Raw genomic sequence first — 72,089 nt, 5'->3', positions numbered from 1 at the left:
TGCAAAGCCAACAGCCAACATCACTCTAAATGGAGAGAGCCTGAAAGCATTTCCCTTGAGAACGGGAACCAGACAAGGATGCCCTTTATCACCGCTCTTATTCAACATTGTGCTAGAGGTCCTAGCCAGGGCAATTAGGCTAGACAAAGAAATAAAGGGCATCTAGATTGGCAAGGAGGAAGTAAAATTATCTCTATTTGCAGATGACATGATCTTATACACAGAAAACCCTAAGGAATCCTCCAGAAAACTACTGAAACTAATAGAAGAGTTTGGCAGAGTCTCAGGTTACAAGATAAACATACAAAAATCACTTGGATTCCTCTACACCAACAAAAAGAATATCGAAGAGGAAATCACCAAATCAATACCATTCACAGTAGACCCCAAGAAGATAAAATACTTAGGAATAAATCTTACCAAAGATGTAGAAGACCTATACAAAGAAAACTACAAAGTACTACTACAAGAAACTAAAAAGGACCTACTTAAGTGGAAAAACATACCTTGCTCATGGATAGGAAGACTTAACGTAGTAAAAATGTCTATTCTACCAAAAGCCATCTATACATACAATGCACTTCCGATCCAAATTCCAATGTCATTTTTTAAGGTGATAGAGAAACAAATCACCAACTTCATATGGAAGGGAAAGAAGCCTCGGATAAGTAAAGCACTACTGAAAAAGAAGATGAAAGTGGGAGGACTCTCTCTACCTGATTTCAGAACCTATTATACAGCCGCAGTAGTCAAAACAGCCTGGTACTGGTACAACAACAGGCACATAGACCAATGGAACAGAATTGAGAACCCAGATATAAATCCATCCATATATGAGCAGCTGATATTTGACAAAGGCCCAGTGTCAGTTAATTGGGGAGAAGATAGTCTTTTTAACAAATGGTGCTGGCATAACTGGATATCCATTTGCAAAAAAAATGAAACAGGAGCCATACCTCACACCATGCACAAAAACTAACTCCAAGTGGATCAAAGACTAAAACGATAAAGATCATGGAAGAAAAAATAGGGACAACATTAGGAGCCCTAATACAAGGCATAAACAGAATACAAAACATTACCAAAAATGACGAAGAGAAACCAGGTAACTGGGAGCTCCTAAAAATCAAACACCTATGCTCATCTAAAGACTTCACCAAAAGAGTAAAAAGACCACCTACAGACTGGGAAAGAATTTTCAGCTATGACATCTCCGACCGGCGCCTGATCTCTAACATCTACATGATTCTGTCAAAACTCAACCACAAAAAGACAAACAACCCAATCAAGAAGTGGGCAAAGAATATGAACACACACTTCACTAAAGAAGATATTCAGGCAGCTAACAGATACATGAGAAAATGCTCTCGATCATTAGCCATTAGAGAAATGCAAATTAAAACTACAATGAGATTCCATCTCACTCCAACAAGGCTGGCATTAATCCAAAAAACACAAAATAATAAATGTTGGAGAGGCTGCGGAGAGATTGGAACTCTTATACATTGCTGCGGAGAGATTGGAACTCTTATACATTGCTGGTGGGAATGATACAACCACTTTGGAAATCTATCTGGCGTTATCTTAAACAGTTAGAAATAGAACTACCATACAACCCAGAAATCCCACTCCTCGGAATATACCCTAGAGAAATAAAAACCTTCACACAAACAGATATATGCACACCCATGTTTATTGCAACTCTATTTACAATAGCATAAAGCTAGAAGCAACCAAGGTGTCCATCAACGGATGAATGGTTAAATAAATTGTGGTATATTCACACAATGGAATACTACACATCGATAAAGAACAGTGACGAATCTGAGAAACATTTCATAACATGAAGGAACCTGGAAGGCATTATGCTCAGCAAAATTAGTCCGAGGCAAAAGGACAAATATTGTATAAGACCACTATTATAAGATCTTGAGAAATAGTATAAACTGAGAAGAACACATACTTTTGTGATTACAAGGGGGGAGGGAGGGAGGGTGGGAGAGGGTTTTTTACTGATTAGTTAGTAGATAAGAACTACTTTAGGTGAAGGCAAGGACAATACTCAATACATGGAAGGTCAGCTCAACTGGACTGGACCAAAAGCAAAGAAGTTTCCGGGATAAACTGAATGCTTCAAAGGTCAGTGGAGCAAGGGCGGGGGTTTGGGGACTATGGTTTAAGGGGACTTCTAAGTCAATTGGCAATGTAATTCTATTATGAAAACATTCTGCATCCCACTTTGAAATGTGGCGTCTGGGGTCTTAAATGCTAACAAGTGGCCATCTAAGATGCATCAATTGGTCTCAACCCACCTAGAGCAAAGGAGAATGAAGAACACCAAGGCCACACGATAACTATGCGCCCAAGAGACAGAAAGGGCCACAGGAACCAGAGACTTACATCATCCTGAGACCAGAAGAACTAGTTGGTGCCCAGCCACAACTGATGACTGCCCTGACAGGGAGCACAACAGAGAACCCCTGAGGGAGCAGGAGATCAGTGGGATGCAGACTCCAAATTCTCATAAAAAGACCACACTTAATGGTCTGACTGAGACTAGAGGAATCCCGGCGGTCATGGTCCCCAAACCTTCTCTTGGCCCAGGACAGGAACCATTCCCGAAGACAACTTATCAGACATGGAAGGGACTGGACAGTGGGTAGGAGAGAGGTGCTGATGAAGAGTGAGCTACTTGTGTCAGGTGGACACTTGAGACTGTGTTGGCATCGCCTGTCTGGAGCGGGGATGGGAGGGTAGAGAGAGTTGGAAGCTGGCAAAATTGTCATGAAAGGAGAGACTGGAAGGCCTGACTCATTAGGGGGGGAGCAAGTGGGAGTATGGAGTAAGGTGTATATAAACTTATATGTGACAGACTGACTTGATTTGTAACCGTTCACTTAAAGCTCAATAAAAATTAAAAAAAAAAAAAATATTACACCCAAGAAAAGCCTCCAGACCAGTTCTACTGTGTAACACATCGGGTTGCCAAGAGTCAAAATCAACTCAATGGCAAGAGGTTTGATTTTTGGTTTTGAAATAGCTGCCCGTCGTAAGGAATACACTAAAAACCATGAAGTATGTACTTTAAAGTGGTGAATTTTATGTTATATGAAGTATATCTCAGTAAAAAAGCTGTAAAACAGACAAAAACTGTGACATGACATGATAAAATCAATTAAAGAGAATTAAACAAGATAAAAACACCCTGAAACATAAACGGGGAAAAAAAAAAAAACAAAGAAGACATGTTAAAACAACAGAAAGATATAAGGGAAAAAAGCTTACAGAAATTAAGAAAAAAAATGGAAAGACAAAAAACACTGCAGAAATAATGAGAAATTATAATGTGCACAATTGTATATGTATATTGAAAAAAGTTTTCTAAAGGACATAAGGAATAAAAATTTAAAAAGCCAAAAAATGACACAGATATCATAGAAGACAATAATTTTTAGAACAAAAGTGAAAAATATAGAAGACAGGCCAAGATAAACAAATAACTGGGATTTATGAATGGAAAAAGGAAAAACAATGGAACTGAGTCAGCTTTTGAAAAGACAATTCAAGAAGGTTTTCCAAGAATAAAAGACATGCGTCCATATATTGGAACAATATAGTATACATGAGAAAATTGATCCAGAAAAGTAAGCTTAGCCATATATCCTAGTAATAACTTTGTTATTGTGGTTGTTGTGAGCTGCCTTCAGTCAATGCTAACTCATGATGACCTTATGTATAACAGAAGGAAACGTTGCCCAGTTTTGCACCATCCTCACAATCACTGGCACGTTCAAGTCCATTGTTGTGGCCACAGTGCCAATCCATCTCACGGAGGATCTCCCACACCAACTTGGCCCTCCACGTTTCACCAAACTTAATGTCCTTTTCCAGCAACTGATCCCTTCTGAAAACATGTTCAAAGCAAGCAAGTCACACAGTGTTCTGTTGTGATACATAAAGTTTTCATTGGCTAATTTTGGAAATAGATCACCAAGCCTTTCTTTCTAGTCTGGAAAATCTGCTGAAACCTGTCTGCCGTGTCTGACCCTGCTGGTATTTGAAATACCGGTAGCATAGCTTCCAGCATCACAGCAACATGCAAGCCACCAAAGAATGACACACAGAAGGGTGGTCGGTAATAACCTGAGACTTTAAATATAAAGAAAAATGCTTCTGAGCCACCAGACAAAAATAGCTAAGTCACTCACAAGAGAAAGAAAACAAGGTTGATATTAGGCTTCTTGAAAAGAGCATTCATCAACAAGAAAAAACAGAGCAAAATCAAAATCAACAATATACTCAAGGAAAAAAAAAGTGTGAGCCACTACTTTTTTTTTTTTTTTTTTTTATCCTGCATACTCTTTTTAATACAAAGACTACTAAGAGGGAAGAGTTTTGGCACGCGTGAACTCAGGAAATTCTGTACCCATGAGCCCTGCATGAGAAATGTAATGGAGGATGTTGGAAGAATGATCCAAAAGTTACAATAAGTAAGAAAAACACCTATCCCAGCTCCAGGACAAGTGGAATAAGGGGTCTGAAAGAGAGAACAGCTGCCACATGAAGAGGTTCCAGGGAAAGCAACATCCTAAGAGTCAGGTTTTACTTGTGGGGGTACTAAAATAAAAGGTCCCATGGATAGAATTCGGAGGTCTATAAACATGGATGGGCACAAAATTATATCTTTATTTTTATTAACCTTTAACTCAAATGTAGCATTTCCTTCAATTATTTATCTTTTATTGTGCTTTAAGTGAAAGTTTACAACTCAAGTTAGTTTCTCATACAAAAATTTATACACACATTGCTTTGTGACCCCAGTTGCTATACCTATAATGAGTCAGCACACTCCTCCTTTCCACCCCAGATTCTCTGTGTCCACTCAGCCAGCTTATGTCCCTTTCTGCCTTCTCATCTTGCCTCCTGACGGGAGCTGCCCATTTAGTCTCACGTATCTACTTGAATGAAGAAGCACACTCTTCGCGAGTATCATTTTATGCCGTATAGCCCACTCAAATCTTTGTCTGAAGAGTTAGTTCGGGAATGGTTTTAGTTCTGGGTTAACAGAGAGTCTTCTGGGATTCCTCCAGTCTCCCAGCTTTTTAAGGAAGTGCCAAATTGATTTCTAAAGAGGTTGTACCATCTTATATTCCCAGCACCAGTGTTTAAGTAATCCAGTCTCTCCAAAACCTCTCCAACATTCATTATTTTGTGTTTTTTGGATTAATGGTAGCCTTTTTTTTTTGTTGGGGTGAAATGGTATCTCATTGTAGTTTTGATTTGCATTTCTCTAATGACTCGAGGGCACTGGGTTGGGTTTAATGGCTAATAATCATGAGCATTTCCTCATGTATCTGTTAGCTGCCTGAATGTCTTATTTGGTGTAGTGCCTGTTCATATCCTTTGCCCATTTTTTAATTGGGTGATTCGGTTATTTGTCTTTTTGTTGTTGAGGTTTTGCAGTATCTTGCAGATTTTAGAGATTAGTCTCTGATCAGACATGTCATACCCAAAATTTTTTTCCCAGTCTGCAGGTTGTCTTTTTACTCTTTTGGTGAAGCCTTTTAATGAGCATAGTGTTTGATTTTAAGAAGCTCCTAGTTATCTAGTTTCTGGTGTTTGCGCATTGTTAGCAACGTTTTGTATACTGTTTATGCCATGTATTAGGGCTCCTAGAGTTGTCCCTATTTTTTCTTCTATGATCTTTATCATTTTAGATCTTATATTTAGGTCTTTGATCCATTTTGAGTTCCTTTTTGTGCGTGGTGTTAGATATGGGTCTGGGTCTTGTTTCATTCTTTTGCAGATGGATATTCAGCTATGCCAGCACCATTTTTTAAATGGACTGCCTTTTCTCCATTTAATGGACTTTGAGCCTTTGTCAAATATCAGCTGCTCATAGGTGGATGAATTTACATCTGGATTCTCAATTCTGCACCATTGGTCTGTATGTCTGTTGTTGTGCCAGAACCAGAATGTTTTGACCACCATGGCAGTATAATATGTTCTAAAATCATGTAGTGTGAGGCCTCTCACTTTGTTCTTCTCTTTCAGTAATGCTTTACTTATCTGGGGCCTCTTTCCTTTCCATATGAAGTTGGTGATTTGTTTCTCCAACTCATTAAAATATGTCATTGGAATTTGGATCAGGATTGCATTGTATCTCTAGATCGCTTTGGGTAGAATTGACATTTTCACAATGTTGAGTCTTCCTATTCTTGAGCAAGGTATGTTTTTCCACTTACGTAGGTCTCTTTTGGTTTCTTGAAGTAGTGACTTGTAGTTTTCTTTGTAAAGGTCTTTTACATGTCTGGTTAGACTTATTCTTAAGTATTTTATCTTCCTGGGGACTATTGTAAATGATACTGATTTTGTGATTCTCTCTTTGAAGTTCTCTTTGTTGCTGTAGAGGAATTCAGCTGATTTTTGTATGTTTATCTGTATTCTGATACTTTGCTGAAATATCTATTAGTTTCAGCAGTTTTCTTGTGGATTCTTTGGGGTTTTCTCTGTATAAGATCATATCATTTGCAAATAAAATGTAGAATTTCCTTCTATTTTGAATGTAGGAACACACCACAGTAACATTGGCAGTAACTGATTTTTTCATCTACAGGAACTACAAATCTCTGTTGTTATATTGTTGTTGTGTGCCATCAGGTGGATTCCAACTCATAGCAACCCTATAGGACAGAGTAGAACTGCCCCATAGGGTTTCCAAGGAGCAGCTGGTGGATTCAAACTGCCGAGCTTATTTGGTTAGCAACCCGAGCTCTTAACTATTTCACCATGGTGTTATAGAAGGCTCAAATTATCATTATATCCATCATGGCTTCAAAATTATAGAATTTACTAGACTTTCTGCCTAACGTTTTTCTTATCACATTGTTAACTTTATCACAACTTAAACAATATATTTTAATCTATTTCTATTCCTTTTCAAATTTCATGTATTTTTATTTTATGCATTTAAAAACATTATTCTCAGGAGTCTTCACCAGATTGCCAAAGTGGTTCACTATACAAAAAAATTGAAGACTCTCTGAGTTCAAATGCAGAAGATAAAGTGAACTGCCAGAGAAGCATATGAGAACATAGGGGTTTTGCTGATGATTGACTATGAATTCTTGTGGACATGGTGAAAGTTTTGCAGTGAGGTGGGAAATGAAGTCAGCAACTATGTAAAATATAAGTTGTCTGAAAATAAGACCAAAAAATATAGCAGCAATTTGGTCTTGATTTATAATATGAAGAAAGTACAGACATTTGCCTGACTTGACCAGGAATAATCAGTAATATAACTGAAGTGAAAATATCAATAGAAAATGTAAAGCTCTAAAAAATGGTAAACAGTATGTCAGTGAGGAAAAGAAAATGAATTTGAAGAAACATCTGCTTTGGAAGGTTTGTTGTTGACCACTTCTGAGAACAAGAGATGTTAGAAATGACTTCATAAATTTCATAATCTGTTTTCTAGTATTAAAAAAAAAAAAAAAAGTTGCTGCTGAGTTTGCTGATTCTGACTCACAGTGACCCAATATGACAGAGTAGAACTGCCCCATAGAGTTTCCAAGGAGCGCCTGTTGGACTGCTGACCTTTCTGCCTTCTCGTCTTAGTTATCTAGTGCTGCTATAACAGAAATGCCACAAGTGGATGGCTTTAACAAAGAGAAAATTATTCTTTCACAGTCTAGTAGGTTACAAGTCCAAATTCAGATGTCCGTTCCAGAGGAAGGCTTTCTCCATCAGCTCTGGAGGAAGATTCCATGTTATCAATCTTCCCCTGGTCGAGGAGCTTCTCAGGGGCCAGGATCCCAGGTCCAAAGGACAAGCTCTGCTTCTGGTGCTGCTTTCTTAGTGGTATGAGGTCCCCCTATCTGCTGGCTTCTTTTTTTTATATCTCAAGAGATTGCCTCAAGACAGAATCCAATCCTGCAGGTTGAGTCCTGCCTCATTAACACAACTGCAGCCCATCCTCCCTCATTAACATCATACCCAGCCCAACCTTAACATCATAGAGGCAGGATTTACAACATAACATATAGGAAAATCACACAATACCGGGAATCAGGGCCCAGCCCAATTGATACACACATTTTTTGGGGGACATAATTCAATCCATGACAGTTAGCAACTGTAGCACTAACCACTACACCACCTATGGTTTAGGCAAAAATAATCAACTAACCACACATTTCTAGATTAAATTGTTTCTGCAATGAAAATGCATGTAAAACTGCTAGGACACCGTCTTAACCTCTCAATGCTAGGATGAAATCCAAAGAATAAATAACAGAAGGAAATTACTAAAGGGACTGTAGGGTAATGGTATTCAGCTATATGTGTCCCCTCCTAATGGAGGCAGCTTTGCTCTTCTCTGAAGCATGCTGGGGATGAACTCAGGCTAAGGTATGAAGCTGGGAGTGGCATGACTGGGCTGGTGGCTAAGGCCGAGGAAGGCCGTAACAATAAGAACAAAAGCATCTGGGCCTGGACGTGAAGTCCCTGGGAATGCTAGCTGCCCAAGGACTTAAAAGGAAAAACAATAAGCCTTAGCCCCAGCAGGAGTGGTATATAAGTTTGTGTCCCTTGCTAGGCAGTTGCAGAGCGCTAAACTGGTCCTGCCGCCACCCTGGACCTATTGTCCCATAAGTGAGCTCCTGTAATAAACCGTATGTCACAATCACTAGTTTTGGAGTCTTTTTGATCTCTTGGAGACATGGCTGACCTTGGGTCCAGGTGCCACTTGGTTGTTACTTAACAATTGGCGAGCCAGCCAGGAGACCGAGGAAACCTCCGTGAGCACTGGACATATGGTGGGGAAAGGGACTTTGACAGGAGGAATCCTAGGATGGCCATCACCCTCCTTGTATGTGTGTGTGGGGGTCACAGCTATCTTGGATAGCTGGAGCCCACTGTGTGAGTAAGTGGATGCCCAAAAAGGCCTAAGGGCACTGAGGATGTGCTGCGTCAGTTGGAGGCCCCAAACTAAGAGCCAGATGGCCATGCTGCAGCATCTAGTGTGGAGTGTCTCCTCCTGACAGCCTTGAGAAAGGCATCTGACATGGAGCTAGCCACTAGGGCCCTAATTAGGCAGCTGGAAGCACAGCTGCAACTAGAGAAGGATTTGCGTGTAGCACATTCCTCTGCCACTGAAATATTAGTGTCCTGTTTGTGGGAGCAAGAGGCATCTGCAGGGGAAATCCCGGGTTGGCCAGTGACCTCCATGTGGGGAGGTCTGGCCCATATGCTTTTTTGTGGGAGAAATCCCAGGTTGGCCATCGAAGCCCAGCTAGCTGCTGAAGCTCACATAAGAGCTTTTCAGAAAGAGTTACAGTTGGAAAGGTATTTGTGGCAACCATGAGAGGGCATGACTCACATACTGAGCAGCAGCATCCACGAACAGGATGAACAACTAGAAATGATCACCTACAGGTTTGTAAAGATGGGAGATTCAGGGGCTAAGGGAACAATCCTATAGCCATTGCTCAAAGCTCTCCAGCAATGAGACTGGAGATAGTTGGAGATCCCTGGCACTGAGAACACCCTATAACACCCAGTACAAAGCAAGAGTTAAACCCGCAAAGAAAAAAAAGGAGTAAAAAGCCCTTCAAGGCAGCTTGTGTTGAGACCTCAGAGGCCCTCTCTGGAATTCTCTGATAGCTGCCTCTGCCAAGATAACCGAGGAGCAACGTAGTTGCAGCTGCAATTGTAAGGAGAAAACTAAAATAAGAGGGCCTGCCTCCATGTTACCATGCACCTGGGTTGAACCCGTGCTCGCACTTGGTATGGTGGAGGTGTGGATCTGCATATGACTAAGGGCTCTGCCAACTTTTGCCAGATCTTCCTTCAGAAATAATTAAGACTGAGGATTAAGCTTAAGCCTCTCTGTCACCAGGGAGGACCAAAGGCCTTATGTTACAATTAAAGTTCAATGAGGTAAACTTTTGGGTCTGAGGTCACTACCTTTGAGACACTTGCCCAAGCCTGTCTATGGATAAGTTTCTTTGGGACCCCTACAAACCCTTATTGTATGTACTGATGAAGTTGATGCATTAATGTAGACTTTTGCCTCCAAGTCCTGATGAGATTTGCTACAGTTACGGCCATTTTTAGAGGGGCACATGGAAACTGTGACGTGGGCTATAGCTAATAGCCTGGCCACTCAATCTGGCCACTGACTACCCTTGGACTGACATATAAAGCAAGCCCCTATGGAGATGAGATATCTAGAAAAAAAAATTAGTTCTGCTCCTGATAAGCTTTTGTTACTTGTGTGAATGGTCAACAGAAAAGCCCCTATGTTGAGAGTGAAAAACAACCAAGGAGCAGACCGGTCTTACCAGCTGACTGCAGAGGCTGAAGCATTGTCTGCTCCAGAGCAAAGAGATGTACAACGAACCACCTTCTGGATTTAAGAGACGATGGTCCATAGAAATTCACATACCATCTGAGACTGGGCCTATATGCATGGACTGCCACTTCATCAGAAAATGCTGGACAGCACAGAAAAGCTGACCTACCTACAAGACCCTGGCCAGGGCTAAAAGCTGTGCAGAGACAGATTCCCAAGCCAACAGGCCACGGCGCTCTCGGCAGGTAAATCATATCGGGGCCTTTTATCCTATACAGAGTCTTCCACTGGATCTTAAATGAACTCTTTGCATTCTTTATCACCCCAAGCCATAAGGGCAACTGAACACTTCAATGGACAGGTTTAAATAGCTAGTGGGAGGGGACGAGACAACCCCAGCCTGACCCATACATCTCAGGCAAGCAGTCTGAGATCTCATTGCAGCAGTTCCCTGCAAGGGCATTTCTTATTTGTGCCGTAGGTTTGATCGAACTGTCTATTCTATAAAATGTATTTCTTTGGTATACAATTGTTCCTGAGAAAAGATCTGGGTTTCCGCAGATGTCACTGCCTCAAAACTAAGACACACAGCCTGGGTAGCTATACCCAGGCAGCCCTTATGTCAAGTACCATGGAACAAATAAGGGAGGCATTGGGCACATATCATTTTGTGCTTGACTTGGCTAAAGCTTTCTTTAGCATCCTTCTACACCCAGGCAGCCAGGACCAGTGTGCTTTCAGTTGAGAGGCAAGACAGTGGACTTTCGCCATGCTCCCACAAGGGTACCTACATGGCCCCACCATATGCCATGTCATGGTTGCCACTAACCTCAAGCGGTGGACTCCCCCTGCCAAGGTAGCCATATTCCACTGTATTGATAATGTCATGCTGACCTCTGACTTGTTTGCTTCTTTACAGACTGCAGCTGGTGAGGTAGTCATGAACCCCCAGTCACAGGGATGGGTGGTGAACTGTGGAAAAATGTGGGAGCCAGGCTTGTTAGTCAAGTACTTGGTGTTACCTGATCTAGTAAGATGTGAGTAGTGCCTTAAGTGGTGATAGATAAGGTCCAAGCCCGCCTCTGCCCCAAAACTGAAGCAACTACAGGCATTTGTCAAGCTCCTAGGGTATTAGAACTCATTCATACCCCACTTAGCCCAAACCCTTATAGGCTAGTGAAAAAAGGAACAGTGCGGGACTGAGAGACAAAAGAAGAAAAGACCTTCTAGCCGGCAAAGGTCACTGTAAAACAAATTCAGACTTTAAGAGTGTTAATTACAGGGTCAGCCATGTGAATTGGACATAGCCTGTTACCCCGAGGGATACAAGTGGAGCCTGTGGCAATAGCAAAACAAAAGGGTGCCACTGGGATTTTGGTCCCAGTTGTGGCGAAGAGCAAAAAAGAGGTACAACATGTTAGAAAAACAGTTAGGCACAGTGTATAATGCCCTACTGCAAGTGAAAACCAGTCTTTATAAAGTGCAAACTTCCCTTTTGCTGGGAGTGTTGGAAGGGGACTAATACCTCTCTTCCCCTCAGGGTAATGGATTGGGCCCCCAACAACAGTGTGAACCCTACTAATTGCTGCCAGTAGTTGGTTAGAGAAACAAAAACAAACACTAAGCGCAGGGGCATACCCGCTGCCCAAGGGGTGGCTTTGGACATGCAGTTTGCATGGGTGGCTGCACTTACCTTATGACTGGGTGGGGCTCTGCACCTGGGGGTGGCTGTACATAGCCACTAATATTTACATCGCCCTTCTCAGTGTTCCCAGCATTTGGCAAAGTGTAACAGCCTGGCACAAATACCTGTGCACATCATGGTGATTTTACTCCATGTTCCTGTTCTCACCCCAAGCTGCCACTGTAGATGTAGAGTGACAGGTAGAAGCACTAGCCAGGCACACCACAGATGCACTTAACTCCACCAGACGATCTATCACTCTTCTGAATGGGGAGACTCAACAAATACAGAAGGTCATCCTTCCGAGTAAGATGGCCCTTGATGTCCTGACTGCCACCCAGGGTGGCACCTGTGTCATGATACAAACTGAATGTTGCATGTATATCCCTGAAACATCTAAAAATGTTCCTTTGGCCCTGCAAGACTTACAACAACACATTACTGCTGTCTAACATGCCACCACTGACCCCATCTCCAGCTGCCTGCAATCTCTCCCTTACTGGTGGACAGGCTCCAGAGTGATATTGGGAGTCTTATTACTATGTCTTTTCCTGTGTTGTGGTTTGTACTGCATATGTGGTCTGCTTTTACAATGCTCCTCTACATACCAAGTCTGAAGGCTGTCACAGAAGAGGAGGGTGGTAAGACTGTAAGGGCATTAAGAGAATATGCAGAGGTGGAATGTAGGGTAAAGCTATTCAGCTATATGCATCCCCTCCTAATGGAGGCAGCTTTGCTCTTCCCTGAAGCATGCTGGGGATGAACTCGAGATAGGCTTGGGCTAAGGTTCAAGGCCAGGAGAGGTGTGACTGGGCTTGTGGCCAAGGCCGAGGAACATCCTAGCAACAAGAAGAAAAACATCTGGGCCTGGACATGAAGTCCTTAGGAATGCTGGCTGCCCCAAGGACTTGGGAGGAAAAACAATAAGCCTTAGCTCCAGCTGGAACAGTATATAACCTTGTGTCCCTTCCTAGGCAGTTGCAGAGCACTAAGCTGATCCAGCTGCTGCCCCGGACTGATCACTCTGTAACTAAGCTCACCTAATAAATCATATGTCATGATCACTGATTCTGGAGTCTTTCTTTGGTCTGTTAGAGATGCAGTCGACCGTGGGTGAAGGCGCCACTGGGTTGTTACTCAACAGGGGCAAAACAAAATGATATCATTTCAGTTTCATTTTTAGTGAGAGATGATAGAAGATGGCATTTTATTAAGCATAGGCACTTAAGTTATTCAGCTCATACACCACAGTATAGTTTCATTTGCACTTTAATATAGGAAGAATACCTTCCCTGAAGTGATCCATATTCCACTCATGGCTAAAGGGAAAGAAGGAATATAAGACAAAGACTCAGGTTCAAAAGGCAAAGTAAGCTTCCTGTATCTACAAGTTTACCAAGAAATTCAAGAATGCCAGTTATCAGTCACCCATGTTCATGTTTATCTTTTCTGGAGCTTACAAATTGATCCCAGAAGACTTCTGCTTCCTACTGATAACCTTCAATTTACTTAATCCAATGCCTCAAAGTTATCTCATTCAAAAAATTTAATTAAAATAATCAAATACTGCATACCATGAGCAGGGGTGGATTAATCAGTAAACAAGGTACACACAGATCTGTAGTGAACAATTTTCCATGAGTTTCACCACATCATTCACTACAGATTAGTAAGTACACACAACTAAGGCTGTGCTTACCTTGCTTATTGGGTAATCTGCCCTGACATGAGATTGAAGCATGATGTGACCATCAGTCAGAATGCAATTCAGTTTCTTTTCTTTGCTGTTGATGTTGGGTGCCATTGAGTTGATTTTTGACTCATAGTGACCAGTGGTAGTGACTAGTGAAGGTCTTTTCAAAGTACTGATTTTTTTTTAATGGCTTTGGTCATTACACAAGCATAGTGTGTGCTTTTGGACTGTATAACCTAATGTTTCTTAAGAAACTAACCTCACAAAGAAGCACAAATGTCATTTGCTAGAATGACACAGGCATTTGCCTTCTCATAAAAATTTGGAAAATTAATGTTTATCAATTTTTTTTTGTCTAAAAGAGTTTTATAGCATTAACAGGTGAATCATTATTTCATTAAAATTTTTGTGAAATTATTGTTTAATAAGTAACTTTTAACAATAGTTTAAATATAAAAATTTTTAACTATTTGTTTAAACTGTGTTTTTGTTCATGAATATGTATCCTATTATTTACATACTAGTTAATTTTTGTAATAATATTTTTGCTGCAAAATATATGGTTAAGAAAATCCAAAGCTTATATTCTCATTGCTCAGGTGAGCTCTCATAGTCTTGTATATCTATTAAGCTTGTAATTCCAAGAGTATCATTTTCCAGTTCTTTTGTCTTCCCTTACCCCCAAGCCCAGACTGATTTGTTTCTTTTCTTCCTGAAGAAAAGGGACTAGTATTCTGACTGGTTCCTCTATATACTAAGATAGAGAGCAAAGCACTTGAAGTAAACCAACATTCTAACCAGAGTTCTCTGTGTCCTATTCGTAACATTCTTACCATTTAGTGTCTATATTTCCTTACTTCCTTGTGGAGTTACATCATTTTTTTTTTTTTATAGATGTCCAGGAATAAAGATTTCTCATAGCTCCGTAGACATCAAATGAAATTGCTTTACCATTGGTTTCCTAAAGCATATTTTAAACTTCTCTCTCTTTCCAGATACTAAAATATCATATCACCTATACCTCTACTTTGATTTCTTAGTCAAAATAAACATATACATATATATAATTTATATTAAAAGTATAAGCTAGTATTTCCCTCTTATTCTGTAAACCAGCAGAAACTAAAAAAGAAAAAAATATTGGTGAAATCAGGAAACATATATAGCATGTAGACTCCAAAATACATGTAAGAATTAGCAAAAGCAGCTAAGATGGACAAAATTTATGTGGAAGGAAGCACAAAAGAAGAAGAAAAAGAAGCAACGGCAGCAGCACAGAGGTTGAAGAGAAGGCAACAACCAAAATATATGTCCTGAGTGTGAGGGATGCATGCTGAAAGGCAAATACTATATCCCTTATTTGCAACACTGACTGCAGGAAGTTAGATAAGTAGAGCTGGTGACAAAGCTCTCCTAAACCTAGTTTGGTTAAGAGTAATGGAAGAGGTGGGGATATATAAAATATCATTTAAATGGGTACTATTTGTAGGACTTATTCTGTCCCTGAAGAAATAGAGAAAGGAAGCCTTAAAGATTACAACCTAGGAAACCCTATGGGGCAGTTCTGCTCTGTCCCATAGGGTCACTGTGAGTTGAAATCAACTCAATGGCCTTGGGTGGAGGGTAGTGGTGGTTCCTGCAGATCATAGAAAAAGCATATAAATAGCTACTCTAAAAAGGTGCAATTCATTCAGTAATTAATAATATTGTCATACCATCAAAATAAAGATACTGTATGAAAAATAGAGGAAAAAATAGTTAAAACTCTGTAACATTAACAGGTATCAAAAATTCACCAGAGAAATGTTAACATGGAGTAGATAAAAATTGCAATCAAACTTTCATCATGGATTAAAAACAAAAAAAGAATTAGTGGAGAAATTATCTCTATGAAGAAATACCACAAAGTAAAAATTCAAAAACTCAGTTAAGTGGAGATAAAATACAAACTGATAAAAATTCAGGTAAGAGAAGAAAAGATCAAAACCATGGCAGAAGTAAAAAGTATAGTGTAATTAGTACATAAAGTGGAAAACTATAAGAGACATATAGACTAGAAATGAGAAATGCAAATGAAATGAAGCAGACCTAAGGAAAGAGTCCAAATGATTCAGGCAAAAACATTAAATGTCTAAAGTAGGCCAAAAGAGATACACCATATGGATAATTGGACTCTCCAAGGCAAAAAAGCAAAATAATTAAAAATTGCAAATATTTAAATACATAATTAAGTAACTAATTCCTGGAAAAAAAAAAAAAAAGACTTCATGCTAGAAAATATATTTTAAGACTATTATCACCAGGGTAAAAGACCCAGAATGTCAATACTGAGACACTAATAAAAGTGTTGGATAGAAAAGTCAACTCATATGTTAGAGATAATAAAAACCTGGCTAGCAAAATTTTAACCTATAAGCTACTGGGAAAGAGGTTCTGGAGAATATAGGTCCTGATTTTTCTTTTCAAAGAGGGGGAAATGGTTGTGATAACAGGTTCACAATAGATATTCTACCAGTATCTCCACACATAAATAGTAGGATACTTTAATAACATTTCTCAATTTATCAATTTATCGTACCTCAAGTAAAAAAAAAAAAAAAAAAAAAGTAGGGTTAAAAAAAAAGTAGGGTTAAAAAAAAATAACATAATCATTAAGGTAGATTTGGAGCCCTGGTGGCTCACTGGTTAAGAGCTTGGCTGCTAACCAAAAGGTCAGCAGTTTGAATTCACCAGGCACTCCTTGGAAATGCTAGGGGGCAGTTCTACTCTGTCTGCTCTGTCTTATAGGGTCACTATAAGTCAGAATTGACTTACAGCAACAGGCTTGGTTTGGTTTGTAAGGTAGATTTGATTGATATTTATAAAAATCAGTACTCTGAAAGTAGGATACTTTCTTTTCTCGAGAGCCCTTGAAAGATAAACAAAAATTGACTAGATGTTATAAAACAAAGAAACCTTCAACAAATACCTAAATAAAAGGTATTTTTCTGATGGCAGTGCAAAAAATATTCACAAGTATTCCAGTCCATCTAGAAGTTGATAAAATCTCTCTTTAAAAAACCCATGGATTAAAAATTAAACATTAATCTAACTTAGAGAATATCTAGTAAACAATAATAAGAAATGTACTACATATGAAAATCTATGGGGATGCTCTGTAGAAGGTCCCCAAGACACCCCAAAGTTCAATGATTCACTAGGAGAGCTCACAGGACTCAATTTGTAGTTATAATTACAACTAAGACTTATTATAGTGAAATTATACAAACCAAAATTAGCAAAGCAAAATGGTAGAGCAAAGTTCAGAAGAAATCAGGTGCCAGATTTCAAGTATCCTCTCCCAGCGGAGTCACACAGTACATGCTTAATTCCTCCAATAATGCATTGTGACAACATGTGTGAAATTTTGTTCACTAGGAGAGCTCATTAGAGATTCAGAACATAGGGTTTTTATTGGTGTCTGGCCCTGCAAACGTGGTCTGCCTACCACACTGCAAAATTCCAGACTCACAGAAGGTAAGCAGCTGTTCAGAATAAAACACATTGTTTACACAAAATTTAGGCACAATAAGCCACTCTTATCAGGAAATGGGAGCCTTCTTGAAATCCAAGTGCTCAGAGGCCAGCCAAGGACTAACCTTGCAAATATGCCTTTCTAAGGATAGCAGCCTGAGGCCTGCGGTGTTAACACTTTTTAAAAAGACACAGATAAAGCAATGATCAAGGGGCAACTCATAGCCTTAAAATGCATACTTCAAAAAATATTCAACTCAGAAAAAGAAGAAGAAGAAAAAAAAAGCCTACAAGAAAACATACAGAAGGATTAAAGGAAAAAATATGTATGCTGGAATATATGAGTTAGACAATACCTTTTTTTCTGGGAAGACAAAAAATTAATATAAACCATAACTAATCTAATTTAAAAATAAAAAGTAACACTACAGTGGCCATCTAAGATGCATCAACTGGTCTCGACCCACATGGAGCAAAGGAGAATGAAGAACACCAAGGACACAAGGTAATTATGAGCTCAAGAGACAGAAAGGGCCACATAAACCAGAGACTACATCATCCTGAGACCAGAAAAACTAGATGGTGCCCGGCTATAACTGATGACTGCCCTGACAGGGAACACAACAGAGAACCCCTGAGGGAGCAGGAGAGCAGTGGGATACATACTCCAAATTCTCATAAAAAGACCAGACTTAATGGTCTGACTGAGACTAGAAGGACCCCGGTGGTCATGGCTCCCAGACCTTCTGTTAGCCCAAGACAGGAACCATTCATTCCCAAAGCCAACTCTTCAGACAGGGAATGGACTGGAAAATGGGATAGAAAAAGATGCTGGTGAAGAATGATCTTCTTGGATCAAGTAGACACTTGACACTATGTTGGCATCTCCTATCTGGAGGGGAGATGAGATGGTGGAGGGGGTCAGAAGCCGGTGGAATAGACACGAAAAGAGAGAATGGAGAGAAGGTGTGGGCTGTCTCATTAGAGGAAAAGGAATTAAGAGTATATAGCAAGGTACATGTAAATATTTGTATCACTGACTTGATTTGTAAATTTTCACTTACAGCACAATAAAAATTTTAAAAAAAGAAAAAGTATAGCAGGGGAACAAAGCACAAATACATAATTTTAATTTTTTAAAAGTGAATATTTATACATGTATAAAATAGATAGAAAAATATATCTTAACTGATACCAAGCTCAAGAATTAACAGAAAACATAAATATACTGATATCAATAAAAGAATCAGAGTGTTGTCAAAGAGTTACAACCCAAAAATAGCTCCAGGCTCAAATGAAAACCAAATTCTATCAAACTTTTAAAGAATAGATAATTCCAACACTATTTAAGCTGTTCCAGAGTATAGAAAAAGAAAGAAAAACTTCCAAAAACTTTTATTAAGTAAGCTACATATTGATGAAGCTCAGTCTAATCTTACTGCTTGGTGTTGAAATATAAATATCAAATAAAAATTATAAATAGGATATTAGTAAACAAAATGGCAGCAGTTTTCCTAAAATAATAGTACTCAAAGACAAAGTGGAGTTCATATCAGGAATGTAAGAATAACTTGAGATTATAAAATCGATCCAAATAGTTAACCAGATTTATAAATCTTAAGAAAAAAGCATATTATCATCTCTATAAACTTGGAAAAGACATTTCACAATTGCATTACTCATTCTTGATAGTAGCAGTTAATAAAAGTGGAATTTATAGATATTTTATTTATATAGCATCAATGGAGATGTGGTAAGTTTCACCACCTTCATTTTTCAAGTCTTTGATGATGGAGTTAATGTTGGCAATTCTACCCAAATGAGGTATTTCTTTTGGTTTATTATTATGCTAGTACCAAAAAAACAAAAACCAAACCCAGTGCCATCGAGTCGATTTCAACTCATAGTGACCCTATAGGACAGAGTAGAACTGCCCCATAGAGTTTCTAGGGAGCCCCTGGCGGATTTGAACTGCCGACACTTTGGTGAGCAGCCGTGGCACTTAACCACTACGCCACCAGGGTTTTCTATTAGATCAGGAAATTCAGGGGCTTCCACTTGAACCTTCAACCATAGTAACCCTAACTCCATGGGTATGACCGAGAATGTGGGGAGTTTTCCACTTTTCAGTTATGTCCGTGCCAACCATACATTCAGGAAATGGGAAAATAATGACAGAGTAGGGTCACGAGACCTGTTTGGCTCACTATGGTTCAAAGTTTGTCAATATCTAAACACCATAAGCCTCTGTTTTTTGTTGGTGAACCATACTGGTGTTAGGAGTCCTCAAGAATTGGTGTCAATTTCGAGTTAATGTATACGACTCTATGGCACTGGGTTTTTTGGGGGGTTAATCCCTTAAAGTTCTGGGTATTTTTGAACCATCCTAGTCAATAGCATGAGGAGAAGTCTTGGAAGACTTGTAGTATATACTTGTGGCAGTGCTGCAGAGTCCTTCCTCAAGGGAATCTTGCCTCTTCAGTCAAAGGGTTCTGGATTTGGACAATGGCTTAGGAATGTGTAGACCACGTGAAAGCCATGAATTTTCCTTGGATGACTGAAGTTCATTTTCCGACCACCAGACCCAGAACTTCTCCAGTTATAAAGATCAAGTCAGATTTCAGTAGATTGCCCATCTCTTTCATTCCTAAAGCCACCATCATCAATAAGTCAAAGATACCTGAGATTCAAAATATTCTAATCACCACTTAGTCCTTGCTATTCAGTACAGTATTTGTGTGCATCTTATCTCTACCTGTTAAGCACTGATACTTCAGGAGCCCATCATTCTCATTGAAACTGGAAAACCCATCTCATAATAATTCAGTTATATGTACAATTAAGTTTTAGGTCCTAGAGCTACAAAAAATAAGAGCTTCTTTTAGAGCCACCATAGAAAATCTCTGATTTTGTGACCATTATATGAGTTGAAAATTTAAACTTTGAATTATCATAAGTTCTCCTATGTAGCTGGAAATAGCCATGCCACTCACAGTCCTTTAGTCATTATTTATACAATGAGTCAAATGCAGCAGCCACTTGATTCCCAATTATCATTTAAATAAGGTTGACATCTCAGAAGGGGGGAAATATTACCCAATTAACATTACTGGAACAAGCGGATAGCTGTCTGTAGCAAAATAAATTTGGGTCCACGATTGACTGTGTGTGTGTGTATTTGGAAACCCTGGTGGCATAGTGGTTAAGTGCTACGGCTACTGACCAAGAGGTCAGTAGTTCGAATCCACCAGGTGCTCCTTGGAAACTCTATGGGGCAGTTCTACTCTGTTCTATAGGGTCGCTATGAGTCAGAATCGGCTCGGCAGCAGTGCGTTCGGTTTTGGTTTTTGGTTATATATATATATGATATACATATATTCCAAATTGGTTAAAAATTTAAATGTAAATAAAAAGCAAATAATGAAAACAATAGTGAAAAATGTAGAAACATTTCAACTTTTTTTATGACCTCAAAGTCCTGAACTCATTTTAAAAAAGACTGATAAAAATGAATATGTAAAATTTGAAAACATCTGCTTGCATTAAAAAAAAGAAAGAAACTCTACACAAAAAGGCTAAAGACAATTGACAAACTGGGAAAATGTTGGTAACTTTCCCTAATCTCCCTAATACGTAAAAACCTCCTCGTTGTTGTTGTTGTTAGTTGCCGCCAAGTCAATTAAGATTCATGTTGTCCCCATGCGTGCAGAGTAGAATTGCTCCATTGGGTTTTCAAAGCTGTGACATTTCAGGAGATCACCAGGACTGCCTTCTCAGGCACTTCTGGGTGTCTTTGAACTGCCAACCTCTTGGCTAGTAGTTGAGCACTTAATCGTTTGTGCCATACAGAGACTTCTAGAAATTCATAAAAAGGCAGAAAAATGAGAAAAGAATATAGGTAGTTCAAACACAAAACAACAAATGCCGGCGAAGTTGTGGGAGGTTTGGAACTCTCATACATTGCTGGTGGGATTGTAAAATGGTACAATCTCATTTCCTTTTTCAGGAAACAGTATGGCACTCCCTCAAAAAGGTAGAAATAGAAATACCTGATGATCCAGCAATCCCACTCCTAGGCATATAAGAGCAGTGACACCAATAGACATGCACACCTATGTTCATTGCAGCTTTATTCACAATAGCAAAAAGGCAGAAACAACCTAAGTGCCCATCAACGACTGAATGGATAAACAAATTGTGGTACATACATATAGTGGAATACTACACAACTATAGAGAATAAAGAGGAGTCTGTGAAACATTTTATAACATGGATGAATCTGGAGGACATTATGCTGAGTGAAATAAGTCAATCACAAAAAGACAAATATTGTATGGTCCCACTATTATAAAAAGTCAAGAATAGAAAGCAGTGTTCTTTGATGGTTACCAGGGTTGGAAGGGGAAGGAGGGGGAATCACTTTCTAGATAGGAGATGCTTGTTACTTTAGGTGAGGGGAAAGGCAATCCCAAATATGGGTGAAGTCAGCACAACTTGACCAAGGTAATTGAAGACACTAAGAAGTACATGAGGAAAAGGGTCAACTTTGGTAAATGCTATAGCATATACAATTTTGCAACAACAGTAAAAACAATCAAAAAATACGTGTGTGGTTATGTAGGTAGATATGGGCGCATATATGTGTATAGGAAGGCATATGCGAGTAAATGCACGTATACGCATAGATGTATCTGTAGGCATATATAAATACATGTTTGTGTGTGCTGCTTATATACCCACATATGTAATTAACCACATAGATGGCAGTTATGGAGGCTTCCTAGACATATCCAAACAACTCACAGGATTGGTTTATTGCATTAAAAGGCTTGGGACTGTAGTCTTGGGGGACAGCTTAGTCAACTGGCATAATGTAGTTCACAAAGATAATGTTCTACAACCTAGCTTGGTGAGTGGCATCTGGAGTCTTAAAAGCTTTCGAGACGCCACCTAAGATACAACTATTGGTCTCTACTCTTTTGGCCTCTTCTCATATGGAGGAAAAAGTGTAAGAAATCAAAGGTTCAAAGAAGAAACTAGTCCACTAGACTAATAGCACACATGAACCACAAACAGAATGGAAACAATGAGAATGCTGACCCATTGTAAAAATTGTAACTAATGCCATGAAAAAATTTGTATAAAATTTTTTAACAGGGAACTTAATCTGCTGTGTAAACTTTCACCTAAAATGCAATAGAATATTATTTTAAAAAGAAGAATATAGACAGTTCACAAAAAAAGAAATCAAAATAGCTCTTAAATATTTAAAAAGGTACTAGGCCCCTAACCCCACCTAATGGATAGTACTCTTTGTCCCCAGTTCCTATACTCAGCTTCTGTTACTACCAATATTCTCAGAGTACTGTATGTGCAGATGATAAAAAGATGCTGGGGCATTTATTTGAGTTCACCTCATGACATTTCCCCCTGACAGAGCAGCTTCTCCAGTTATACCAAAGTCTGAAAGGCTCCAGATTGTGTATTAAGTTGGTGAAATATTAAAACCAATGGAAGAAGTTCTCAGTATAGTTTGGTCCATTGTTTTATGGATTTAGATACCATGTGCTTTAAGTCATAAAACCAAAAAGATGGCATATAAATAATAAAAATCTGATCAGATGTATGTTTTACCTCTGAAATAGATATCTGTTCTTATGAAAGCATAATAAAGAAGATATACTCACATTTTATCAAACCATAATAGGTTGCATACAAATATAGATTCTGAGGTCGAATTCCTACTAAGAAGAGTTGACTGACACAACCGAGTATCTTCAGTATCACTGGGCAAAAGAGCTAGAAGTTGAGTAGCTGAGAGGTAAGGTTTTGGAAATTGAAAGATAAGTTCCTTGCCACACCTGAGGTGACTAGGAAAGTGTTTCAGGCTTTTAAGAATATTTTTTATGTTGAATAAAGCCAGAGAATAACAAATAGACTTTGGCGAGGAATTTCATTTTCTAGACAGGGTGCTTGGTAAAACATGTGCCTTATTATATAAAACACAAACTGTCTTTTAAAGAAAACTGAAAACCACTACTGTCCTATCTGAATTGTCCTAAATAATGAATTTGATGTTACTTTACTATTTAAATTATTAATTTTAAGGTTCTACATTTTTAATTCACTGATTATTTTTAAGCCCCCAAACCTGCATTTGTATAAAATAGAACACAATTTAGGGAAACTTTACAAGTAATTTGAGAAGGTAATGACATCAAAATTGTCCATTTCCAAATGAGATTTTAGTTACATTTTCCAAGTAATTGATTCCTTCTTGAAGTTCCTACTTCATACCTAAGACTGATAAATCTCAAATATACAGAGCTTAAAATGAGGAAGATTGTGCAAATGTAAGAAATCAGATCCATTCCCATTTGCATCTTAGAGCCTTTCAATCATCATTATACACGATGGAAATTACTGGCCTCGATCAGTGAAGTCTTTAGGCAGTTCTAACCCAGAGAAGAACTGGCCATCTTCTTGACCTGAATCACAGCTGACAAAGAGAATGATGGATAAAAATAATTGCAGTCTGACCTAAGTGGCAGACATATTTATCATTCTGCAATGATCACCTGGAAATCAATTCATCATCAGTGATACTCAAAATCGGAGCTCTCTGCTGACATGCCAAATACAATGGAAGTCATATATATGATCCTGATTGCTGGTGAATTGGCTATAGGGATTTGGGGAAATGGATTTATTGTAATGGTTAACTGCATTGGCTACCTCAAAAGAAGAGATATCGCCTTGGTAGACATCATCCTGATCGGCTTGGCCAGCTCCAGAATTTTTTTGTTGTGTGTCATATCTTTAGATGGCTTTGTTATGGTACTCTTTCCAGATACGTATACTGATGGTGAACTAATGAGCATTTTGGATGTTTTCTGGACATTTAGCAATTATTCAAGCATCTGGCTTACTTCTTGCCTCAGCATCTTCTATTTACTCAGGATAGCTAATATATCCCACCCAATTTTCCTCTGGCTGAAGCAAAATGTTAACAGGGTCATCCTTGGGATTCTTCTGGGGTCCTTGGTCCTCTCCTTACTTATTAGCGTTTCAATCAGTTTCCATTTGCATGATGATTTCCGGTATCTCTTCAAGGACAATAACGAAGAAAATATAACTTTGGAATTTGAAGTGAGTAAAACCCAAAATGCTTTGCAACAGGTTTTCCTGAACTTGGGAGCTGTAGTCCCCTTTATCCTATCCCTGATCTCATTTCTCTTGTTACTTTTCTCCCTATTTAGACACACCAAGCAGATGAAACTTCATGCTACAGGGTCCAGAGACCCCAGCACAGAGGCCCACATGAGGGCCATAAAGGCAGTGCTCATCTTTCTGCTCCTCCTTGTCATGTACTATATAGCCTTTCTTGTAGTCACCTCTAGCTTTCTGATTCCTCAGAGAAAATTAGTGGTGATGTCTGGTGGCATAATAACTATCATTTTCCCATCAAGCCATTCGTTCATCCTGATAATGGGGAACAGCAAGCTGAGGGAGGCTTTTCTGAAGGTGCTAAGGCTTGTGAAGGGTTTCACAACCCTTTGTTCATAGAAAGATTTGGGCAGGCTCCTGAATAAAAGAAGAAAGAAATCAACAAAAGACTTTCTTCTTTTGCTCAAGTGATGGCATTTATTTATTTTCTTATATTCTATGGGAAATCATTAATATCGATCATTATTCTAGAGATAACTTTTGTGTTCTGTTACATTTCTTTTTGGTTTATTCTTCAATGTTATCATCGAACCACTGTGTTTTCTTGATCCTTGTAAGAAAAGTAAATCTAAATTCCACACTAATGTTTTATACCATTGCCTAAATGCAAAGATATTCTGCTTCCTTCTGCCATGTTACTGGCAAAGGAAAGAGCCTTGATGGTGCAATGGTTAAGCTTTTGGCTGCTTGGACTTAACCAGCTCAGCGGTTTGGGCCCACCATCTGCTCTGCAGGAGAAAAGACCTGGTGATCTGCTTCTAAGATTTACAGCTTTGGAAGTCCTATGGGGAAATTCTGTCTTATAGAGTCAACATGAGTTGGAATCAACTCTACAGCACACATCATGGATAGTGGCAAACTCAATGAGTAGAAGAATTTCAGGCAAACAGGCTGTGGGGAAGAGACTTTAGAACACGTCAGCCCTTCCTACAAAATCACTCATGTAAAAAATGGTCTACATTATCTGAATTAAAGACCAGGCCTCACCTCTTCTGCCCTATTCCATTCATTTCTGAATGGCTTGTCCTGACCAGGAGGGAGAAAAAGAGTCTTCAGTGAGATTCTGTCTAGGAAAAAACATGATGTTGGATAAGTGGTATGATCTCAAGAAAGAAGACCCGACCAGGAAAGGGTGTTTTGCACCAATTAGGGATGTGTATAACAGGACCACCTTGGGAAGGAAGGTTGAGCGTCTCACTGATCGGGTTGTTCCATAACTAAACCTAGCTGGCAATGGCAGTTTTAGGAGTCAGTTCTCAAAAGATTCTTTGGCATGCTTTCTAACCTTCTAGGCTCAGGATTTTTTCCATGTTTTCCTCTTCACATCTCTCTTTTTTAAATTTTGTTTGCAGTAATATTTTATGAACAATTAGGTTTTTTCGGTATGAATTTCATGCTTTCCTAATGCACATTAGGCAAATGTAAGAAGAGAAAAAAAAGACTATATATGTTGTTTACACTGGAAAACTATTTAAATACAAGAATAAAAACTCTATTGTGATTTGTATTGCCTGATTCAAATTTCTTGTGGGCTAAGTCGTGTTTCCCTCCAAAGAATAAATCTAGTAATAAGTCTAATAGAATAATACTGTTTCCTGGAAGTATTTTTTTGTAAAAAAAAAAAAAAAATATTTATTTGTTTGTTTATATGCCCATCTAGAAAAATGACTACAATGTGAACTGTGAGATCACAAACCTGAGAAAAGGGGTTAATTGGAACTAGATAAATTTAAAGTGTTTATTTCTTTAATTTTATATGAAAATTCTTATTATTCAAAAGACAACATTTCAAGAATTGAATTGTCATGGAGAACACTTCTCATATTAAATAAAACTAAAGATAACAAATCTTTATCTGGCATCTTTCACAATTCTAATCAACAGCTGTACAGAGAGAAATTCTTAGTAAATATTTCCACGAGCCTGTTTTGCCTGACTAGTAACTCTGTCATTTATAATTACATTTGATTCATATCCTTCCTTAATTAACCATCAAAATGGAGGCAAAAAATATAACCCTCTGGCTGAATGTTCACTCTCTACAATGGATTGTACTAACCGTTTCCAAGCCTAAAATCCACGTCCACCTAGGAAACCTGATTTGTGGGTAATTCATAACCTGTGGTGATAAAAATTAAGTTTCATTTGCAAATTCTGATTTTTATTAAACATATTTTTTTGGTGTGGCTCCCTATTCAAAACTCAGTTTGATGAGTCCAAATATGCATAGCTTATAGGAAAAAGCCTATTGCAAATTTATGAAATAAAATCTTGTCGCATTTGCATAAGAGCAAACAGTTTCAGCCGAAAGTTTTAGTTACCACTCACAAAAGGGTAATAATTACAATTTGCCAAGGCTACAAATAGCTGCTTGAGCTGTTTGTTTGGAACTGTCAGTTCATCGAGTCTTCATGAATATAGAAACAATCTTATTTCAGAGGAAACCTGAAAAACTTTTGGCAACAATACCAAAGTCAAAATGATGACAAATGAAAATGCTGTTCCATGATACGAAGATTTCATTTATCATTCTCCAGCCGGGCATCTGTGAGTTAGCACATCTGCAGTGACATCTGAGGTCAGGCGTTCTCTGTACAAACATGCTCGGTACAGAAGACGGCATCTTCCTGATCATAACAACCGGAGAATTCATAATAGGATTATTGGGGAATGGATTTATTGCATTGGTAACCTGGATTGACTGGGTTAAGAAGAAAAAGCTCTCCTCAGCTGACTACATCCTCACCAGTTTAGCTATCTCCAGAATTTGTCTGATCTGTGTCATAGTACTAAATATCATCATACAGATATTCTACCCTGATTTTTTTTTTAATGAAAAACTAAGGATAGTCATTGAGACCTTCTGGATGCTCAGCAATCACACAAGTACCTGGTTTGGCACTTGCCTCAGTGTCTTCTATTTGCTCAAGATAGCCAATTTCTCCCATCCACTTTTTCTCTGGCTGAAGTGGAGAATTGACAGAGCTATTGTCCACACCCTTTTGGGGTGCTTGGCCATCTCCTTGTTGACCTTCCTTATGCTAGTAACGATAGTGAGTTGTGATTATTGGTTTCATATAATTGCGAAACAAAAAAGCAACTTCACTGAATTGTTCTATGTAAGTAAAAGTGATCAGTTTAATGTACTGACTCTTTTCGGCTTGTTGGGAATTGTCCCGTTTACTGGGTCCTTGATCTCACTTTTCCTTTTAATTATATCCCTGTGGAGACATACTAAGCAAATGAAACACAAAGCTACACGTTGTAGAGACTCCAGCACAGAGGCTCATGTGAGAGCCATGAAAACTGTGACTTCATTTCTTTTCCTCCTGTTTGTGTACTATTTGTCTTCTTTATGGTCAGCCTTTAGCTACCGTGTGACAGAAAAAAGGGTAGCTGTGATACTTGGAGAGACTATAACAATTCTCTATCCCTCAGGTCACTCACTTATTTTAATTCTTGGATACAACAAGCTGAGGCAGGCATCTGCCAGGATGCTGACATGTGGAAAAAAGAGCCTGCATGACATAGAATCTTAGTCTTATACATAGACTTTAAAAGCATTTCTTTTTTTCTAATAAAAATGTAATTTTCTTACTCATTCTCATTATTTTCCAGTTATTCCATTTATTTTGGGTACATATGTTTAAGTGTTATTGAGCCCTATTAACAAACAATGAGGCCCCTGGGTGGCACAAAGGGTTTGTGCTAGACTACTAACCTAGAGATTGGGGATTCAAACACACCCAGGGGCACTGCAGAAGAAAGGCCTGGTGATCTTAGTCTATAAAGATTACATCCAAGAAAAACCTATGGGGTAGTTCTAGTTGTTAACACAGGAGATCACCATGAGTTGGAATTGACTAACAGCAATGGGATTTTTTTTTTTGAGGTATCTTTCTGCCCCAGACATTCTCATTTTCACACACCCTTTCCTTCAGATACTTCACAGAGTTCACATTTCTCTTTTAGTCCTCTCACTGCAAATGTTAGGCATGTATTGTTTAGTTAAATCCCTTTAAAATTTCCATTGGACCAGGATGAAGGCTACCTGAGTTGTACTTACTGGTTTCTCCTTTAATTTTACAATTTTTTAAAATTAAAAATTAAATTTGTAAAATTAAAATTAATTTTGTAAAATTTATTTTTTAGTTTTACTTATCTGTCCAAAAATCATTGCCGGCCCTTATTGTTTTCCCTTCTTAGCTCAGCTGAGTCACTCAGGTTGGGCTTATGAAGGAGGACCTCAGCTCTCCCCTGCCCAATGTCTACTTCAGTTTCTTGGTTATGTACATCATCTCTCTCTTCCCAACTGAGTGACGGTGCTTTAGGTGGTCTCCCAGGTAATGATTTCCTGGTTTGGGCACCTCCTATTCATTTCTCTTGAAATTAAATTTCTCTTCAAATAACTTGCTTTTCGGGCAGTACCTGTGTAGAAATTGAACTCCCTCTAAGGGGTATTCCTAAGTGCTCTTCACAGTATTGTTAAGAACGGGGTAAATGGTATTGGTCAAACTGCTTCTCTCACTTCCTTGCCTGAACATCACCTACAGGGGTTCTTTCTACTTAGGACTTCAGAAAAGTAATGAATTGTGAAAAACTTAGCCTATACTGTGGAATAACTATATAAAAACAAAACAAATCCCATTGCTGTCAGTCAATTTTGACTCAAAGCAGCCTATAGGCGGAGTAAAACTGCCCCATAGGATTTCCTAGGAGCGGCTGATAGATTCGAACTGCTGAACTTATTGGTTAGCAGGAGCTCTTAACCACTTCTCCACCAGGGCTCCATGAAATAACTATTATACTGCCACTAAAAAAGGAATGTATGTCCATAAGGAAGTCCATAAACGGAGTCCCTGGGTGATGCAAACAGTTAAGCATTAGACTACTAGCTGAAAGGTTGGCAGTTTGAGTCCACCCAGAGACACTTCCGAACACAGTTCCCACGATTTGCTTCTGAAAGGTCAGAGTCATTGAAAACCCTATGGAGCAGTTCTACTCTTGCACACGTGGGGTTGCCATGAGTCGGAAGCGATTTGATAGCAATTAACGACAACAATACCTCCGTAATAGATACAGAGCAAATCATTTTTAAAAAAATAAAGAAAGATAACAGTCATTGATAAAATATTGTTCTACTTTGAACATCAAATCCCTTCTCACAAGAATATTATCCAAACACCCGGTCTGGCATATCTAAGGTCATGTCTGTTCTAATCTGGCTGGGCATTTTTGCTTTTTCTCCCACTATTTTCTCTGTCTAATTCTGGTCAATTTCAATCTACCCATTTCCTTTTATTATAACTAAAATACTATATTCCTGAAAATTATCTAGTTTTTCTGTTTAGAATTGTGTAAAATTTACTCTCTAATGTACCAGTATTTGCAGTCCTAAGTACATAAACTTCATCAGCTACAGTTCTAATACCTCAGCTATTTATGTTTCTGTTTGCTGTGTGTTGAAGGAGATTTGATGCTTCTGCAATAAAATGCTGTATATCAATATATTCTATGAAGTACTTGTATATTCTATGCTGGGAAGAACTTTATATTCTTCAGCAGTTTTAGATAAAATAACGTTTTATAAGATTAGTGCTCTGGGCAGATTCCTTCCCCCGCCTCCCCATTAGTCTGAAGTCCTTTCTTCCGTGTTTGTTTTCCCTTTCATACTATCAAGTATCTCCAGTGACCACAATGATTGGAGTTGAAAGTAGGCTGTATATGACAAAATGCTCTCTATTATAGGTACCCCCCCTCCAACTGTAGTGTCATGGATTGAATGGTGTCCCCCCCAAAATATGTGTCAACTTGGTTAGGCCATGATCCTCAGTATTGTGTGGTTGTCCTCCATTTTGTGATTTTAATTTTACGTTGAGAGGATTAGGGTGGGATTGTAACACCACCCTTATTCAGGTCACCTCCCTGATCCAAGGTAAAGAGAGTTTCCCTGGGGTGTGGCCTGCACCACCTTTTATCTCTCAAGAGATGAAAGTAAAGGGAAGCAAGCAGAGAGCTGGGAACTTCATACCACCAAGAAAGCAGCACCAGGAGCAGAGCGGGTCCTTTGGACCTGGGGTTCCTGCACCTGAGAAGCTCCTCGACCAGGAGAAGATTGAGGACAAGGACCTTCCTCCAGAGCTGACTAAGAGAGAAAACCTTCCCCTGGAGCTGACACTCTGAATTTGGACTTGTAACCTCCTAGACTGTGAAAGAATAAATTTCTCTTTGTTAAAGCCATCCACTTGTAGTATCTCTGTTAAAGCAGCAGTAGATGACTAAGACATATAGTATTCCTATAATCTCCATTTTATACATCATTCCCAAGCCTAAAATCTACACCTATGTGCAATAAAATATTTTTTATTTGCAACAAAACAAAAATTTAGTCTAAAATATATTTGGGTGAAGGTATTATCATAGTTACTGTGAGTACCTTATTTGCCAATAATGTAGCTAGGTCAGGTATCATTGCCAAAATCAGAGGAAACTTATCACCTGTGGAACATGGTTATGTTAGGAGGTAGTTTGTCCAAAAATCAGGGCTGCATCTCAGGAATGAAGGCTTGTCCTTTAAGAAAGGATGAGAGAATACATATGTTCACAGGAAGGTGTGAGTACTCCAGACTTATTCTGTGGAAATATTATGCAGTGAAATGTTTCCTGGTAACTCTGAATTAGAGAAGCTATTTCAAAAAAGGAGCACTGGTGGTGCAGCGGTTAAGAGTATGGCTGCTAACCAAAAGGCTGGCAGCTCGAATCTGCCAGCTTCTCCCTGGAAGCCCTATGGGGGCAATTCTTAGTCTGCACAGATGAGGTAGATTTAATCATCAGTCTCCTGCCTAACAAGATAGAAAGTTTAAGGGTCAAGATACTCAGATACAATTTGATATGGAGAAGAGCAGAGAGTAAAAAGAAATAGAATTTCTCTCTTCTCTCTCATAAATACAACTGCCGTTGAGAACATCTTAGGTGAAATGGAAAAGTCTAAAGGCAATCAATACTGTTTTTGTTGTTATCATGGCTCCTTCACTTTATACATAGCAACACAAACTAAGTGACCATTAAACATCACTTGATTTATAAGAAAGTGCATTATTTTAAGAGACCTTGTGCCAAACAATTGTCTTTCTGAGCAAGTAAGATAAATGAGTAAAATACTTCTTTTGAAACCATATTATCTATATTTAGTGTTAACATTTTAAATTCCAGAACGTGGACCCAAACTTCAGATTCTTTACCAATAATCTATATTACTGTTTATCAACAAAATGAAGATTTCTCAATAAATTTTAAATTTTGCCTATTTTCTAGTCATTAGCAGATCCTTGAGGTGTAGATTTGCCAGACGAAATACAGGACATTCAGTTAATTTGAGTTTCAGTACTTCCCAGAACTCTTAATCCCATGCAATTTGGGGCATAAAACATTATTCATTGTTTACCTGCAGTTTAAATTTAACTGGATGCCCTGTTTTTATTTGCTAATCTGGCAACATTATTAAAGGCCGTGGTGGTGTAGTGGTTAAATGCTATGGCTGCTAACCAAAGGGCTGGCAGTGCGAATCCGCCAGGCACTCCTTAGAAACTCTATGGGGCGGTTTTACTCTGTCCTATAGGTTTGCTATGAGTTGGAATCGACTTGACAGCACTGGGTTTTGGTTTGGTTTGGTTTTAATGGAAACCCTGGTGGAGTAGTGATTAAGTGCTATGACTGCTAACCAAAAGGTTGGCAGTTTGAATCCACCAGGCACTCCTGGGAAACTCTGTGGGGCAGTTCTACTCTGTCCTATAGGGTTGCGATGAGTTGGAATCCACTCAGTGGGCAGTGGGTTTGGTTTTGGTTTAGTATGCATGGCAGATTAATGAATTAGAAATTTTTAAACTTAGCCTCAGAAAGATAGTACAGAACCATGAAAGGAAATCAGCTCCATTTGCATCTTAACAAGCAGTAGCTCTGCAGAAACATGTGGAAAATTACAGCCTTCTGAGAAGGTAAGTAGACATGCAATGCCCAGGCCAGGGATCACCAAACATGCTGTTTGTCAAGACTAGCCAGTATTTCATGAAGATAGCTACAGTCTTCATTTATTGTTCCAGTCTCCATCACAAGATAGGCTACAAGAAAAGAGGTAAAGAAAATTATAGCGAAATCTAAAGCACAGGTGTAGATATCGTACTGCATCAGGTCAACCAGAATCGAATAGACTATTCCTCTATTCGAACATGCCAAGTAAAGTGGAGAGCATATTAATGCTCATAGCAGTGGGAGAGTTTTCAATGGGCATGTTAGGGAATACGTTCATTGTATTGGTAAACTGCCTGGGCTGGGTCAAGAACAAGAAGATGGCCTCCGTTGATTTAATCCTCGCAAGTCTGGCGATGTCCAGAATTTGTCTGTTATGCATAATACTACTAGATGGCTTTATATTGGTGTTGTATCCAGACGTCTATGCCACCGGTAAACAAATGAAAATCATGGACTTCTTCTGGACACTAACCAACCATTTAAGTGTCTGGTTTGCCACCTGCCTAAGCATTTTCTATTTCCTCAAGATAGCTAATTTTTTCCATCCCCTATTCCTTTGGATGAAGTGGAGAATTGACAGGGTGATTCTCTGGATCCTGCTGGGGTGCTTGGCCCTCTCTGTGTTTATTAGCCTTCCGGTCACTGAGAATTTGAATGACGACTTCAGGCTTTGCGTCAAGGCAAAGAGGAAAACAAACTCAACTTTGAGATGCAGAGTAAATAAAGCTCAATATGCTTCCACCAAGATTCTTCTCAACCTGTTAACCCTATTCCCCTTTTCTGTATCCCTGATCTCATTTCTCCTCTTGATTTTCTCCCTGTGGAGACATACCAGGCAGATGCAGCTAAACGCCACAGGATGCAGCGATCCCAGCACAGCTGCTCACATGGGAGCCATGAAAGCCGTCATCTCTTTCCTCCTCCTCTTCATTATCTACTGCTTGGCCTTTCTTGTAGCCACCTCCAGCTACTTTATGCCAGAGACTGAATTAGCTGTGATATGGGGTGAGTTGATAGCTCTAATTTATCCCTCAAGTCATTCATTTATTCTAATTCTGAAGAACAATAAATTAAGACAAGCATCTCTAAGGGTGCTGTGGAAAGTAAAGTATATCCTAAAAAGAAGAGTGTAACATATATATACAGATCTGAAGAAAAACTATCATTTTTTGGAACAAAGGAAGAGACGATGTCTCTTAATTATCTTTGGTTCTTGCATTAATGTTTGTTTCACAGGCTTATCTTAAAATTTACTTTTAATTTAGGGAATCTTTTGTGGAGATAACATTGACTTCCTCTCTCTTTTTCTCTATATACCTATATATGTGTGTGTATCTATATTTATTTATCTTTTTCCTCTCTTTCCCTCCTTTCAGAGTTTTTTTTTTTTTTTTTTTAACATGTTTCAAAGCAAATTGATGTTAATATCCCGATACAACCTGTGAGGTGAGGGCATTTTCATAGTTTTAAATTATTTCTCCAGATGCAAAGTTGTATGGCTATTTCAGAACAACTGTAATAGCATCTTGCTGTTATTTGCATTCCTATGAAAAGCAGCTGGCTTACCCTCATGGCCCTTAGTTAGAATTTTCTTCTCAGGTAATCCAACTAAGCACCACCTTTGGAAAAGACTCCATAGTAATGGTTCTTAATCAAACACTGTGGAATTCTATGAAAGCATCAGAAAATATCAATAATAACCACAATTAAGGCATAAATTTTCATTAAAATAAATATTGTCACAATGAATTCAAAGATTATTTTATGTTCATTGATCAATGAAAGGAAAACGCTCTATAGGTGTAAAGGAGGAAGAGCGTACGTAGAAAGTTTTTATAGAATAAGGCTGGCAAAAGAAAGAGCTTAAATAGAAAAAAAAAAAAAGAACTACATATTGTATATGAAAAGACATTTCTCCACAAAAGACATGTGTAAGTTTGCTTTTAGCAAACTGGGAATGCACCAGGCATTGGCTGTCAAAATGAGACCTTCAGTCAAAAGCTTATGTACCAGTATGTTAAAATATCAAAATCATCAAAGGAAATATTGATTCAATATAGATCATATCTTCACTCCTGAGGAATATGCTTTGAATTGTATATACGTCATCTGTGAAGTATTTATTTGGAATATTCCCTCAAAATTGTGTCATTTGTCTTGTAACAAAGAAATTTTGGAGTGATCAACTCTGCTACTAACCAGTGTAGACTAGCCATGAATTGTGTATGTCAAAGAGAAAATGTTTATGTATACCCGTTGCTGTTGAGTCGATTTTGACTCATAGCAACCCTATAGTAGATATTAAATATTTTAAATTTTAATCAATAAAATTGTTAAAAATATACGTTTGCTCTCGTTGTATATGTTAATTTTTTTCTCTGAGATTTGATGGTGCAAAAGATACACATTATTTACATTGACAAATTAAAGATTTCCTGAGTGTCTTATAAAGAAACAATAGAAAATTAAATGTCTAAGCAGAAGCTTACATTCTTTTTAAAATTGTCTGGAAGAGTACCTACCCAGCTCCCATCTAAACAGATTCCATGTATGGGGGTTTATTAGACATTGGCAACAAACAAAGAAAAACTCTGAGGTCTAGTCAAAATCTTAGAAGATGTTTGAGGACTATATTGTGGGCCTGAGAAACTTGACCAGCCATTTACATTACAAATTGTTGTTGTTGTTAGCTGGTTTCAGTTCAGCTGCCCCCCAACCCCAACTCATAGGAGCCCATGAATAACAGAATCAGAATAGTATGATCCATAGGGTTTTCACTGGCTGATCTTCTAAACTGGATTGGCAGGCCTTTCTTCCTAGTCTTTCTTAGTCTGGAAGCTCTGCCAAAAACCTGTTAAGCATCACAGCAACACATAAGCTTCCACTGACAGGTGGTGGCTGCGTTTGAGCTGCATGGGTAGGGAATTGAACCCAGTTCTTTCACATGGAAGGCAAGAATTCTACCAATGAACAACATTGCAAATATAACACCTCAATATTCAATTTCTCTGTGGACAACAGCCAGTCAAAGGACGCAGAGGTAGAAAGAGAAGCCATATCAGAGACCCCTTATTGTACATAATTCTCCTCACTGGCATATCTAGGATGAAGATAATGTAACAGAGATAAATGGTTATACCTTCTAAAAAAATCTTCTAGGCTATATAAATTCTGAGAAATTGTGCAAAGATGATAATAATTCAGGGTTGAAAGGGATAGTCATGTTGTTTATTTCACTCTCAGTATTTGAAATGGAGTTTTCAGGCTTTTTCTAAGAGTATATAGTGAAGGGAATACAGAGAATGCATGCAGACTCCTTTCTTCCTGTTTGTATTCCTTGTTTAGTCAACAGACATCCATTCACACATTGAATGTGTGTCAGGTACCATCCTGGCTGCTAGAAATGCAGATGACATGTGAGGAACTCCATGCTCATGGAAAGGACGGCTAGCAGGCTAGCATGGAAGACAGATAAAGATAAAGTAAACACAAATAATTACAAGTAGTGATTAATGCACCTGAGAATAACTGGAGTCAGGATAAACCTACCTGAGATAGTGAAATTTGGGCTGAGACTTGAATGACAAAAAATAACGCTGCCATGCAATATTCTGGAGAAATAATGTACAAAAGGCATGAAACAACAAGCACAAAGATCCTAAGGAGGATGTTAGCTTGGTGGGTTTGAGGAAGAGCAATAAAATCTGAATGACCAGAGCATGGTGAACAAGGCGTGACTGGCAGGAAATGAGGGGCCAGATCATAAAAGGTCCTGTAGATCATGATGAGGAATTTAGATTTAATGTAAATGCGATGGGAAGACATTGGAGGAATTGGAGCCATGTGTGACATAATCTTATGTATATATGTTTTAATTTTGCTTTGGTTATGAGAAGCCGGGATAGCTTATGTGGAGGTAGTACAACTAAGGGACTAGGTAGCAAATGATTATAGTAAGTAGTCCATATGAGAAATGATTGTGGTTTGGATTTAGATGGTAGCAGTAGGGTTAGGGAACTTTTTAAGGAATGAATTCTGTATATCGTGGATGTAAAGCTGACAGGTCTTGCTGATTGGTTAGTAGGCGGGAGGGACTTGAAGGAAAAGAAAATTCAAAAAACTTTTAGGCTGAAGATTGTGGCAATGGCAAATGTTTTGTTACTTCTATATTTACTGCAATAAATACAAAATTTAAAAAAAGGAGTAAACTTTTAGGTTGTTTTTATTCAAATGACTGGGAGTATACTGCTACCAAAGATTGAGGGGAGAACAGTTAATTAAGCGATGGAAGAACAGAATCAAAAATTCTATTTTTTGCACATTATGTTTAGTAGGTCTATGAAATATCCAAGAGGAGTGTCAGATAATTGGATATACAAATCTGTAACTAAGTATAGCAATCAAAAATAAATAAATAAATAAATTTGGAAGTCATCAAAATATAAATGGTATTACATTAAACATAGAGATTATTGATAGAGCAATAGGCCTAGAACTGACCCTTGGTATACTCTAATCTTTAGTGGTTACATTGAGGATAAAGAACCAGCAAAAGAAAATCAGAAGAAGTTGCTAGGAAGATAAGAAAAAAGCAAGGAAAATGGTGACATGGAAATAAGAGATAACGTTGCGTGGCAAGGAGGGAGAGATCGGCTGTGTCAAATACTGCTGAGAAAAATAGTAAAATTGGTATAGCAAAGTAACCATTGGAATTGGCAATATGGATATACTGACATTGATATCCTTAACAAAAACGATGTTAGCGAAGTGTAGGGGCAGAAGCTGAGCTCATTGGAGAGAAATAAAGAAGAAGCAAAATGTGAGGAAGCATAGATACAGAGAATATATAATATTTTTGTTAAGTTTTCTCATTAAGGAGAGTAGAAAATGGAGCATTGAAAAAGGCAAAATTTTAGTGTCTTCATTGGTTTTGTTTTCAAGTTAGATCATCTAATGAGTGCGTGCAAACTGAAATGATTCAATAGAAGAGACAGTAATAATACAAGAGCCCTACTGCTGTCAAGTCTATTCTGACTCATAGGGACCCTATAGGACAGAGCAGAACGGCCCCATAGGATTTCCAAAGCTGTAATCTTTAGTACCAATGAGTAGGAAATAATTGCAGCATTTTACCATCATTATCATCATATTGGAAACCCTGGGTATTGGTTAAGTGCTATGACTGCTAACCAAGAGGTCAGCAGTTCAAATCCACCAGGCGCTTCTTGGAAACTCTATGGGGCAGTTCTACTCTGTCCTATAGGGTCGCTATGAGTCAAAATCGACTCGACGGCAGTGGTTTTGGTTTTTGGTTATCATCATATTGCGCAGCAAGGCCAGCTAGTGTGCTAATCAGGTACCTTGATCCACAGGGATCTGTGATGATAGCTAATAGAAATGGTATTTTTAGTATTCAAAGAGATAGATAGTAAAATAACGTGTTTCTTGAATAATGTAAAAAAAAAAAAAAGTCAAGAAGTCACTGAAATAAAAAATTACTGTCCCTCTACAAGCTTCCAGTTCTCACTTCACAGACTTCACAGAGTCCATTGATTGAAGAGGAGATTGGGTCCAAATGATGAGAGAATGAAAGCCACTATAAGTTTTCTGTAATAAATATCATATAGGTCAAATAATATATATCATACATATTGTTTTATAAATATATACACATCATTTGACAGTAATTGTGAATTAGGGAAAAGGAAATAATCAGATATTTTGAGATCTGTTAAATACTGACATCAGGGCAACCATAATGTCATCATGATCCTCCAGTCAGAGTGGAGGCTTAGGGGCTGGGTGATAAATTTCTCGTGGCTCCAGTGGGTCCATGAATCTATCCTGTGGTCATCTCCCTAGTTCCCAGGGATACAACTGGGGTAGTTATATTTAGTAGCTGTCAGAACACAATATAGAAGGCTCTTAAATCTCATCTGAACAGAATGACTCATCATTTGGAAGTCAGCAAGTTCTTGTCTTCATTCATTAAAGTTTTGAGTAGATATTGAAAGACTGGTAGTACCAGAGTACCATGAGGGTAGAGATACACATAACTCTGACTTCTTAAAAACAGCAATAATTGTAAGGGGAGCCCTGGTGGTGCACTGGTTAAGAGCTATAACTGTTAACCAAAGCGTGGCAGTTCAAATCCACCAGCTGCTCCTTGGAAACCCTATTGGGCAGTTGTACTCTGTCCTGTAGGGTCGGTATGAGTCAGAATTGACTAGATGGCAACGGGTTTGGTTTCGTTTTGGTTTTGTATTGTAAGGAGTGAACGCTCGCTCAGGTTTTTGTTTGGTCTAACTCTTATATCGTTGAGCAGACATTGACAAAGACTGTGGTCTCTCTGCCTTCTTCATAAGCAACCATATGGTTACATTTCAAAAGACAAAATGCATACAGACACCAGTTGTAATTCTCTGTCCAGCCCTATCATCACTGTGTTATTGTAAATTCTTTCCAAAATCTGGTGAGGGTCTTTAGTGTCTAGTAAAGAACCAAACAATCTGGTATTTAACTTCTGTATAGTAAAATTAAAGACTTTTAATTAAAATTCACATGTAAATGTAATTTTATCCTTGAAAATATCTTGATTGGGTAGTGTAATGCTCGCCATGGCTGAAATTTAAGTATGGTTGAGACCAGTGACAAACACGGTCTTCTAAAACTGCTAAAATTTTGCTGTGTGGAACTCTGAAGTATGAATGAAGAAATTTATTTTCAAGGGTCATTTCTCTGTTCCTGTTAGAATCACATCATTAGCAGTCATGGTTAAACATACGCAAATCAAGAGTCTCTTTATTGTTTTTAAATAATGACTGTGGCAGGGTTCTCTTCTAGGCACTGGGAATATGAAGGTAAATGAAACATTGTTCCTGTTCCTAAGGAACTCAGGATCTAATGGGCATAATGATGAGCACTGTCAGAAAAGTGGTGAAAGGAGGTATCGTGAAAGCTCAGAGCTAGGGAGTAAAGGGAACGCCTCATAAAGGAGGAGAGTGTGATCTGGACCTGGAGGGTAGATGGTGGGGGAAAGCAGAGTGAGATGCATGGTTCAAACTATCCGCAACTCAGCATTTTCAATGGTCTAGGTACACTGAATAATCCAGGGAGGCTGATGTGAATATAAGAAAATAAATGTGGAAATCTGAGTTAGTTCCAGATTGCGATGGACCTTGTGAATAGCAAATTGTATTTGTAATTTGTTCTGTGGGCAACAAAAAGAATTGTGAAGAAGAGAGGAGCGTGAATATTTATTTGCAAACACTTCACACTAGGATATAAATTGCCTGTCTATATTATAAAATTTTACCTAAAGAGCTGGGGCATCTGTTTATTAAGAGATGTGTTTGCGTGTGAGCAAACTGACAGTTCCCTCTAGTGGACTGGGAGACAGCCCTTCTGGATGATCCTAGGCGAGAAGAAATGGAAAAGCAGGGGTCTGGGCTGATAGTATTGCCAGGCATCCAGTCCCCAGTGTTTGGGATCGCTTTCTTAAAAAAAAGACAGGACACTGAATGGCTTGTTTATGAATTTTGTTGTCTGTTCCCTCTGCTCGTATTATGCAAAAGTTGACCTGAATATGAGACCATGAGTTTTGCTGTCTCGTATTTTGATTGAAATGACAGCAACCCCATTATCTGGTATACTATTGCCAGTTGTCTTTAACATCTAGATATTATGAGGTTAGGTCATCCCTGAGAGGTCCAAATGGTTAAGAGATCCACTATCAACCTCAGTTTTTTTTTTCTATGCTTAATAAGCGTATGGGCTACCTGTACTCACATGTGATTCATCGTAGGTGTAACCGTATTTTCACGCTTAGAAAAACAGAGAACTTCTAGTTTAGACACAATTCCTAGCTTGACTGTATTGAATCCACCAGCTGAGGGATGCGCCTCGGCTTTAATGGAATTCAACTTTAATGGATGCAACCCATGTTAAGGGAAAGCTGAAAAAGATCGCGGCTGGAATTCCTAGCTTGCTTGCATCATAAATAAAAAATTTCTCATTTTTCCTTTAATCCTCACCCAAGTAATTTCCAAACATCTCTACCTTCTGGTTTTTAAATTTTCATATGTTTTGCATTGTGAAAGGCACCCAGCTCCACCCAAAGGGTGATCATATTACTTCAGAAGTCAATCAGGCTGCTGAGAAAACTGAAACAGATTAATTCTGACCCCAAGGAAGAAGCCGGTTCTAAATTGGATTTAAGATTTCAGTATGACAGTGAGGGATGCACCCCCTTTTAATGATCTCCACTCAGGGTTTTGGAGGTGGAATTGTGTAAGTATGTTATGATTAATCTATGCTCACACGTTAAAAAAAAATCTGGCAAATTAATTCTCTCACCTTCCTTTATACTTTGTCAAGTTCTAGTACAACCTCCAGCTTTTACTTCTTACCATTTCCATATACGTAGAAGAAATAAGTAAACGTGTGAGCTAAAGCAATAAAAAAAGCAATACATAAGGTAAATCTGTAATGTCTCTAACCCAAGAGGAAGCCTGTTTTATTGGCTGCTGGATAGTGAGCCTATCTCTAACAGGGCATAAACCAAAACAGACCCGTTGCCACTGAGTTGATTCCAACTCATGGCGACCCTACAGGACAGAGAAGAACTACCCTATAGTGTTTCCAAGGAGTTGTTGGTAGATTTGAACTGCCAACCCTTTTGGTTAGCAGCTGAGCTCTTAACCATTGCACCACCAGGACTCCAACAGGGCATACTGAGGGCAAACAGGTCCAGGAGGCTCTCCTGAATACAAGACATGAAGAGAAATATAGCAAAATGGCACATATGCATTGAGATACTGCCAGAGATCAAGGAACTTACAAGGCAATTTTCTCTGACTGAGAAAAGAGTGGGTGTGTTGATAGTCTATTCATTTTATCAGAATTTGGAAAACTTTGTACAGTACTCTTCTCAAAAATAAGATCTCTTGCTTTGCGACAATGATCTTAGTTAAACACTCATAAAGTTATTAAAATCTGAACTCCCTATAAAGTTGTACCAGTATAGAAAATTTAGAATCCAGTCAGGGCCCTGTACCTGAACTCATTCTTCTTGTCCCTCAACCAAGAACCCTGATCTTAAAAGAAAAACAAGAGCCAGGGCTTTAATGCTGATTAGTTTAGTGATATTTTTAAGCTGGAAAAAGGAAAGGCCAAGAAGTTTACACTGCTGAAAAGTTCTTGATCCTCAACTGATCTTCATTAATTTCTGAAACAAACAAACAAAAAAGAGTTTTAGACAGAAGTAATGTATTGGCCTGGGCATGATCGATCCCTGGCTTCTCTGCAATTAAGTAATGTCATTACAAGCTATATTAAGAGAGAGAGAGGGAAAGGGGAGAGAGATGAGGGAGGGGAGAGAGAAAAGGAGGAGGATGTGAGAGGGGAGGGGAGGGAGAGAAAGGAGAAGAAAGGGGAAAAAAGAGGAGAGGAAAAAGGAGGGGAGAAGAGAAGAGGGTGGAAAGAACTTGAGGGAGGGCCTAGGCTAATATAAGAATAAGAGAGTACAAAGAAGCTCAGGGAGGAAGTATCCATTCCACCCATGGAAATGGAGGAAACTTTTCTCTGGGTAAAGTCAAAGGAAGGAGAATCCTGCAAAGGACATATTTGTACAAATAGAGAGATGGAAGTCAAGATTTAAAAATGAGAAAAATGAACAGAAACTAAACAGAATTAGAGAATTTAAAGAGAAATTCACAGGATTAGTGAAGAAAAATAGAATTAGTACCTAGGCAATCACTGGAGGCCATTTTTAGTTGGTTTTCCTTGTCACTGGCCATCAGAAGAGCCACCGCGTTGACCACCCTGGCCACCTCTTCCACGCTGGCCTCTCTGGCCACCTGAGCCACCCTGGCCACCCTGATCACCTTGACCACCTTGTCCACCTTGTCCACCTTAGCCACCTTGGCCACCTCGGCCATCTCAGCTACCCTGGCCACCCTGGCTATCTTGTTCTCTTTGACCACCTTGACCGCCTCGGCCACCTGCCTTCCTGGATATTCTGGCTGCCAGGACCATGCTGCTGACTACGGTGTTTCTTTCCATTTTTGTCCTTCTTGCCATGCTGATCTCCAAATCTGCCTTGAAGTTTGAATTGTGGTTCCTCTGGGATTTCTTCCATTATGCCATCATCTGCTTACGGAAGAGAACACAGATCCAGAGAAAAAGAAGTAAGGAGAGACGCCAGCCATTAACTTAAATAAGGCAAGTACGGAAGCTACCATAACCTAAACTTAGCTAGAAGCGATCTTTTACTGGTGTAAATACTATCAGGTAGTGAACTGGGCCCAGGGCTTAAAAGAGAAAGAGTAGAGAAATTCTGGCCTCTTGAGGCTCAGGGCACATGTACTTAGTCTGGCACCTTATCTTTGCCCCATTGCCATTTACTCTCCCCTCTCTTTTGATGTTTCTACTAGCATTCTATATTTTCATCTATGGTGATTTTGCCATGATATCCATAAAATCATCCATGAACCACCAGATTTCCCATAATGTGTGGGAGAAACTATCAGATAGAGTGACGGTCTACTCGTAGGCATGATATCTTGACATAAGTCTATTGAACAGGGCAAATTATTAGCCATGCTGCCCATATCAATAATGAAGCAGTCATACTACACCCACTCTGCTCTTTCTTGTATCACATTCCATGAACTATTAACTCTACAGTTCTCTGAACATCCTTTTTGCAAATTCCTGGTACCTATAATTGAGTCCAAGTCCACCAGCTCTTGCATCAACTTTTTCACTCTTTATGATATCTTGAGTATGACTCGTACCTACAAGCATATTCTTGTGGATTCAACATACATTACATTGAGCGCCCTCTGCATGTCAGACACTAACATTCAGTGTCTGTCACTTCAAGCTTCTTCCTCTTTGTTGTCAGGTTAACAAAGAAATTTTGTGTTACATCTCTGTTCAAAAATCTATTCATGCCAATAGAATAAATTACAAATTCAATTTGCCATTCACAACACCCTTGTGGAACTAACCCACATTTCTAAATTTATCTAAATTTACCATACATTTCACTCTGCTGTCCCTTACCCCTCCATTATCCAATGTCCAGGTCACACCTCACCTCCTCCGTTAGGCCGTCCCTTTCCTCCCCTGCTCTGAGATTTCATAATACCTTCTTTTGCCCCTTTTCTGACAGTGATCATTGTTATGCCTAAGCTACATCTTCCATCAGATTCTGAGTTCCTTTAAGGACAGGAACAATGTTTCATTTACCTTCTATCCCCAGTGCCTAAAATAGGGCCCTTATATAGTGATTGTTAAATAAATGATATTCAGTCTTATTAAATTAATGTTGGGATAGAGAATGTAGATAATCAAAGCATTTCTTTCAGGGATCTTCATATAGGTATATAGTCATGAAGGCAACTAAGACTAGGTATCTTAAGTAAGAAAAAATCAAAAGGAAAACAGTGACTCCACTTTGGACCCGAGAGAGCTCTTAAATATAAAGTAAACCACTCCTTTGTTTGTTTGATTGTTCTCTCGCATTCCTTCAGAAATGTGAACCTAATACATAGTAGAATGGTTGAAAAAAGGAGATTTTAATAGTTAAGAGTACTTCTTTATTAAAGTAAAAATTACAGAAAATTTGGATTAGACCAGTGACCCAGAGACTTCTAGAATCCATTTAGAAAAAATTCTAGGTAAGTTAATTGAAGATTATTGCAAGAACTCAAAATAACTCACATGATAATTGTGAATCTTCCTTTTCCTCTTGGGTTTCTGCAAAAAAGGAGAAGAAGAAAAAGAAAGAAAGATTTGAAAATATACTGTAACCTAAATGGAAAAGCCATTGACAAGTAAAAAATCAGGAAAAATCTTTAAGCATGTAAAAGTTTTCTTTAAACAACAAAATTTTGGGATGACTCATATACTAAATTCTGCCATTCTTTAGTAGTGTACTTTATAACCTATTAGCTCTCTCATATATACTTGTCCTTTCTATATTCCTACTCACACAGTCTCCCATCTCCATCATTAAAACTGCTTTCAGTCTTTTCACTTGAAATGTGTATGACTAATAATGGCTTTAAATTTCCTGAGATAAATTAGCACATAAACAAATATCAAGGCTTTACACCAAAGGATTGAAGCACTTGTGGTGTAAATTCAGAGTAAAAGAAAAAATAAGGTACAATAGTAAATTCACTGACTCAATAACTGTATTAAAAAAAAAGAAAAAAACCAAACCTGTTGCTGTCGAGTCAGCTCTGACCCTGAGAAATCCTACAGGACAGAGTGGAAGTGCCCCATAGGTTTTTCAAGAAGCAGCTGGTGGATTCAAACTGCCAACCTTTTGGTTAGCAGCTCAGCTCTTAACCACTGTGCCACTATTACTTTAGGTGAATTACATAGCATCTTTATGCTTCAAATTGGTCATGTGTCAGTGGACATAATGCCCTTACAAATGTAAGGAATTTGTACTTTCTATCATTTTTTATCATTAGCTGTTGTTTGTAGAAGAACTTAGAGAAAAGCATTTACAAAGGAGTAGGGTACCATGTTCTGCTGATGTTCAGACACTAGATCTCTGACACCAGAGATTCCAGTGTGTAAAGGAAGGAGTTCACCCATATCAAACAGTATTAGTGAGAACCACTACAACTCATAGGCTTGTCATTCCCGTTTTTCCTTAGGAACTTTATAGACGATTTTGAGAACTTTCAAACGACAAAAGACTAAAAAGAGTTAAAAAAAAAAAAAAAAAAAGGTGCAGAAGAAAAAAAGAAAGACATTACTTCAACAAAGATTTACCTGGATCCTCAGGTAAATCTTCAGAAACTATATCTAGGATATAAAAAGAAAAAAAAGATTTTTTTAAAGATAAATTTAGAACATGATCTTATAAGACCCCAAGTATGCATTTGTAGAAAGAAAAAGTAAGTTTAGATAGGAGCAGTCAAGAAAATGCCTAAGAGAATTCTAGAAACAAAGTAATAAAAGGTTTGAATAGAACAAACCAACATTTTCCAAATTAGAATCCTAGTGCTGCTGAATGATCCTGAAGGTGGAGTAGATAGGAAGTCAAACATGAGACTAAATCTACACTCTATATAATGAAATGGAAAGTTATAAAGCTTGTAGACTCATTAAAGATTATGAGACACCTTGTAACAGAATATTTGAGATTTACACAGATTACTATGTACATTACCATGACTTTATTATTCCAGGAAACTCTTGCCCAGAAAGATGAAAATTTCAAATAGTTATTGTACTTTTCAGGAACCTCCCCAAAACCCATTTAAACAAACATCAATATGTTTCGTGCTTCAATAGCATCAATTGATTGTTTATCTTTCAATATTCTCTTCATAGTACCTCAAAACCTTTACCTCCTAAATTCATAAATCACACACCTTAACATTTCTGAAGGTTGTAGTCTTCAGTATGAATTACACCTCAACATTTAAAAAAAAAAAAATCCAAACCTGTTGCTGTCGAGTCAATTCCGACTCATAGCAATCCTATAGGACAGGGTAGAACTGCCCCATAGGGTTTCCAAAGAGTGCCTGGTGGTGGATTTGAACTGCTGACCTTTTGGTTGGCAGCAATAGCTCTGAACCAGTACACCACCAGGGATTCCAACATAAAGAAAACAAAAATTCTCACAACTGGACCAATAAGCAACATCATGATAAACAGAGAAAATATGGAAGTTGTCAAGGATTTCATTTTACTTGGATTCACTATCAACACCCATGGAAGCAGCAGTCAAGAAATCAAATGTCATATTGCACTGGGCAAAAACTGTTGCAGAAGACCTGTTTAGAGTGTTAAAAAGCAAAGATCTAACCTTGAGAACTTTGGAAGGTGTGTCTTAATGCACCCCAGCCATGGTATTTTCAATCTCCTCACATGCATGTGAAAGCTAGACAATGAATAAGGAAGACTGAAGAAATGATACATTCAAGTTACAGTGTTCGTGAAGAATATCGAATATACCATGAACTGTTGGAAGAATGAAAAAATCTGTCTTGGAAAAAGTACAGCCAGAATGCTCCTTAGAAACAAGGATGGTAAGACTTCATCTTACAAACTTTGGATATGTTATCAGGAGGGACCAGTCCCTGGAGAAAGACATGATGCTTAGTAAAACAGAGGGCCAACGGAAAAGAGGAAGACCCTCGATGAGATGGACCGACACAGTGGCTGCAACAATTGGCTCAAACATAGCAATGATTGTGAGGATGGCGAAAGACCAGGTAGTGTTTTGTTCTATTATACGTAGGGTCACTATGAGTTGAACCGACTTGACAGCACTTAACAACATTTCTAATCAAGCCTTTCTTAAATCAGAATCCCTAATTTTGTTTATAAATATCTTAAATTTTCCTTTTCCTCCTCCTAGACACTACTTAGGCAAAGTAGCACCCTCCTTTATTACAAATAAGAATAAACTAATCTTTGCCTTATCGACAGGTTGTTTGGTGGTATTTTGGGTCATCCAATATTTGCTATGTTTTTACTTGAAACTTACACATTGATAACAAACGTTCTATGAAATACTCAGGAGCAACATAGTCCTGCAGTTTATTAAACTGTAACACTGCCCTTAGGAAATGGATGAGTTGGGAAGGAAGGCAAGAAGGAAAGCAATTTGGGAACAAGAACAGATGTGAAGTACAGGCATTTACATGGAGAATAGGAATATTAACTTGAAAGTGCTAGGTACTCAACATACTTAGAACAACTCCAAGTCATTCCAGATGAAGTGTAAGCTGAAAGCAAGGCCACAGAGTGAGTTAGAAAGGTCAGGAAATCAGTATCTGACAGGGCTGAGTATATGAAACTGCTTTACCACTCGCTAGTTAAATAAGCTCTGTAAAGTATTTAAACTCTAAAGTTATGGCTCAGACATAAAATGTGGATAATAATATCTACCTCAAATAGTTACACTGAGTAATTAATGGCTTATATATGTGAAAGACCAGCCAGGCACAGACTAAACTCTTAGTATGTGTTTCTCTGAAAAAAAAATTTTTTTCCACTGAGTTTTACTGCTATTCCCCATCTAATATCCAAACCACCACAAAGCGTACAGTTCAAAGGCTCAGAGGAATTGTACATATTCTGCTTATGTTCAGACTATTTAGATCTCTGACACCAGAGATTCCAACATGTAAAGGGAGGAGTTGGCCCATATCAAACATTATTAGTGAAGACCACTACAATTTACAGGGTTGTTGTCCTGGTTTTTCCCTTGAGGACTTTACAATTTTGAGAACTTTCAAGAAACAAAAGACTAAGTAAAAAAGTATGATAGATGCAGAAGAAAAGAAGAAAGATATAACTTCGACAAGGATTTACCTGTATCCTTAGAAGAATCTTTGGAAACTGTAACTAGGATTTAAAAAAAAAATAGTAATAATTTAAAAAAGGTAAATTTAAAACATGATAGAGTCTTACCCTTTTATAGATGTCTTTCGAAGCAGTTTTAATGTTTTAGAATTCCCTTCCTCATGAGCAGCAGCTTTGCCTCAGTGTATAGCAACAGGGTTAAAATTAAAATAATCTATTAGAATTTTAACTCCTTGCTTAATATTCCTGTTTTCTTGACTTAGGCTCTTTCTATCCAAGGCCAAAACATTAGATAAGAAAATAAAATTTCATTTTAAGCTTTCATTGTTTGTCTTACAAGTTGCCTAAAATCTGGATATCATTACTTTGGATTTTTACTCTGCATCTAGATATTTGGTACCGTTAAGATATGACATCCATCTGCTTTTTTAAAAGAGCCACAGACTGAGAAAGAATAGCCTTTCTCTTTTATTTTATCTAAATTGCTCTATTACTGGCTGAGATTGTTCATTTCTAGGAATCCCTAGGTTTAGTACAAATGCCTGCCTGACACAGTGGCTGCAACAATTGGATCAAACATAGCAGATTTGGCCATAACATGACCAGACCTATAAGTGTTAGAAAAAAATAATAAATTATGTAGTGGAGAGAAGAATTTAATACTGCCTGCTTAATGTCAAAATTTCGATGAAATACTCCAAGAGTATGGCCCCTGGATGCCATTTTAACTCACTATTGAAGTCACTCGTGTGGCTCACACTTCAGCCAAAGATTAGATAGGCCCATAAAACAAACAATAATACACGTAGCTTAACCATGGATATGAGACTAAATGGGCACACCAGTCCAGGGGCAAGGACGAGAAGGCAGGAGGGGGCAGGAAAGCTGGACAAATGGAAATGAGGAACCCAAGGTTGAGAAGGGGAGAGTGTTGACACATTGTGAGGTTGGCAACCAAAGTTACAAAATAATATGTGTACTAATCGTGTAATGAAAAACTAATTTGCTTTGTAACCTTCACCTAAAGCACAATACAAATTTGTTTTGATGAAATAAACATTTCATTTAAAAATCTCAATATTTCTAAATGAGGTATCTAGATGAGTTACAGAATTTTGACTCGATTTAGATGTCCTGCTTCTTACAAAGTGAATAGCTATAAGTCCACACGTGTTAGAGTAGCAAAAGTTGCACCACAAAGATGCTGGCTTCAGACTAAGACACAGATCTTCAAAGAGGTGTTTTTAGTCAGTGGAAAATGGAAACTAATGTTGCCTCCTCTCTTATTGACCTATTCTCTGAAAGAAAGTACTTAATTTTGAGAAAGGACAATCTGACCCTACTCCTTTGTGTAAAATTTCCCCCATTCTGCAAACTACCTTGTATGATCCCTCCTGCCCCCACTTACCATCATTTAATATTTGAGCTGAGTTCAGGGCCAGCAGGGCCATTGACAGCAAGAGCAGCAGCATCTTGGTGGAAGCCATGGTATCTCTCTGTCCTCACACTGTAGGAACCTAAGATACACTCCTTTATAAGACCCAGGAGAACAATATCACCTTTGAAGTCCATTTCTTGGACACCACTTGGCCATATCTGATTCTCCATTTGGGCCTCATCCAGTGCTAAATTGAGTGGTTCAAGGGCTGGTCAAACTCCTTTAATGGAAACCATGAATTCGGGTAGGTTCATTAAAATCATTGTTCTCTTCAACTATTAGTTATAATTATACATATTATAAATAGTCTTCAACTTTTTAATATGAAGTCTAGAATTATGGCTTTCTGTTCTATTACCACATCTGACATTGTTCAAACTGTCCAAATGTCAATTACTTTAAGCCCCTTTCCTATAGAATGAGCCAAACAGCATAATTATGAAATGAGGCTAAAATAACAGAAATATAATCACAAGACAAAAAACAACAAAGGGTCAAGAAAGGTGAGAATAAGTTATCTTACGTGGCTTGAAAAAAAAAAAAAAATGAAAGCAGTTGCCAGTAACAGACTAAAACAACTTCAGGCTATAGTTATTTAGACTATACTTGAGTTCATGATTTGAATGGCCTGTGAAATCTTAAAACTAAAAATGGTCAGAGTAATGAATAGGTTAGAAAAGAATATTATGCAAGCAATTATTGAGTGAATTAGGGGTTTTCATTTTGGAAAGAAGAGTATGGGTAAACATGATAGTTGTACTTTAGTTCTATAGAACAAAGGGAAATCTTGTAGGGTTCCAGAAGGTACAAATGGAGCTATTGATTACAAGTTAAAAGGAGAATGTTTTCAGTACAGTATAAAAATAAATTTCTTAGAATTATTAAACAAAACTAACAGATTGAGCTCTTGGGGGAAAACAGGTTCTTATCAATGGATATGCTTCAACAGACATTAAATGATCTGTGACCAGTACATTTAAAAAAAAAAAATGAGATTCATAGGTAGAGAATCATTTGTCTCCAATTCTCTTTTTAACATGTGTTCAATGAAGGAAATGTTTTCCTTCATCTGGATAAAAATTCAAGGGTTTTCATGACTTTTCTGTTCACTGTTAGATAATAAAAGTCAAATAAACACTTGCTACAAAACACAGTTTCATTTCAATATAGTCAATTCTGTGCAATAATTATAGTTTCGATCTTCATTAATGTCACAGCTACTTTTCCTCCACTAAGCTAAGGCCTGTTTTAGGCAGGCCACCTGTCTCTGTTCTTTTTTGTTTGCTCATCTACTCCTTCATTTAGTAGCAGCTCCTTCTGACACTTCTTGGGTTGGAGGGAAGGGAGAAGATTTAACTAAAGAAAGGAGATCAGGAAAACTCTTATTTGACTGACAGTGTCATAAGCTGGCCCTATATTCTGTTGGCCTGGTAGATATTTAAAGATTACTGTCTCCCATAGAGGCACATTCATGCCTTCTTTAAAGACCTCCCCATTATTGGTACAATAATACATGTAAATTTCTTGATGAGAGAACAGATGCATCTCTTATCTGGTTAGTTGGCAGTTCAGCAGTTTAACCTCTTTCTCCTGAGACCTCATCACTTCTTCAGCTGGCCCTGTTGGACAGAACCTAAGATGACAGGCTCTCTCATGGCTAACCCACAACTGGTTTATAGGAAGCACTCACCATTATTTGCTCTGATAATTGCTAGAGTACAGGCTATGCCCACCTCATTCAACCCTTCTTCAATTCATCCATGACTGTGAGGTCACTGCCCGTAAGTGTTCTTTGATACTCAGAGAAGAATCAGACACTAGTCCACTGTATTCAACACAGGTTCTTTGTGAAAATCAGAGAAGATACCCTCTTTGGGCATGTCTTAGTCATTGTCATGGATTGAATTGTGTCCCCCAAAAATGTCTGTCAACTTGGCTGGGCCATGATTCTCTATCTTGAGTGATTGTCCATCATTTTATGTGATTTTCCTATATGTTGTAAATCCTATCACTATGATGTAATTAGATGGATTAGCAGCAGTTATATTGATGAGGTCTACAGGATTTGGTAGTGTCTTCGGCCAGTGTCTTTTGAGATATGGGCGAGGAGGGCAAGCAGAGAGACATGGGGACCTCATACCATCAAGAAAGCAGTGAGGGGAGCAGAGCTCATCCTTTGGATCTGAGTTTCCTGTGTTGAGATGCTCCCAGACCAAGGGAAGGGTGATGACAAGGACCTTCCTCCAGAGCCAACAGAGAGATAAAGACTTCCCCTGGAGCCAGCACTCTGAATCCAGACTTCTAACCTACTGGACTGTAAGAGAATAAACGTCTCTTTGTTAAAGCCACCCACTTGTTGTATTTCTGTTATAGCAGCACTAGATGACTGTCTTAATCATCTAGTGCTGCTATAATAGAAATACCACAAGTGGGTGACTTTAACAAAGAGACGTTTATTTTCTCACAGTAACATAGGCTAAAAGTCCAAATTTAGGGCATCAGCTCCAGAGGAACTCTTTCTCTGTCTGTCAACCTTCTCATCAATCTTCCCCTGTCCATTCAGGGACCCCAGGTCCAAAGGACATGCTCTGTTTCAGGCACTGCTTTCTTGGTGGTATGAGGTCCCCTTGTCTCTCTGTTTGCTTCTTTCTTTTATATCTCGAGAGATAGCCTCAAGACAAAATCTAATCTCGTAGATTGAGTCCAGCCTCACTAACACAACTCCACCCTTCCTCTCTTATTAACATCATAGAGGCAAGATTTACAGTTTATAGGAAAATCACACTATACTGGGAATCATGGCCCAGCCAAACTGATACATTTTGAGAGGAACGTAATTCAACCCGTGAGAGGGCATATGCAACCCTGCTGTGTCTCAGTTTAGTAAATCCAGTCCTGGCTGGATTTCTATCACCTCTTGCTCCCTTAGCCAGGCACCCTTGTGCAAAGCACAACCTGCATCCCATATGTAGTGGGCCGGAATACACACATCAGAGACCACCTAAGTTCAGGAAACATATTGAACACTTGCGTAGTCTCTTGTAACGTACCTCTCTCTTGATTTGAGTTGAAGAGGGAAACATTATCCAATTCTCTCCCTTGGTGGTGGTGGGGAGGGGAAAGCAGGGACAAAGAAATTTATAGAACCGTTCTTCTGTGCAAAAAAAATCCTTCTCATAAACTCATTTCTCAATCTCTTCTCATTAGATCAATGTAGAAACAAGCTTAAAAGTTGGGTAACCAATTTTTGTTCTTTCCTTTTTGAGAGTCCTTCAGGGTGTTTTATCTCACAGCTCTATTTGGTATGTCTTAGTTATACACTGCTACTATAACAGAAATAACACAAGTGGATGGCTTTAACAAAGAGAAATTCATCCTTTCACAGTCTAGCAGGCTAGAAGTCCAAATTCAGGGCACAGGCTCCAGGGCAAGGCTTTCTTTCTCTGCCAGTTCTGGGGGAAGGTCCTTGCCACCAATCTTCCCCTGGTTTAGGAGCATCTCGGTGGAGGGACACCGGATCCAAAGGTTGCGCTGTTTCCCTTGCCCTTGTTTCTTGGTGGTATGAGGTACCCCCTGTCTCTTTGCTTGCTTCTCTCCTTTATATCTCAAAAAAATTGACTTAAGATACAACATAACCTTGTAGATTAAGTCCTGCCTCATAAACATAACTGCCGCTAATCTCAACTCATTAACATCATAAAGGTAGGATTTAAAACACATGGGCAAATCATATCAGATGACAGAATGATGGACAATACACACAAAACTTGGAATAATGGACTAGCCAACTTGACACAATTTTGGGGGAGCACAATTCAATCCATTGCAGTATCTTATATCTATTATATATTTGCTCCTTTGGTTGGAGCTTCTAATTAACATCTTGTTGCAGATCTGCTGACTCCAACAAACTCTAGGTAGACAGATTATTTTTCTGTTCCAATTTTAGCTGACGATTGCCCACCTGAGCTCCCTTGCTATTGTAAAAGGTAAGGAGTTCCACCTAAGGTACACTGATGCTGTCTTAGATTGTCATCCCCAAAGTTTCTAATTCCTTGGACAAAGGATTCCCCTGTCTCAGGACTTTCCAATATCTCATCGCGTAGGGTAGTGAGTCCTCTCAGGCTGTGATAGTAAATTAAACTAGGTGACTCCTCATTTTTCTTACCCTTCTTAGTGGCTGTAGGAATCAATTGAATCATTCAAAGTTGGTCCTATTTGTTCATCTCATTTGTTTATTTAGCTAAGAGGAAAAGAAAGAAAATGGGCTTCATAAAACATGCTAAGGAATGATGACTCTCTTTGGTTTTTCCTTCTTCTCCGGCTCCTGTCTCAGTGTATAGCACAGCAACTGGCACACAATTCACCTTAAGCCCCAACTCCACCCCAATTCCTAGTTTCAGAAAATTAACTTTCCTCCTACTTCAGTGCACTAAAAGATGTTGGATAAAAATTTTCTGTCTGGATTTGTCTATGTTTTACCATTTATACCACCTCTCCTCCTCTCTCTGAGAAAATATCCTTCCTGCATTCCAAAGGTAAGTGCTCAAACTATGCTCCCTTCCATTTTCTCTGGTATCTTGCTTTCAGATTATTATTTTTGTGTTTACCCTTACATCTTCAGCTTTTCATTTCTCTTAAGCTCTTTCCCCTCAAAAACTGTTCAGGGTCTCTGCACACACCCTTACAACATACATGTATATATATATCTTTAAATATGTTTATCCGGAAGTACGATGCTGTCAGTGATTGGATGATATCCATACACTTACAAGGAAGACCAGTTAATATGGCTATTATTCAAATTTATGCATCAACCACTAAGGCCAAAGATGAAGATATTGAAGATTTTTACAAACTTCTGCAGTCTGAAACTGATCGAATCAGGATGAATTGATAATTACGATTGGAATTCATAAGTTAGAAATGAAGAAAAGGATTGGTATTTGGAAAATATGGCCTTGGTGATAGAAATGATGCTGGAGATCGCATGATAGGATTTTGCAAAACCAACAACTTCTTCATTGCAAATACCTTTTTTCAACAACATAAACAGTGACTATATGCTTGGACCTCACCAGATGGGAAACAGAGAAATCAAATCAGCTACATCTGTGGAAAGCTATGATGCAAAAGCTCAATATCATCAGTCAAAACAAGGCCAAGGGCTAAATATGGAACAGATCATCAACTGTTCATATGCAAGTTCAAGTTGAAGCTGAAGAAAATTAAAACAAGTGCACAAGAGCCAAAATATGAACCTGAGTATATCCCACCTGATTTTGGAGACCTTCTCAAGAATAGATTCAGTGCATTGAACACTAATGACTGAAGACCAGACAAGTTATGGGAAGACATCAAGGACTTCATATATGAAGAAAAAAAAGTTCATTAAAAAGACAGAAGAGACAAGAATGGATATCAGAAGAAACTCTGAAACTTGCTCTTGAACATAGAGAAGCTAAAGCAAATGCGAGACATGATGAAGGAAAAGAGCTGAACAGAATATTTGAAAGGGTGGCTGGAGAAGACAAAGTAAAACATTATAATGAAATGAGCAAAGACCTGGAGTTAGAAAACCAAAAGAGAAGAACATCCTCGGCATTTCTCAAGCTGAAAGAACCAAAAAAAAAAAAAAATTCAAGCCTTGAGTTGCAATATTGAAGGATTCTATGGGGAAAAAGATGCAGGAAGCATCAAAAGCAGGTGGAAGGAATACAGAGTCACTGTAGCAAAAAGAATTGGTTGACATTCAGCCATTTCAGGAGGTAGCATATGATCAAGAATCAATGGTGCTGAAAGAAGAATTCCAAGCTGCACTGAAGGCATTGGCAAAAACATGGCTCCAGGAATTGACGGAATATCAGGTGAGATATTTCAACAAATGATGCAGCGCTGGAGGTGCTCACTCACCTATGCCAAGAAATTTGGAAGACAGCTACCTGGTCAACCGACTGGAAGAGATCCATATTTATGTCTGCTCCAAAGAATGGTGAGCCAACAGAATGTGGAAATTATCAAACAATATCATTAATGCCACACACAAGTAAAATTTTGCTGAATATCATTCAAGAGTGGTTGCAGCAGTACATCAATAGGGAACTGCCAGAAATTCAGACAAGATTCAGAAGAGGGCATGGAGTGAGAAATATCATTGCTGATGTCAACTGGATCTTGGTTGAAAGCACAGAATACCAGAAAGATGTTTATCTGTGTTTTATTCTATACAAAGGCATTTGACTGTGTGGATCATAACAAATTATGAATAACATTTCGAAGAATGAGAATTCCAGAACACTTAATTGTGCACATGTGGAACCTGTATGTACACTGAAAGGCAGTTGTTCCAACAAAACAAGGGCATACTGCACGATTTAAAATCAAGAACTGTGTGCATCATTGTTGCATAATTTCATCATACTTATTCAATCTGTATGCTGAGCAAATAATCTGAGAAACTGGACTATATGAAGAAAAATGTGGCATTAGGATTGGCGGAAGACTCATTAACAACCTGCAATATGTAGATGACACTACCTTGCTTGCTAAAAGCAAAGAGTCCTTGAAGCATTTATCAATGAAGATCAAAGACTATAGCCTTCAGGATGGATTACACCGCAATATAAAGAAAACAAAATTCCTTGCAACTGGACCAATAAGCAACATCATAAAAATACTGAAGTTGTCAAGGATTTCATTTTACCTGGATTCATAATCAACATCCATGGAAGCAGCAGTCAGGAAATCAAATGACATATTTGCATTGGGCAATCTGCTACAAAAGAACTCTTTAAAGTGTTAAAAAAAAAAAAAAAGCAAAGATGTCACTTTGAGGACTAAGCTGTGCCGGACTCAAGCTATGAAATTTTAATCACCTTATGTGCACGCGAAAGCTAAACAATGAATAAGGAAGACCGAAGAAGAATTGATGCCTTTGAATTACGGCATTGGCGTAGAATAGTGACTATCCACGGACTGCCAGAAGAACGATCCAGTCTGTCTTGGAAGAAATACAGTCAGAGTGCTCCTCAGAAGTGAGGATGGTGAGACTTCGTCTCGCATACTTTGGACATGTTATCAGGAGGGACCAGTCCCCAGAGAAGGACATCACACTTGGTAAAGTAGAAGATCAGCAAAAAAGAGGAAGACTCTCAACGAGATGGATTGAAGCAGCGATTTCAACAATTGGCTCAAATGTAGCAACAATTGCGAGGATGGTGCAGGACCAGGCAGTGTTACATTCTGTTGTACACAGGGTCGCTATGAACTATGATCTGATTCCACGGCACCTAACAACAGCAACAAGAAAACATATATGTGTGTGTGTGCATGTTCATGTGTGTGTGGGGGGGAGGAGTTGTGTGTGTTTATCTTGCTTTATTTTTAGGGAATATGTCATTTTTTCCTTTCATTATCAAATGCGTTTTTTAAAACTCTACACTTGCTGCTTTCCTTTCTTCTTTTCTCATTGATGCAATGCACTAGATATAGATGACAGATGATAGATAGATAGGTAGATAGATGATAGGTAGATAGGTAGGTAGGTAGATAGAGAGATAGATAGATGATAGATAGATGATAGACAGACAGACAGATAGATAGATGATAGACAGATGATAAACAGATAGATAGACAGATTAGACAGACAGACAGATAGGTAGATAAATCATAATATATATATTTCACTTACTAAGTGCCATACATAATTCTAAGTGCTTAACATGTTATGGGTTAAATTATGTCCTCCAAGATATGTATCTGTATCTGTGAATATGTACTCCCTGTATCTGTGAATGTGATGTTGTTTGAGGAAATAGGGTCTTTTATTCAAGATATTATCAGTTAAGTCATACTGGAGTGGGGATTTTCCTGATCAGGTAAGATAACACATGAATATATATCTACAAGCAACAAGAATATATATCTACAAGCAGTCAAGGATTTCCAGCGGAAACCAGGAGCTAGGGGAGAGGCAAGGAACAGTTCCTTTCTCAAAGTCCTCAGAAATGGACATGACCAATATCCTGATTTGGATTTCTAGTCTCCAGTATGATGAGACAATAAATTTCTGTTCTTTAAAGCCACTCAATTTGTGGTATTTTTTATGGCAGGTCTAGGAAACTAAGACGTCACATATTAGTTTATTTAACCTTTATATAAATTTAATTTAGAAAATGTTTTAAATTATTTAACATCTTTCTATATAATTTAATGTTTACGTATATAAACTTACTTCACATTTACATTTACAATTCATTTATAACTCACTGAAATATGACTGCTACCCTCACCAGTATTCCTACACTTCTCTCTCAATATTACCTATAATATCTTAATAGCCACTCTTGATTTCTTTAGAATTGTTGACTGCCATATACTTTTTAAGTTTATTTTCTTTCATAATTTCTACAAAACTTGTTAATAGGTTCTTCTCCTACCTCATTATTCTCTTCTTACCCTCCTTTATTTGCTCCTCTTTCTCCATTTAGTCAGTGACACATTTAAAAAATATTTTTTTGATACTTGCTAAGCTTTGATCAGAGCCCTGGTGGCACAATGGTTAAAAGCTCAGCTACTAACCAAAAATTTGGCGGTTTGAATCCACCAGTCACTCCTTGGAAACCCTATGGGGCAGTTCTACTGTGTCCTACAGGGTTGCTGTGGATCGGAACCAACTCGACGGCACAAGACAACAACAAGGCTTTGATCACTACATTAGATACTGATTATTAATAATGAACAAAATAGACACAGGGCTGGCCTTCAGAGAACTTACCATCTAATTGAGGAGACGTGACAATAACAATCTAAATAAAAATATCATTACAAATTTTTAAAAATATGTTATTCTCCCAGGTTCTCGCTAGTCCTGTTCTCTACCGTCTTGATTATTTATCCTGAGACAATCCCATTCTACCCATGGCTTCAACGATTGCTTATATGATAATGGTTACATACCTTAATCTAAGGTCCTGACTTGTCCTCAAACTTGAAGTCTGTATGTCTTTGATAGAGGACGCTGCCTGAATGTTCACCAAAAGCCTTAACAATGTGTTCAACACCAATGCTATTGTATTTACAGTCCTTGCTCTTCATGCAAACTTGCTCCTATTCTCCTTTCATATTTCTCATTTCTACTAATGGGGCCACTTGATAGTCAATCATCCAACTCAGATCTGGCATCCATTCTCAACTCCTTTTCCTCCCTCACGTGCCTGCCAATTTTACCCTTATTAGTTCTGTCTCCTCCTTTCACTGTTTCTACTGTCATAAACCCACTCAGAATTTCATCATCTCTTGTTTGGATTTCTATGATACCTTCTTAACTGATCTCTGCCACCAATAATTCCAATCCAAGCTTTACCTCCAAAGTTATCCTTTTAACTCTTCTATGGAAACCCTGGTGGCGTAGTGGTCAAGTGCTACAGCTGCTAACCAAAGGGTGAGCAGTTGGAATCTGCCAGCCACTCCTTGGAAACTCTATGGGGCAGTTCTACTCTGTCCTTTAGGGTCGCTATGAGTAGGAATTGACTCGATGGCACTGGGTTCGGTTTTTTTGGTTTGGATTAAAATAATTAAATAACAGTATGGGGTGAGTTTGAATCTTAATATAAGATATAAGTCACTTCACAATCTGGCTTCACTTTTATAGCTTCATATGCTGCTACTCTAACCAGCAGTAATCCTATGCCACAATCAAATTAGCCTAGTCATGTGTCTTAGTCATCTAGTGCTGCTGTAACTGAAATGCCACACACAAGTGGATGGCTTTAACAAGGAGAAATTTATTCCTTCACAGTAAAGTAGGCTAAAAGTCCAAATTCAGGGCATTGGCTCCAGGGGAAGTCTTTCTCTCTCTGACGACCTTCTCATCAATCTTTCCCTGGACTAGGAGCTTCTCTGCGTAGGGACCTGGGTCCAAAGGACATGCTCTGCGCGAGGCAATGCTTTCTGGGTGGTATGAAGTCCCCAACTCTCTGCTTAATTGCCTTTTCTTTTATCTCTTGTAAGATTAAAGGTGATGCAGGCCACACCCCAGGGAAACTCCCTTTACATTGAATCAGGGATGTGACTTAGTAAGGGTGTTTCAATACCACCCTAATCCTTTTTAACATAAAATTACAATCACAAGAAGAAGGGCAACCACACAATACTGGGAACCATGGCCCAGCCAAATTGATACACATATTTTTGGGGGGACATAATTCAATCCATAACATCACGCTTCCTTAAAAAATGACATATGCTGTCTTACTTTCATGCATTTTCTCACGATAGTTTATAAATCTTGAATAGTTTGCAACCATGCCTCTTTTTCTCTTTCTAGAGAAATAAATCTTAGCTGTTCCTAAAAGGCTAACTCTAATGTCACTTCTGAGAAGTCTTCTCTGACTTCATAAGGAAGGAATCGATCAACAATTTTGGAAGTTGATATGGTCATTATAGCTCATAAAATAGTTACTGTACTTAATAGTCTACAAGTGTTATGTACATTAGAGTGAGATATCTTTCAGAGTAGGAAATTTGTCTCATTCATTTTATAATCTCTAGCACTCAGCAAAGACCTGGTACCTGGAAACTACTCAATAAACATTTGTTAAATTGAACTATTAAATTTTAACATTAAATTTTAAAGACAATGACTATTTCATAATCAGCTTTTCCCCCTTTCTCAACTGAAAACAGAAGCTTCTCTTCTTATGTCCTAAGCTAAGCTGTGTAAGAGTGTTGTTGATCTCATTTACTCCAGCCTCCTTTGGTAACTTGTTTTTCAATTACTTTTCCCCATTCTTATATCTTCAACCTGTCCACCTGTGCCTGAAAGGTAGCCACAATGCCTAATTCCTCTACCAAAGGCCACCACATTCTCTAGTCTCCCTTAGCCTAAAATGGAGCCTTCCATGAATTCTCTGAACTATAGAACTACTGAGTCTCTGGGTGGTGCAAATGGTTAACGCACTTAGCTGCTAACTGAAAGGTTGGAGGTTTGAGTCCACCCAGAGGTGCCTTGGAAGAAAGGTCTGGCAATCTACTTCCAAAAATCAGTCATCAAAGACCCTGTGGAGCACAGGTCTACTATAACACATATGGAGTCTCTATGAGTTGTAATTGACCTGAGGGAAACTGGATTTATTTATTTTTTTCAATTGAGCTACTACCCATTATTCTTATTACAACTGTAATTTTTAAACAGTTCTGAAATTTTTCCCTCCTGAGGTCACAGTTTATTCTTGATCATTAAACTTCGCAATTTCCTTAGTCGTTTTTGTCCCCAGCCTCTTTGAAAATTTTTATATTGCTATATATTTCTTCCCTCTTAAAGGTCTTTTTATTTTACTTCTATGATGTTAAATTCTCCTGATTTTTTAAAATCTGTTTCATTAAATCTTCCTTTTAAAATGAAGTTACTACCTAAGCAGTGGGCGGGGGGGGGGGAACCCACTGCCGTTGAGTTGATTCCAACTCACAGCGACCCTATAGGACAGAGTAGAACTGCCCCATAGAGTTTCCAAGGAGCGCCTGGTGGATTTGAACTGTTGACCTCTTGGTTAGCAGCCGTAGCACTTAACCACTACGCCACCAGGGATTGGGGAAGATACTCCTAATTGCTTACCTAATACCCATTTTTACCTTTTGCTTTGCAGAGCCCCATACTGATCAGGGTGTCAATGTGTCCAGCTAAAAATATTTATTTTCAGACTCCTTTGAGCCTCTGCATGATAAGGTGGCATAATTCCAGGAAAGTAAAACTTAGTTGAAGCCTACTGAGTGGTGTTTCTGGAAAAGACTTTGCTTTCAGATTTTTTTTTAAAAGGAGAGGATAATTCTGGCATGATCTTTTGCCTTTTACTGTTTGCCTTTCCTTCTCTTAATCTAAAATGCAGACACACGCCTTAAATTTTAGCAGCCATCTTGAAATATGGGGCCACAACGTGAGGATGAACTTCAACACGTTTAGTCTGGTAGAGATGAATACAGAAAGAGCCTTGTTCCCTGATGTCACAACTAAACTTCTGTTCTAGCCTTGCCCTTTGCACATCCTATTTGAATACAAATAATTAGTCAAATTGCTAATAGTTAGAAATGCAGCAGAATGAATACATCACTAACTGATATATCATTTCTAATTTTAACCTTATCAATCATTTTTATCATTTCAGCCATCCCATCTATAAGGATCATTCTAGCAGAAGACTGCTTGTTTGAGTAGAATGCAAAATCTGTGCCAACTGTTTAGATGACTAGTGGTGGAGAAAGTAAGAAGACCTGGAGCATGTCTCCTTTATAGGACTAATCACTTGAATGGCCTTTTTTAATTAGATAAATAAAAGGTAATAATTCATCATTTTCTATGAAAGCAGTGTAAAAGTCATCCACCAACTAGTAAATATTCCTGAATATGCAAAATTCTGGGGATATGGTCTCAGAATGATTTGTGCAACGAGCCCAGAGATCTTCCAGGAGGGAAAGAAGGGAAGACAGTAAGACACCTTTTCTCTGACATTCAAAGATAGGGAATCTGTTCAGAGAAGACTAGGGCTCCCCCTCCAAGGCCCAGTGGCAGGGAAAAGTAGGGAGGCCCATAAGTTCAGAAAAAGATGGAACAAATGGGCTGGCAGCTGCCCTAAGTCTACAACAGGATGAGGGAAAGTAAGTGGTGGTTCTGGAGATATGAGTCTAAAGAGGCCTCTCCTAAAGGCGCAAGTGAATTTGGGATTGGCTGTTTATCTACGTGATCCAATTAAAAGGACCGCTATTTTGAAATTTCTGGAACAGATTTAGAATAGAACCCTCTTGACTAAACTTGGGGGGACTGCTGGCATTCTCCCTTGAAGAGCTGCTGTGGCTTAAGTCGGGAACGTGGACACTTATTTTCCACTCACTATGTTTTTTTATGTTCCTCAGAGATGCTGCTTTGTCCATAAAACTGCTTCTTCACCAGAGGTATGCTTTTGCAACAAAGATGCTTCTTTCCCATGGTAATATCTTTGCAAAAGACAATGTTCCTTTTCTGAATCCAGTGCTTATCCAGTGTAAGGGGATTTAAAGAGCTGCAAACTAGGGTGCCCAGATCAGATTTTGGTGTGATGTGACTGAGGGAAAACTAGGGGCTTGAGATAGTCTTCCCTCAATGAATGTCTGACCTGTGCAGAGTACTTCTAGCTTTCAGGAAAGGCAGCTGCCAAACTAGTTTCCCATCTTGGCATTCAAATGCCATGCCAATCTCTCTTAGAACAACCAATCTCTAAATTCCGTGGTTGCAGTATTCTCTAGCCTTAAGAAATGCCCTCTATGTTCCAGTTTCAGTACAAAGAGACTATAAAAAGCAAGATGTTGCCAGACACTATGACCTTCATCACTGAGATTTCTAAACATACATGAATATGGGCAGATGTCTAAAGAAATATAAACTGGAATTTTTGTTAACAAAGAAATAGTGAGGGCTCAAGAATTACATTTTGTAGGGAGCTATTTACTCCCAAGGCTATAAAATCAGAGATAATCAGTTAATTCCTCATTTTTTTGTGTGTGTGTAGCTGATATTCACAGGTACCTTAACCGCCAAATTTCCAAAAATGGATCTGTCTTCTTCCCCCACAACACACCAAATTTATTCTTTCTCCACCAACCCAGAGTCTGGGCCTCCAATATCAAAATCAGTTTTACCTATTTCTATTTTTCATCCTTTCATAGTGAAAGTAGTCATGGAGTGACTTCTAATTTCCAGGCCCGTACTAGGCATCGAGTTGCAAAGATAAAAACACAAGATTTCTAGCCACGAGAAGATTACAGCCTCACTTGGAAACAGAGACAATTATAAGCATTTCTTCAGGCCAGTACTTACAAATAAAAGTGGGAAGTAGTAAGTAGAGCATCCACGTTTGCCCATGGAAATCAGGGAAAACTTCATAGAGAACATAAAAATTCACAGTTAAATGTCAGGTGGACAGCTGGATGATAAGCACATTCCAGGAAGAAGAATGTGTCCAAAATCAGAGAAGTGTGAGAGAGCATATCATTTTGGGGACATTAAATATAGTTTGGCATTTTTGAATTATAGTGTTTAAAGAGAAAAGAGATTTGAAGTAGAAGGAGAAAAGGCTAAACATGTAGGTAGGGGCCAAATGATAAAATCTGATGACAAAAGTCTTTGGTGCCATGATAAGCAGGTAGTACAAATTATACTTTAGGGGATGGGGAACCATTAATGACTATCAGACTCAAAAAAGTAAGATCATTAGATTATCATGTTAGAAAGATGACATTACTACCTTTGCTGAGAATAGCGCAATTCCTCAGAAAATGTATACTGAAGGCCTGAGTTAGGACAGTGATAACTGGGATGAGGGAAAAAGAATGCTAAGAGCTATTTCAGAAGTAGAATAAAAATGATAGAATAAAGAGTGAAGTAAGAGAGGAGGGTCCAGGATGGCAGAATAGTCAGTCACTTCCTACTGGCCCTCTTACAACAGAGACCTGAAAAAAAACAAGTGAATCAAATATGTATGACAATCTAGGAACTCTAATCATCAAAGACAAAGCTGAAGAATTGGACTGAGCAGCAGGTGGAAGGAAAAACAACTCAAAAGCAGTAGAAACTGGGAAACACAGAAAGTGGATTCTCCAGCCACCTGCTAGCTGAGTTTGCATGGTGCACGTGAGCTGAGGCAAGCAGCAATATCTCAAACTAAGACCCACCACATCTGGTATAGCTAAACAGGAGTGAATCTGTACACACATCCTCAATCAAACAGGAGTGACACCAAACTCGTGAAAGTTAAGTGCAAGCTCTCAACCCACTGCACACTAGCAAAATAACCCCTCACCCCCAGAGCCTCACAGCGGAGAAGCACTTTCTTCCCCTCACCCACCCCTCACCCCCCTCCGACACCAGCCCCACAACATTCAACAACGTTATGACCCCCAAGCTGGGAACTCTGGGTCCATGGACTTGCAGCTCCCCTTACACCTGCCTAATCCCTTGTGAGCCAATTCAATGCTGCATGCCCTCATTAGCATAAGAAAGCAGAGCATACACCTGAAGCCCATTCTCACATGTAACAGTCAAAGGGGAGCTGCAGATTTGTAACATTCAACACTGCCTTGCCCCTTAGGAAGGGGCCTTACCCACCCACACTGCGGGCCTGAGGTTTGGTGGAGCCAATCATTCCATCTAGCTGTCTATAATGGGGGCCTGAGAAATAATGGTGCCTCCCAACCCTTCCAGCCAATGGCACTGGGTGCCCAAGGACTGGCTGCACTATGCCCCCTCATTACACTTTCTAGGGGATAGGGACACACTGTCCAACCAGGCACCTGGAGGCAGTCTTCAGCCCCCTGCCTTTCCCTACACATTGCCCCCCCCCGTTGCAATGAGAGACCTGTGCCTGCTCCCAACACCCCCACATAGTCCTGCCCACCTCGAATTGTAGGGGGAGAGTCTGCACCACACACTCAGCGACCAATGACCCAGACACCTGTGCCCTTGATAACCGTGTTCATGCAAGAACAATGAATGGACTCCTGGGCTCGTACGCCTCGTAGCTACTCTGACCACATGGAGATAGAACGTGAGAGCTTTAATGATGCCAACAACCAAAGTAGCTCACACACCCAGCCTACTCGGGGTTATCAAAACAAAAAAAAAAACAAAAATACAGGATGCAGTAAACAAAAATGCAATAAATAAATAAATATAATAACTTATTGATGCCTCAGAGACAACAGTCAATATCAAATCATACGAAGAAGCAAGACAAGATGGTTTTGGCAAGTGATCAAAATAAAGAACCAGAAAACTTTCTGGAAGAAGATAAGGTAATGGAACTACCTGAGACAGAATTCAAAAGAATAATATACACAGCTCTCCAAGAGGTCAGGAAAGAAATCAGGCAAAATTCAGACCAAGCCAAGGAACATACAGACAAAGTAATAGTAGAACTCGGGAAAAGAATACAAGACCAAAATGACGGAAGAAACAGGCTGCTAGAAACCATACAGAGACACCAAGCAGAAGATAGAAGGTCATAGGAGCAGAATTGAGACGATGGAAGTCAGAAGTAATGAGATTGAAGATAAATCCCTTGACACCAATTTGTTTGAGGAAAAACCAGAAGAATGAATGAAAAACCATGAAGAAAACCTAAGAATTATGTAGGATACTATCAGAGGAAAAACTTATTAGTGATGGATAACAGAAAACACAAAGAAAATTGTTGAAGGTTTGCTTGCAGAAAACTTCCCTAATATCATGAAAGATGAGAAGCTATCTATCCAGAAAGTTCAATGAACACAATACAGGGTAGACCACAAAAGAAAGTCACCAAGACATATCATAATCAAACTTGCCAAAACTAAAGACAAAGAAAGAATCTTGAGAGGGACTAGGGATAAACAAAAAGTCACCTACAAAGGAGACCCAATAAGACTAAGCTCTGACTACTCACCAGAAACCGTAGAAGCAAGAAGGCAATGGAATGACATATATGAAGCCTTGAAGAAAAAAAAAAATGCCAACCAAGAATTATATATCCAGCAAAAATGTCTATCAAATACAATGACAAAATTAGGTCATTTCCTGACAAACAGAAATTAAAACAATTTGTGAAAACCAGACCAAAATTACAAGAAATAGTAATAGGAGTCTCCAGTTAGAGAGCCAACAACATCAGACAACAATCCAAGACTAAGACACAGGATGGATCAATGAGTTATCAACCCAGATAGAGAATTCACAAAAACAAATCAAAGCAAAAAGACTTAACAAAAGGAACCAGAGACATCAATGTGTTAACGATGATAGCTTCAAAACAAAAAAGAGGGAATAAACAGTGTAGTCATTGACTCATATGGAGAGGAAGTTAAGGTGACATCAAGAAATAAAATACTGATTTAAATTTAGAAAAATAAAGGTAAATTTCTAGGTAACCACAAAGGAACCTAATATGCCTACCCACCAAAATAAAAAAGAAAAGCTTAAAGACTCAGTAAACACAAAATCAACAATAGTAAAAGAGATGAAAAGAAAATACATAAATAAAAAACTCAGCACACAAAATTAAGTGGAACAAAGAGTCTGTCAACATCACAAAAAAAAAAAACAAAAAACAAAATGACAACAGCAAACTCATACCTATCAATAATTACACTGAATGTAAATGGCCTAAATGCACCAGTAAAGAGACAGAGAATGACAGAATGGATTAAAAAAAAAAAATCCATCTATATGCTGTCTACAACAGACACACCTTAGATACAAAGATATAAACAAACTAAAACTCAGTGGACAGGAAAAAATATATCAATCAAACAGCAATCAAAAAGTGCAAGAATGGCAATATTAATCCCTGAAAAAAATAGACTTTAAAACAAAATCCACTACAAAGGATAAAGACACTAACGATTAAAGGGTCAATACACCAGAAGGACATAGCCATAATAAATATATACACACCCAATAGCAGGGCTCCAAAATACATAAAACAAACTCCAACAGCATTGTAAAGAGAAATAGACAGCTCCACAATAATAATAGAAGACTTCAACACACCACTTTCTGTGAAAGACAGAACATCTAGAAAGAAACCCAGTAAAGATATAGGAGATCTAAATGCTCCAAGCAACCAACTTGACCTCACAGACATACACAGAACATTCCACCCAACAACAACTAAGTAAACATTCTTTTTTAATGCACATGGAACATTCTCCAGAATAGACCACATTATAGGCCACAAAGCAAGCCTTAACAGAACGTAAAACATTGAAATAATAGCATATTCTCTGATCATAATGCCATAAAAGTAGAAATCCCAACAACAACAACAACAAAAAAATCCATGACCCAAATGGCTTTACTGGAGAATTCTACCAAACTTTCAGAGAAGAGTTAACACCAATACTACTAAAGCTATTTCAGGAATAAAAAAGGAAGGAATACTCCCAAACTCATTCTATGAAAGCAGCATAACCCTGATAGAACACCCTGATACCAAGCCAAAAAAAGAAAACTACAGACCAATATCCCTCATGAACACAGATGCAAAAATCCTCAACAAAATTCTAGCCAACAGAATTCAAAGGCATATCAAAAAAAACAAAAAAAAAATCATGACCAAGTGAGATTCAAAACAGGTATGTAGGAATGGTTCAACATTAGAAAATCAATCGACGTAATCCATCACATAAATAAAACAAAAGATAAGAACCACATGATCTTATCAACTGACCCAGAAAAAGCATTTGACAAAGCCCAACACCCATTGCTGATAAAAACTCTCAGCAAAACAGGAATAGAAGGGAAATTCTCCAACACAATAAAAGGCATTTATACAAAGTCGACAGCCAACATCTTTCTAAATGGAGAGAGATTGAAAGCATTCCCCTTGAGAACAGGAGCCAGACAAGGATGCCCTTCATCACCACTCTTATTCAGCATTGTGCTGGAGGTTGTAGCTAGAGCAATAAGGCTAGAAAAAGAAACAAAAGGCATACTAATTGCTAAGGAAGAGGTAAATTATCCCTTTTCGCAGATGATATGATCTTATATGCAGAAAACCTCAAAGAATCCACAAGAAAGCTACAGGAACTGGTAGATTTCAGCAAAGCATCAGGATACCAGACAAACACACAAAAATCAGTAGAATTTCTCTACACTGACACAGAGGACATCGAAAAGGAAATTACCAAATCAGTACAATTTACAATAGCCCCCAAGAAAATAAAGTACTTAGGAATAAAACTAACCAGGGATGTAAAAGGCCTAAACAAAGAAAACGGTGCTGCAAGAAACCAAAAGAGACCTACATAAGTGGAAAAATATGCCATGTTCATGGATAGGAAGATTCAACGCTGTGAAAATGTCAGTTCTACCCAAAGCAATCCAGAGATGCAATGCAATCCCAATCCAAATGCCTACAGCATTTCTTAATAAGATGGGGAAACAAATCACCAACTTTATATGGAAAAGGAAGAGGGTCCGAATAAGTAAAGCATTACTGAAGAAGAAGGACAAAGTGGGAGGCTTCACACTACCTTATTTTAGAATCTGTTATACAGCCACGGTAGTCAAAACAGTCTGGTACTGGTACAACAGGCACATAGACCAATGGCACAGAATTGAGAACCCAGATATAAATCCATCCATCTATGAGTAGCTGATATTTAACAAAGGCCCAAAGTCCGTTAATTGGGGAAAAGACAGTCTCTTTAAAAAATGGTGCTGGCAAAACTGAATGCCCAAGTGTAAAAAAGAAAACAAGACTCATGCCTCACACCATACACAAAAACTAACTCAAAATAGATTAAAGACCTAAATATAAAATCTAAAACGATAAAGATTATAGAAGAAAAAATAGGGACAACACAAGGTGCCCTAATACATGGCATAAATAGTATACAAACCATAATTTACAATGTATAAACATCAGAAGATAAATTAGATAACTGGGAGCTCCTAAAAATCAAACACATATGCTCATCAAGAGACTTCACAAAAAGGGTAAAAAGAGAACCTACAGACTAGGAAAAAAAATTTTTTTGGCTACAACATATCCAGTAAGGGTCTTATCTCTAAAATCTACAAGATAGCACAACACCTCAACAACAAAAAGACAAATAATCCCATTAAAAAATGAACAAAGGATATGAACAGACATTTCACCAAAGAAGACGTTCAGGCGGCTAACAGACTCATGAGAAAATGCTAGTTTGAGAAATGCAAATCAAAACTGCCTTGAGCTCCACTGCTGGGCTGCTTCTCTAGTGGATACTGCACCTGCCAGGGTGGAATACAAACCTGCTCTTCGCCTCCGCCCTCATTGTGGGCTCGGTCTCCCTCCTGATGCTCCCAGGGCCCTCTGTGGCTGATGAAAAGAAGGGCCCCAAAGTCACCATCAAGGTGCACTTGGACCTGTGAATTTAAGATGAAGATGTAGGGCAGATGGTCATCAGTCTCTTCGGAAAGACTATTGCAAAAACAGTGGATCATTTTGTGACCTTAGCTATAAGACACAAAGTGTTTTGCTATAAGGACAGCAAATTCCATTGTATGATCTAGGACTTCATAATCCAGGGCGGAGGCTTCACCCTAGGAGATGGCGCTGCAGGAAAGAGCATCTATGGCGAACGCTTCCCCAATGAGAACTTCAAGCTAAAACACTACGGGCCCACCTGGGTGAGCATGACCAATGTAGGCAAAGACAACAATGGCTCCCAATTCTTTCTCACTACAGTTAAGACACCCTGGTTAGATGGCAAGCATATGGTGTTTTGCAAAGTTCTAGAAGGCATGGATGCAGTACGGAAGGTGGAGAGCACCAAGATAGATGCTTGGGACAAGCCCCTAAAGGATGTGACAATTTCAGACTATAGCAAGATCAAGGTGAAGAAGCCCTTTGCCATCACCAATGAGTAGGGCCCCAGGGACCCCTTCCCTTTGAGTGACTTTCTGTGCCCTCTAGGGGTGAAGGTGGCCTGCCACAGGGTTCTGCACTGTGCTATCCCTTGTGCTGGCATCTGACAGGGTAGACCTACGCCCCCACACTCCACAGGCCCAGTTTTGTAACAAACTTCTGCAAACGCTGACCAATAAAAAAAAGGTGGGTTAAAAAAAAAATACATTGAGAGGCCATCTCACTCTGACAATACTGGCACTAATCCAAAAAACACAGAATAACAAATGCAGTAAAGGTTGTGGAGAGACTGAAACTCTTATGCACTGATGGTAGAAATGCAAACTGGTACAACCACTTTGGAAAATGATATGGCACTTCCTTAAAAAGCTATAAATAGAAATACCAGATGATCCAGCAATCCCATTCTTAGGTATATATCCTAAAGAAGTAAGAACCATCGCACAAATAGACATATGCACACCCATGTTCATTGCAGCACTATTCACAATAACGAAAAGATGGAAACAACCTAAATGCCCACCAACAGATGAGTGGATAAATAAATTACAGTACGTAAACACAATGGAATACTATGCAACAATAAAGAACAATGATGAATCCATGAAATATCTCATGACATGGATGAATTTGGTAGGCATTATTATGCTGAATGAAATAAGTCAGTCACAAAAGGACAAATATTGCATGAGATTACTACTATAAGAACTCAAGAAAAGGTTTACACATAGAAAAAATCATTTTTTGAGGGTTACAAGGGTGTGGAGGGAGGGAGAGGTGAAGCCACTAACTAGATAGCAGACAGATGTCAACTCTGATGAAAGGAAGGACAATACGCAATACAGGGAAAGTCAGCACAACTGGACCAAAGCAAAAGCATAGAAGTTTTCTAGACACATTGAAACACTTTAAGGGACCGAGTAGCTGGGGCTGGTGCCTGGGGACCTTAGTCTTGGGGGCTATCTAGGTCAACTGGCATAACAACGTTTATAAAGAAAATGTTCTACGTCCCACTTTGGTGAGTAGCATCTGGGGTCTTAAAAGCCTGCGAGCAGCCGTTTAAGATACATCTATTGGTCCCATCCCACTGGGAGCAAAGAAGAATGAAGAAAACCAAAGACACAAGAAAATATTAGCCCAATGGACTAAAGGACCACATGAACCAGAGACTCTACCAGCCTGAGACCAGAAGAAGTAGATGGTGCCCAGCTACCACCAACTACAGCCCTGACAGGGATCACAACAGAGAGTCCCAGACAGAGCAGGAGAAAAATGTAGAACAGAGTTCAAATTCATGTAAAAAGATTAGGCTTACTGGTCTGACAGAGACTGGGGGAACCCCTGAAACTATGGGTCCCCGGTGCTCTGTTAACCCAGAACTGAAACTATTCCTGAAGCCCGCTATTCAGACAAAGATTAGACAGGAATATGAAACAAACAAACAAAAAAAATAACACAAGTGAGGAACATCCTTCTTAGCTCAAATACATGAGATCAAATGGGCAGATCTTGTCCAAAAGCAGGGTGAGAAGGTAGGAAGGGACAGGAACTGGACAAATGTACACAGAGAACCTGGAGTGGAAGGGGGGAGAGTTCTATCACGTTTTGGGGATTGCAACCAATGTCACAAAACAATATGCATATAAATTTTTGAAAGAGAAATTAACTTGAGCTGTGAATTTCACCAGAAGCATAATAAAAAGAAAAAAAAAAGAGTGAAGTAAATAGAACTGTCTGAGATTAATTTCACGTTATGATTGTTTGTTTGGGCCGCTGGTGTCATTAGAATTCACCAAGATAGATAATTTAAGGGGGTGGGAGGAGACAGATATGGCAGGAGCGATGGTGAGATTAGAGTTTAAGATGCCTGCGTAAGCCCCAGATAAAAATGTCTACTGTCTCATATGTACCTGGAAAATAGTAGTTGCTCAACAAACATTACAAGAATCAATGTACTGCTATAGAGCTCGAGATGAGCCCTAGGGTGAAACATGTATTTGGCAGTCACAAACATGTATGTACTTAAAGCCATGGGCATGAGTGACATAGACTCCAAAGAGTATATACTCAAGAAAGGAAGAGGGAACATAGTTACATAATCCCCTGAGACAACCAAGAGTTAAGATATAGAAGAAATAAGAAATGTAGGGAAGAAGAACAAAACTGAGAAGTCACCAGAAAGTTCTCAGTTACATCAACAGAAGAAAATATCAAGAAGTCAAATAAGATGAGGAATGAATAGTAACCATTGTGAATGAATAACAGCACAGTCTTCAGAAGAAAACAGGAGAAGTTAAAAGTAGAAGTGGATCAAATAAGGAAGGTTTTTAGGGAAAACAGAAATACAAAATTAAATTAAAATTCACAGTGGAGGCAATGAGAAACAAAAAAGAGAG

General features: G+C 38.6%; 3 protein-coding genes and 1 pseudogene across 3 annotated transcripts; all 4 read left to right on the top strand.

Annotated features, from left to right (window-relative positions):
• Positions 1 to 23,874: 23,874 nt before the first annotated feature.
• On the top strand, positions 23,875 to 24,810 carry TAS2R9 (taste 2 receptor member 9). The gene has a single exon (XM_049884833.1). The coding sequence runs from the start codon at positions 23,875 to 23,877 to the stop codon at positions 24,808 to 24,810; it is 936 nt and encodes a 311-aa protein (XP_049740790.1).
• Positions 24,811 to 27,071: 2,261 nt separating this feature from the next.
• TAS2R8 (taste 2 receptor member 8) lies at positions 27,072 to 28,029 on the top strand. The gene is given in 2 exon segments (XM_049884832.1): positions 27,072 to 27,977; positions 27,979 to 28,029. Coding segments are annotated over 2 exon segments (957 nt in total).
• Positions 28,030 to 32,696: 4,667 nt separating this feature from the next.
• Positions 32,697 to 33,632, top strand: LOC126076256 (taste receptor type 2 member 7-like). Its single transcript, XM_049884831.1, has one exon. The coding sequence runs from the start codon at positions 32,697 to 32,699 to the stop codon at positions 33,630 to 33,632; it is 936 nt and encodes a 311-aa protein (XP_049740788.1).
• A 31,409-nt stretch (positions 33,633 to 65,041) lies between these two features.
• On the top strand, positions 65,042 to 69,695 carry LOC126076255 (peptidyl-prolyl cis-trans isomerase B-like; annotated as a pseudogene).
• Positions 69,696 to 72,089: the final 2,394 nt, after the last annotated feature.

The sequence above is a fragment of the Elephas maximus genome, chromosome 4, assembly GCF_024166365.1.
Source record: "Elephas maximus indicus isolate mEleMax1 chromosome 4, mEleMax1 primary haplotype, whole genome shotgun sequence".
NCBI classification, from domain to species: Eukaryota; Metazoa; Chordata; class Mammalia; order Proboscidea; family Elephantidae; genus Elephas; species Elephas maximus.
This window is presented reverse-complemented; position numbering and strand designations above follow the sequence as displayed.

Bases quoted from the DNA above. Each gene is read 5' to 3' on its own strand.
- TAS2R9 (XM_049884833.1), top strand. From the start codon at position 23,875: ATGCCAAATACAATGGAAGTCATATATATGATCCTGATTGCTGGTGAA.
- LOC126076256 (XM_049884831.1), top strand. From the start codon at position 32,697: ATGCCAAGTAAAGTGGAGAGCATATTAATGCTCATAGCAGTGGGAGAG.